At 35.8% G+C, this 72,089-nt stretch overlaps 2 protein-coding genes and 1 long non-coding RNA gene across 5 annotated transcripts; 1 reads left to right on the forward strand and 2 right to left on the reverse strand.

Annotated features, from left to right (window-relative positions):
• Nucleotides 1–29,137: 29,137 nt before the first annotated feature.
• LOC122198244 (uncharacterized) lies at nt 29,138–30,543 on the reverse strand. The gene is made up of 2 exons (XR_006192362.2): nt 29,800–30,543; nt 29,138–29,344 (listed from the first exon to the last, which is right to left on the reverse strand). It is a non-coding gene; the product is annotated as an uncharacterized LOC122198244 (long non-coding RNA).
• Nucleotides 30,544–31,586: 1,043 nt separating this feature from the next.
• LOC111878806 (uncharacterized) lies at nt 31,587–32,213 on the reverse strand. Its single transcript, XM_023875296.1, has one exon. The coding sequence runs from the start codon at nt 32,211–32,213 to the stop codon at nt 31,587–31,589; it is 627 nt and encodes a 208-aa protein (XP_023731064.1).
• A 563-nt stretch (nt 32,214–32,776) lies between these two features.
• Nucleotides 32,777–40,484, forward strand: LOC111878804 (uncharacterized). 3 transcript variants are annotated; one of them, XM_052764278.1, is made up of 8 exons: nt 32,777–32,932; nt 33,287–33,413; nt 33,500–33,646; nt 33,744–33,817; nt 34,368–34,743; nt 37,928–38,306; nt 38,792–38,869; nt 40,272–40,484. In XM_052764278.1, exons 5-8 carry the CDS (start codon nt 34,397–34,399, stop codon nt 40,326–40,328), a joined length of 861 nt encoding a protein of 286 aa, XP_052620238.1. In that variant the 5' UTR covers nt 32,777–32,932; nt 33,287–33,413; nt 33,500–33,646; nt 33,744–33,817; nt 34,368–34,396; the 3' UTR covers nt 40,329–40,484. The 3 variants fall into 3 exon arrangements, with proteins under 3 accessions (XP_052620238.1, XP_052620240.1, XP_052620239.1); XM_052764280.1 differs by having other exon boundaries at nt 34,391–34,743; XM_052764279.1 differs by having other exon boundaries at nt 32,807–32,932; nt 33,170–33,413.
• The last annotated feature ends 31,605 nt before the right edge of the window (nt 40,485–72,089 follow it).

Below are 72,089 nucleotides of genomic sequence, written 5' to 3' on the forward strand. Positions count from 1 at the left end.
TTTCTAATCCATTTCTAAGCACTAGAAGGAGTTTAGAGGGGTCTTGGGGCTTCAAAACCCTCTCAAGGGGAGTTCATGTCACACCCCGAAAACCAAAGGCGGAAACATTTCCGGGGCGGACTCCACGTTGAGTATCAAATCCAATGCACATAGTAAGCAACGTAGACAACCATTACATTACATATATAAAAGTTTACATTTGTTTTAAAAGTAAATTGTACAAGTGTGATACATAGTATATATGAACAAAATGAGATGAGTCTTCTACGCACTCCGTCTTCGCCAAAAGAGATCGTCGGGTACCTGTCTAATGCGGACCGGAGAATACAAGCGGTTTGAAAATCAGCATAAAGCTGGTGAGTTCATAAGCGGTTAGTTTTCTGAAAATGTACGAGTTCCTTTAGTTTCCTGAAAAAGTGGTTATCCAAGAAAATCCCATATTTTCTTAAAAGTTGGTTACCAAATCCAAAATGTAATGTAAAAGATGTACACTGAAAACATGATTGTTCTTGTGAATTGTAAAGTTTGGTTACCTAACTTGTTACACTTTTCTGGTTACGTACTACTATTACTCAGGAAAATCATATATTTTCCTACATGTGTGTGTGGTGAACAGTCACCAATTCTGATTATGTTCAATGTTATCCCTAGGAAAATCCCATATTTTCCTGAATGTGTGTGTGTGTGTGCGAATTCTCCTGAATGTCTGATTATCCTTAAATGTACATTGGTTTTATTATGTACATAAAACTAATAATTAAGTGTGAAGTGTTCATAATCTTGATTGTGAGTTCCATAACCATACTTCAGACCAGATATGACTCGGGTCGGGGCCAGTATCCTTTTTATGACTTTCGTCACCCTTGAACCTTTCGGTTCGGCTGTAGCTAGCAGCCAGGTGCAGGATTGTCAGTCTCGTATAGATCTATACACTCAAGTCACGCTCCCTATCTAAGAGATTCTGGTTACAGGTGCGGTCCTCCACTCGCGTATCTCTGTGGAGTGCTCACCGAGGACGTGTCTCCAATCTTTAAGATTACTCTTTAATCTCGTGCCGTGGGGGAGTAGTATCTATGGCTGACTAAGTTCTAATGGTGCATGTCCTTTACACTCGAGCCTAGGTATTTTGCTAAGGACATTACAAATGTTTTATGATCTCTATTAATATAAGTGTGAACAATCAATTGTGCAACATAACAGTATATAATAACAATTGAAATCGTTTAAACAAACAACTCTGCAAGTTAAAACAGTTTGTTAGTAGGTTCTCAATTCTTAAAAGTGTGCGAAATATGAAACCATTTAAATGAAATAATGAATTTAAGTACAAGGTATTCTTGTACTTTTGCTTGTATTCCCCCCCCCCCCCCCCCCCCCCGCCCTCTGAAAACATTGAAAAACCATTGAAAAAGGGTAGGGGTATGAACTCACCAGACGAGAAAACGTGTTGGTTCGGATGCTAAGTGTCGGTTCGGGGCTTGATAACATGCAAGGTTCCTATGTAATTTGAAATGATATACAAATATATCTAATTAGACTTTGAACCACTAATTAGACATCAATATGCACTCAAAGACGCGAAAACACTTCAATTTAAGTGTTAGGAGTGATTCGGATAGCATCTAAAGGTGTGTAGGGTCTAAATATGGAGTTTACTCTTCAAGAGTAATCTCCTTGAGGAGTTTATGGCCCATTGACCATATCCCCATGAGTTTACGGCTGTAAACTCATGGGTGGTGGGTTCTTGGATGCCAAATGGAAAGGTCATGCACACGGGAAGGTTCTAGGATCGATTCCACGGCTTAGGAAGTGATCGTGAGTTAAAATGGCCTGGGGAATGGAGTTTACGGTCTATGAAGGTGTTCTTGGGGAGTTTACTACCTTAAAAACATGAGTTTACAACCTTAAACTCATGTTTGTCCAAGATCCATGGGTGTTGGTGTTTGTAGGTTAATCACATGTAATTCTAGTCCAACTTACAAGTTATTCAAGGTGATAAGGACACTTAAACACCCATTTGAAGAGTTTATGCTCTAAGCAGATGAGTTTACAGTCTAAGAATGTTTTTGGACCGTAAACTTTAGTTTGTCTCATTTATGGATGTTTTGGTGCATTTCTTGAAGGGTTATAAGGTTATATGCACTCATGGAAGTTCATTGAAGGTGTTTAGGGGCAAACTAACACCCAAAATGGTGTTTAAGGTTTAAGATTGAGGGTTTATGGTCCAAGCATGTTCTTGGACCGTAAACTCATGTTTGGTCCCTTCTTGTATGATTTGGTGCTTCAAATGATGAAGTAGAAGGTCCTAGACACGTTTGGAAGCTTGTGGTGGTGTTTAAGGGCATTTTTAACACCTTAAGAGGTGTTTATGGTTCATGCATGGGGGTTTACAGTCCAAGAAGGTTCTTGGGCCGTAAAATCATGTTCATACATCAAATGTCATGATTTTTGGGTCCTTATTCCATGCATGCAAGTTTCTAGGTCGAATCTAGGCCCTAGAAGTGTTTTGGAGGGGTTTTGAGGCTTCAAAACCATCATATGAGGTGTTCACGGCCTAAGGAGGGTTCTTAGACCATAAACACATGTTCATATGTGTTTTGGGTGATTCCAACATGAATTTGCAAACCAATTAAGTTAGATAACAAGTTTAGGATGGATTTCTTACCAAATGATGCTTGAAATGGGGTTTTTGAGCCAATTCGAGTTCTAGAGAGAGAGAGTAGTGAGAGAAAGTTTTTAGAGAGATGGAAAAAGCCTCAAAATGATGTCGCTCAATCCCTTATATAGGGGTTGAGTTTGTGGCCCAGTGGAATTCTACCCGATACTGCCGATAGACGGTGCTTTTGGTCGCACCCGGTAAAGTTGCCGTAATTAAGACTTGGTCGGAATTAAAATTTTTAAAATGAATATTTTAACATTTTTCTAATGTTTTCCAACACTAGAAGTCAAAATAAAATTAAATTGATCAAAAGATAACGGAAAGATTTTTAAATAATAAATAAAAATAATCCTTATTAACGGAAACGGTTACGGAAACGGGTTAAACTTCGGGTTGTCACATTATCCCCCCGTTAGAGAGAATTTCGTCCCGAAATTCAGAATTAAGAAACAAATCATGGATCTGGAAAGAGATGCGGATACTTTTGTTTCATCGAGTCTTCACGCCCCCAAGTGAATTCCGGTCCCCGCTTGGCATTCCAGCGAACCTTCACTATCAGGATGCGGCTTTGCTTTCTACGATCAACCTCTCAATCCATGATATCAATTGATTCTTCCATGGAGGTTCGGAATTCTGTTGATTTTGATCTCATCAAAGGGATTAATAGGGTTTCGTCGGGTCGGCACTCCTTATGAACAAAGATGTGGAATACCAGATGGTTGCTGCTGAGTTCTGAAGATAGCTCGGAGAGGGCTACGGAATCGATTCCTAACGAGGATCTCGAAGGGTCTAATGTACCACGAGTTTAGTTTTCCGCACTTACCAAGGCTTACTATGTCTTTCCAGAGTAAGACTTCCAACAAGAGAGTACATCTTCATGTGGCAAAGTAGCTAAGGGTCTGATGGTTCTAAAGGAAATTTCTAGGTGGGTCTGCGATAATAGCCGGTGGGACCCAAGAATTGACGGGTTTCTATGGGTATCCCTGATGCCGACTAATTCTTTATTGCCTTAGTTTTTGGAAAGTTCTACAAGTATGACTGCCTTGCTTAACTACACGACCAGGAAAATGGTTTGACGGAAGGGCACCACTACTATCTCGTAGAGATCATATCAAGCCCTAGCTGTTGTCTTGGATACATCATCCTCACTGACGTTTTGACTACGAGGTAATTCCAGGGATTAGGTCGATGCGAGACTTGACTACACGTTCGGAAAGAATTCTAAGGAAATCTTCGGAAAAGGCATCGGGGAAAGAGTTGCAGACTTCTCATTTTCCGATGATCACACGGACGAGGAGTACATGGGAAAACTTTTTAAGCTTTGATGCATCAAGATCATGAGAGTCGGGTCAGAGGAAGGTTAAGATGGACGGCTTTCTCGAAACCAAGAATAACAGCATGAATGAGGCTCGGTCATTACATGCCAAAGATGGCATCAAAGCATTTCATGAAAAGTTTGCCATTAGATCGAATGGAAAAAAAAAAGAATAATTGTTCGGATTGAGGATACAATCTACGGATATGACGTTAGCGTTCTCATTCTCACTTGATAACCATCTCGACGGTATATGTTTTCGATTACTCACGAACGACAGGGTTTAAAAGATGTTCAAATGGATGGTTAGCGAATTTCTTTCGGCAATAAAATCGAAAAGAATCACAGGCATAAGATTCAATGAGGGGAATTACACCTATGGAAACGGTGGGATCGGTGGTTGTCTCCACTTGTCCTATCACTAGAACTCTTCCGGTGTTGCCAGATGTTACTGCCTTGGGGCAGTTTCGCTTGTAATGTCCAACTTCTCCACAACCATAGCAGGCCCGACCAATGCCCGCTCCAGAAGCTTGACTCGTTGGTTGAGTTGGTGTCTTACAGTTTTTCGCCATGTGACCTTTTATACCACAACTGTTGCAAATCACCTCTATACATGGACTGGAAGGAAGGTCATGGTAGTTGCACTTGTCACAACTAGGAAGGGTTCCAGCATACCTATTGGCTGGTTTTCGAGTTGATGATCCAACAACAGAAACAGTTGCAGGGGAAGTGGCAGCGTGCACTGCCACTGTTTGCTGCCACTTCGAAGACTCTTGCGATGTCTGACTTTTCTCCTCCTTCCCAATCTTTCTTTTCTCACCACTCCTCTCTGTCGGCTCAGGAATGGTAGCTGTCTCCTCAGGGTCATCACTATGATCTATTAAGATTTGTGCTAAGCGTTTGGCTCTGTCGTATGTATCCGGCCTTGCAGCTATGACGTTTCCTTCCGTTGGCTGGGTCAGCCCCCCAGATGAACCTCTCTATCTTCTTACTCTCTGGGTAACCATCCCCGGGCAGAGTAATGCTAAGTCATCAAACCTGGAAGTGTAAGCGATGATATCGGAACCCTTCATCTTCAGTTTCCAGAGTTCGTGTTCTAACTTCTGCATTTCGCCCCGAGGGCAGTACTCAGCCAGCAGAAGTTCCTTCATGGCTTCCCATCCCATGTCGTTGGCTAAAGGTAAGGTTAGGGATTTCACTCAGCTGTCCACCAAGTCAGGGCTTTGTCGATAAAGGTACAGGCCGCAAACTTCACCTTATCAGATTCTGAGCAGGCGCAAATTTCAAAGATGGATTCGATCTTCTCGAACCAGCGGGTGAGGGAAATGACACATCCAGTGCCATCAAAGGACATGGGTTTTGCGTTCATGAAATCTTTATAGGAACCCTCTTTTCGGTGTCCCTGATTGCTTTCTTGGTTTTGGGTTTGCGTACCACCTCTCGAATCACCGGAACCGCCAGAGTTCCGTTGAGACATGGCAGCTGCCACTGCGGCTGTAACAGCTGCCTGGAATACTACAAGATCAATTTGGGGAGGCGGTGGTGGCGGAGGGTTGTTGGTCTTGGAGCTGGGTGTCTTTCTTGGAGGCATCATGATCTAATAAGATCAAGAATGAGAGGATGATAAGTCCTCTGAACTGAATCAAGAGATATGACAAATATATTCTGAATAAGCGATAAAGCAGGAAAGAGTTATCTAAGCAGGAAAATTATCGCTAAGAGAATGATCAAAGAACAATGCATGAACGAGGATTTCTACCAAGGATTAGCTCGAGAAATACTCCCATAGTATTTCATGATTCGCTACGACACTAGCTTGATGTTTGTGGTATTAGGGTAAGTTTTAGGCATGTCGCAGACCACAGTCACTCCCAAGCACATGTTGGTCGTGTCTCGAATGAATATAGTTGGCCAGGCTATATTGATCCTAGACACGACTACATAACTGCCTAGGTTTAACTGCAGTACACAACACCCATTTACTTATGTTTTTTTCTACTTGTAGTTACGGATCTCGACGGTTCGGTATACTTGTATATTTTTGAAAATACTTATATTTTGAAGGATACTTTTAGTTCAGAGAACTTACGCCCTTTAGTGTTTATAGTTTTATACCATGTAAGGTTTGGTATACTTTATTCACTATAAACAAGGGCTTTGATACCAATCTGTCACACCCCAAAAACCAAAGGCGGAAACATTTCCGGGGCGGACTCCACGTTGAGTATCAAATCCAATGCACATAGTAAGCAAAGTAGACAACCATTACATTACATATATAAAAGTTTACATTTGGTTTAAAAGTAAATTGTACAAGTGTGATACATAGTATATATGAACAAAATGAGACGAGTCTTCTACGCACTCTGTCTTCGCCAAAAGAGATCGTCGGGTACCTGTCTAATGCGGACCTGAGAATACAAGCGGTTTGAAAATCAGCATAAAGCTGGTGAGTTCATAAGCGGTTAGTTTTCTGAAAATGTACAAGTTCCTTTAGTTTCCTGAAAAAGTGGTTATCCAAGAAAATCCCATATTTTCTTAAAAGTTGGTTACCAAATCCAAAATGTAATGTAAAAGATGTACACTGAAAACATGATTGTTCTTGTGAATTGTAATGTTTGGTTACCTAACTTGTTATACTTTTCTGGTTACGTACTACTGTTACTCAGGAAAATCCTATATTTTCCTACATGTGTGTGTGTGGTGAACTGTTACCAATTCTGATTATGTTCAATGTTATCCCCAGGAAAATCTCATATTTTCCTGAATGTGTGTGTGTGCGAATTCTCCTGAAAGTCTGATTATCCTTAAATGTACATTAGTTTTATTACGTACATAAAACTAATAATTAAGTGTGAAGTGTTCATAATCTTGATTGCGAGTTCTATAACCATACTTCAGACCAGATATGACTCGGGTCGGGGCCAGTATCCTTTTTATAACTTTCGTCACCCTTGAACCTTTCGGTTCGGCTGTAGCTAGCAGCCAGGTCCAGGATTGTCAGTCCCGTATAGATCTATACACTCAAGTCACGCTCCCTATCTAAGAGATTCTAGTTACGGGTGCGGTCCTCCACTCGCGTATCTCTGTGGAGTGTTCACCGAGGACGTGTCTCCAATCTTTAAGATTACTCTTTACTCTCGTGCCCTGGGGGAGTAGTATCTATCGCTGACTAAGTTCTAATGGTGCATGTCCTTTACACTCGAGCCTAGGTGTTTTGCTAAGGACATTACAAATTTTTTATGATCTCTATTAATATATGTGTGAACAGTCAATTGTGCAACATAACAGTATATAATAACAATTGAAATCGTTTAAACAAACAACTCTGCAAGTTAAAACAGTTTGTTAGTAGGTTCTCAATTCATAAAAGTGAGCGAAATATGAAACCATTTAAATGAAATAATGAATTTAAGTACAAGGTATTCTTTTACTTTTGCTTGTATTCCCCCCCCCCCCTCTGAAAACATTGAAAAACCATTGAAAAAGGGTAGGGGTATGAACTCACTAGACGAGAAAACGTGTTGGTTCGGATGCTAAGTGTCGGTTCGGGGCTTGATAACGCGCAAGGTTCCTATGTAATTTGAAATGATATACATATATATCTAATTAGACTTTGAACCACTAATTAGACATGAATATGCACTCCAAGACGTGAAAACACTTCAATTCAAGTGTTAGGAGTGATCCGGATAGCATCTAAAGGTGTGTAGGGTCTAAATATGGAGTTTACTCTTCAAGAGTAATCTCCTTGAGGAGTTTACGGCCCATTGACCATATCCCCATGAGTTTACGGTTGTAAACTCATGGGTGGTGGGTTCTTGGATGCCAAATGGAAAGGTCATGCACACGGGAAGGTTCTAGGGTCGATTCCATGGCTTAGGAAGTGATCGGGACTTGAAATGGCCTTGGGAATGGAGTTTACGGTCTATGAAGGTGTTCTTGGGGAGTTTACTACCTTAAACACATGAGTTTATGTAACATCTCGGAGTATCAAGAGTAAAGTTGAAGGGCTAAAAGAGTAAATTGGGAAGGGGAACTCGGCGAGTCCATGGGGGGGACTCGGCGAGTAGGCTCGCGACTTTGGTCGCGTGTTAAGTGGCCGACTCGGCGAGCCAGCGGATGGACTCGGCGAGTAGGCGTTGAGTGGAGAAAACCCTAAACCTGGAGGATGAGCCCTATTTAAAGGACATTATACCCTCTCCCCAGCCTCTTTACCCCCTGTAGAAGTCCAGAAAGCCCTGAGACGCGATTTTGAGGGATTAGAGTGCATTTGGAGCTTGGAGAAGTGATTGTGGAAGAAATCTTGAAGGAGAAGAGACTTGGGTCAAAGGGATTTGTAAGGATTCGGATTAATCTTCTCTTGGAGCTTCCTTTTGAGGTATTATTTCATTGTTTGAGCTGCTATTATCTAGATTCATCATTTTGGAGGTGTTAGAGATCATATATTTTGATGTATTGGAGTTTAGAGGTTAGATCTGAGGTTGCTACCTCAGATCTGGAATGGAGAAGGGTTAGAATGCATAAAAGTCCTTGTTTTTGAGTGATTGAAGGAGCTATCTTGTCCCAAACCCAAACCCTAGAGTTGAAATGCCTAGATCTCCTTGGATTCACGTAAAGTTTGCCACTTTACGTGATGGATGGCCTTAGGAAGGGTAGATCTATGGTTTGGATCATCTACATGGCTTGGAAAGCCTCGGTATGGATTCAGACCCGGTGGTACTCGGCGAGTCACATGGGTAGACTCGGCGAGTTGTTTGAAGATAAGCTGGAACTCGGCGAGTTGGAAAAACAACTCGGCGAGTTGGATGAAGATGGCCTGGAACTCGGCGAGTTGGAAGAACAACTCAGCAAGTAAGTTGAAGATAGCCTTAGACTCGACGAGTCTGTTCTTGGACTCGGCGAGTCTTGTCGAAGAGTCCCAATCTTTTCTGGTTGAGCCGTGAATCGGTGAGTCAAGGGGTGACTTGGTGAGTTGTGTGCGAGTGGACTCAGAGTTGTTGAACTCGGCGAGTCTCGGGGTGACTCCGCGAGTTGGGTTGCGGATCAAAGGAAATGTTGAGCATAGGGACCCGGCGAGTAATCTGGTTGACTCGGCGAGTAGAGTCAGTCAAGGGTTGACCTTGACTTTGACCAAAGGTAGACCAGTTGTCTTCCAGGGGTATTTTGGTAATTATTGAGTTCAGTGCTTTGGTGTTGTTCAGTGGAGGAGTTCGTGTCGGAGTTTGGAGCAGTGGGATCTTATCTTTTCAGCCGGCAGTTTCAAGGTGAGTTATCCTCACTATATCGACAGGATCTAAGGCACCAAGGCCGGCCCTTTATCGGATTGAGATCCGGGTATTTGTTGTTATGTTATTGTTTTGATATGTTTGCATCCTGGTATCTAGGATGGTATATGTTAGAGACCTGGTTAAGGTCGGTTCCCTGATATGTAGGGTGATGCTATGCTAGTGACCGGTTAGGTCGGTATCCTGGTTAGGATGATGGTGTATTATGTGATCTGTTTGATCGGCTTGTTGTCTGTGAATTGTTATATGATTGTATGTTTATGTGCACATGGTTGTTTGGATTGGAGTTGGGTTGAGGCAGGTCCTGCTTTGTGCTGTAGGCCAAGATACCCAGGGCGGACCAGTAGTCTCGAAGGCCCAGCGAGCGGTCCGGATAGGCTGTAGGGACCAAGAGGGCGGACCAGACGTGTCGAGGCTCGAAGAGTGGACTAGGTGGACTGAAGGCCCGGTGCGGGTGGACCAGTCATACTGTAGACTCAGAGAGTGGACCAGGCCGACTGAAGGCCCGGTGCGGGCGGACCAGTCATACTATAGACTCAGAGAGTAGACCAGGTGGATTGAAGGCCCGGTGCGGGCGGGCCAATCACACTATAGACTCGATGTATGTGGTTAGACTCGGAGGGTGGACCAGGTGGACTGAAGGCCGGTGCGGCGGACCAATCACACAGTAGACCCGAAGTGCATGGTTGTTCTGTGTTCTGTTATGATGTGGCATGTTATGCGTGTATGGTATATGTGGTTGGTATTTTGGGGATATCTCACTAAGCTTTCGGGCTTACAGTTGTGGTTTAATGTTTTTCAGGTTCTTCAGGAGACCGTGGCAAGGCAAAGGCGTGATCGTACCCCTCCTCATGATTATGTTTTGTGATGTGATTCTTGGAATACTCTAAAATAATTGTATTGAAAACCTTTTTGTAATAATTTTATGAAATCGGGCTGTTTTTGAAAAGTTTAAATTGGTTGGAATTTAATGGTCGTTACAGTTTACAACCTTAAACTCATGTTTGTCCAAGATCCATGGGTGTTGGTGTTTGTAGGTTAATCACATGTGATTCTAGTCCAACTTACAAGTTATTCAAGGTGATAAGGACACTTAAACACCCATTTGAAGACTTTATGGTCTAAGTAGATGAGTTTACGGTCTAAGAATGTTCTTGGACCGTAAACTCTAGTTTGTCTCATTTATGGATGTTTTGGTGCATTTCTTGAAGGGTTATAAGGTTATATGCACTCATGGAAGTTCATTGAAGGTGTTTAGGGGCAAACTAACACCCAAAATGGTGTTTAAGGTTTAAGATTGAGGGTTTACAGTCCAAGCATGTTCTTGCACCGTAAACTAATGTTTGGTCCCTTATTGTATGATTTGGTACTTCAAATGATGAAGTAGAAGGTCCTAGACACGTTTGGAAGCTTGTGGTGGTGTTTAAGGGCATTTTTAACACCTTAAGAGGTGTTTATGGTTCATGCATGGTGGTTTACAGTCCAAGAAGGTTCTTGGGCTGTAAACTCATGTTCATACATCAAATGTCATGATTTTTGGGTCCTTATTCCATGCATGCAAGTTTCTAGGTCGAATCTAGGCCCTAGAAGTGTTTTGGAGGGGTTTTGAGGCTTCAAAACCCTCATATGAGGTGTTCACGGCCTAAGGAGGGTTCTTAGACCATAAACACATGTTCATATGTGTTTTGGGTGATTCCAACATGAATTTGCAAACCAATTAAGTTAGATAACAAGTTTAGGATGGATTTCTTACCAAATGATGCTTGAAATGGGGTTTTTGAGCCAATTCGAGTTCTATAGAGAGCGAGTAGTGAGAGAAAGTTTTTAGAGAGAGGGAAAAATCCTCAAAATGATGTCACTCAATCCCTTATATAGGGGTTGAGTTTGTGGCCCGGTGGAATTCTACCCGATACTGCCGATAGACGGTGCTTTTGGTCGCACCCGGTAAAGTTGTCATAATTAAGACTTGGTCAGAATTAAAATTTTTAAAATGAATATTTTAACATTTTTCTAATGTTTTCCAACACTAGAAGTCAAAATAAAATTAAATTGATCAAAAGATAACGGAAAGATTTTTAAATAATAAATAAAAATAATCCTTATTAACGGAAACGGTTACGGCAACGGGTTAAACTTCGGGTTGTTACAGTTCACGGTTTTGGGAGGGTCCCTAGACCGTAAAAAATTGTTCTTGGGTGTTTTTAGGAGTTTCAAACATGAATTTGCATGCCAATCAAGTTAACGGGAATGGTTTATAGTGACGGAATAATTTACGGGTTGTCACATATATTAAGGACTTAAATTAGATTTACTTGAATTTCTCCCATTGTAGATTTCTAGTTCAGACATCTATGATCTTCCCAAATCTCTTAGAACTTCACTTCCTCCACCTCCTCCAATTATTCTCCCTAACCCACAAGTTCAAGGTCACTCAAGCCCTATTGGCAAGGCAAGGTCTAGGTGTGATCACATCTTGGAGATGAAGTCACATACTGACAAGCCGGAAGAGTTGGGTGTCAAAGTCTTGAGAAAGTTGGTGGTTCAATCACTTTCTAAGTTACATAGTGAGTTCCTTTGGGACTCCTATGAAACAGACTATGACAAGACCCTTAATGATCTTATCTATTTGCTTGGTGCTGCTGAATCAGCAATGATTTGGAAGGCTAGTAAAGCAAATTTTATTAGAAGATCGACTTCCCAAAACTTTATGGACATTGAAAATGGTGACACTGGAAATCCAGAAAAAGCATTCTCTTCCCAATGGAAAGGGATCGGCCATAGTCAACTCGGTTGACCAAATGGTAAAGAGAAAGGCTAATTTTGAGATTATCCCATGTACCATTCCCAAAGGATCCATATGGGTCTATTTCCAAAAAGGAAAGGGCATTGGTTGCGAAGCTGCCAAATTTACCTGAAAGATCATAAGGCTGGTAAAGTCAATAAGTTTGACTCTACTTCAGGTAAAGTCCACTATCAAACTCTATTAAGTTTCTATTCTGAGATTATTATTACATGATGTGACTGGGTCACATGTTGATGTTTTAAGAATCAAAGGAAAAATGAAGGAAACTTAAAGAAAGAGTATGTTGAATCTGATCGCGTAGATGGATTTCTATCGCATAGTTTGAAGATCAGATTCTTGAGCTACTTCTTTGGAGTTATGATATATTGCTTAAGAATAGATAACAACAAAGTTTTCATGTGCTTTTACACTGTAAGGATAGTTTTTCCACAAAGTTTTTGAAATAAAAGGAAAAATTTAGATTTCATTTATTTTAGAATATCCTTACAATAGCATTTGTGAAAAACTTTTGTTGCTTATAAGATTCCATTAATAGCAAGAGTGGAAATATGAATTTGATTCTTTCATTTGTGGTAGTGTCTAAATTTATCAAACAAGGAAAGATTTTCATCACCCAAGTTTCAGTTGGATAGAAACTTGGAATCATGCAAGTTGTATGATGAATGAGAACTTTCATCTTTGAAAAATTAAGACTAGTTCCTTGTTCACATTTATATGTGAGTCAAGTGAAGGACCTAGGGATCGAGTACACATTCTTATGCACTGATCAAGTCCACCATAAAAGATCGATAAGAGTATTCTTCATGATTTACTAAGGTTTAGTAAATATGATTATACTTACAAGCTTAAGTATAATTCTAAGACATTGGAAAAGTTTCAATGTATGATAGAGCGAATAAGAATAATCAAATTAGGCAGAAGGATAAAAGTTTCTCAAGTCTGAAAAGATGGGAGAGTACTTTAGTATCATGTTTTAAGATCATCTTAATGATTTTGACACCTTATCACCATTCATCCTCTAAGTGCATTATGATAGTTAAGAAGAGGAGTTATGAATTGTTGAAGTGGTTAAATCAAGAAGATGATTCATACTTCGTTCCAAAAACAATTCATAGAGTTATACTCTAAGATTGTAACTTGAGTGACATGTCTTAAAGAAGGTTTAAAACACTTGTCAAATGTAAGAGTAAAAGTTTTCTACTCTTGTACATTTGAAATTGGTAAGTTGTGATGTTTTGGATAAAACAAAGACCAACTAAGGCTAATTGTGTTAAGTGTCTGTCTTGATTAGAATCCACACTATCTCTTGAATATTTGGAAAGAAAGTTTTATAGGTCAAGGAGACAGTGGGAGTCTAAAAAATCCTGAAAGGGTTTCAAGATGTAATCAAGAATAAAACCTGTATTTCATCACTACCACACAACTAGAGGTTTATAACCTATCGTGTTGACATTTCTGTGTCCATTATAGTTAAGTTGTCTATACATTTGAGTTCTACATGTTCTCATTTGTTTGCATAGCTACTTGGAAGCAATGGCAGGCCCTTGAGCTACCAGGTGGCAAGAAGTTAAGATTGCACAAGTTCAATCCATATGAGTTAGGATTTGTCACTAACCTAGTCTTGTGATTATGGTTTTGACAAATTCACATGGATAGGAACACTTACACCATAAAATCTAAGTGTCATAAGGTTTTTCTTCGATTCATGAAAATGATGGTAAGGAAAATCTTTCACTAAGTAGATTTTAAGTAGATAGCAATTGTGATATTTGCAGTTCTCAAAGTCGTTAGTGGAGCGTGCGTGGTTAGCCGACACACTAACATTGACTTATGAGAAATGGCAAAAGGTCTAAACAATTGAGACTATGATTACGGCATCCCTTTTCATAGTTCTGAAATTGTTTAGACACACCTGTGATCTATCTAAGATAAGGTGTATGATTTTGATAAAGTCTTATCAAAGCAATCTAGTATCAGAAATCTGAACTTTGGTAAGAATGTCAATAAAGTATTGACTTCTAGAGGTCCAACTGTTTTCTGGATACATGTCAAAGCTAGTGGGAGCATAAGTGTTATGCTAATAATGATCATGTTAGTGGGAGCATGATAATTATGATAAGAATTGCAAGTTAGTAATGTTAATTATAGAAAACAAAAGTTTCAATTCGTGAGGTTGCAGGGGTTGAAAAAGTTGTTTTACTATAATTAAGGGAGAGGAAATTATACTTCATTTCAATTCTAAAAAGCTTAGATTGAGTTTATAATCATTCTAAAGAGCTTATATTGAGGTTTTAATCACCTTTAGTCAAATATATATATATATATATATATATATATATATATATATATATATATATATATATATAAATTTCATGTTGGATTGGTTCAACTTAAGAAAAATTCTATACATTGCGTTCTCAAAATTCGATTATGATTACAACATCCCTTTTCAGTCAAATTTTGAGAATATGGAAAACAAAATTATTATGGCAAAAGACTGGTCTAGAACCATGTCTTTATGTTAAACATCATGAATCGTGTCCCATTTACTTTGGGTACAAGATCGATTACATGTGCTATAATATTTATCCTTTCTGAATTTTTCCAAATGCCTTGGGGAATTAAGGGGAAAATGTCTAGAATTGGATATGACTAAAGTTATTAAGCAATTTTCGAGGACAATCTAAGGTTTACCAAAGATTGGTTGCTCAAGGACAGTTGGAAGTATACTGTTAATATTAGAAGGACCATATTGACATAGTTTTAAAAAGAGGCAACTCTTGTTCAGAAGTGGTAGTCAAAATGGGAATATAGAGTTGTCTTCGTAGGTGGAAGCAATCTGTGTAAGGTTAAAGAAACTTAATGCAAGAAGCATGTTCGAAGAAATGCGCTTTGAATCTGAGACATCGTTTCCATGGAATTGCTCTTCATTGGGATACTCTGTAATGATTGTTGCCAAGCCTTTGTGGCTTTGTGCATAATCATTACAAGAGGAACAGTGCATATAAGTTTAAAATCTAAACAAATTTCGATAAATGTTAGGAACTCTTACATTTACGACAAGGATTTGGAAGTGTGAAAAGAGGATCATTGAAATTATGTTCAATTGATCTAGTTCACAAAGAAAAGGATCATAGACAAACATATAGTTCATACTTGGTGTATGGCAAAGCTATTGTTTAGAAAACATAGTATACATGCTTGGAGCATGGGACATCTAGTGTTTTAATTCAAGTATAAAGTTGATAAAACTGAAACAATGAATAATGAGTAATCAGTATGTGATAAATAGAAAGTGTTTTATTTATATTCATAGGTTTTGATACCATATTAGATTCATTTATTCTTGTGTTTCAATTTGCATGTTTTGACTTCCATAATAACTAGGTTATTCTTCCGGAATGACTAAGTTATTCAAACCATCCACAGTCGGTCATATGTTGGAAGTAGATATGAATCAAGACTGTCATTGGTTGACTTGTAGAGGTCCAAGGAGGTGGACAAAGTTGTGCTACAACACTCATGAGTGCTCATAAGTTTTGAGTATTGGATCCAACCCGCGCTCATTTGAATCACTTCATGGATTTTATCACGAGTGATCATGAGACGATAATATATTATATTCTTCAAACCTAGAGATATGAGTTGTTACTATGAGTTGATAGTACAATGATTGCACGAAAACGCATTGGTAACTCGATGTTATAAAACGTTCCTTTGTGTATGATTCAACAAGTAGTAGAACAATCCATATGAGTCGAAGTTTATCCATTCCTTTTACCTTCGGGATAAAAGCGATATATGTGGGCTCCTCGATGATTTAGTGATGACACATGTGAGTGCTTGGCCAAGCCAGGATTGATTTGATTTGTTCAATCAGTCAGTCGTCATAAATCGGAAATTGGGAAACAACAAATGGACAGAGAGAATGATTATAATCCATGTCTCAGTCCATATGATATCTAGAATGGAGGAATATATGATCCCTTATCTAATGGACAAGTCATTTACAAGGTCAGTGTTCGACAGCGGCTTTAAGAGCTACGATTGCCAGTTAGGTTTTGAAGTTATACTCAACAATAGTTTTAGACTTATCCAAGTGGGAGACTATTGGATTAATGTCTAAGTCCATAACTATATTTGGTATGTACTTGACCCGACCTGGCATGGTCCATTTGGGTTGCACTTCACCGGCACAATTTATATGGATAGTCTTTTGAGAATAGTATATTTATGATTTATATTAATATATTATAAGTTCTAATATATTACTATATAATCATATTATTTTAATTAGTATTGATCAATAATTGATTTAGAATTAATTAAGTGTTCAAAATGAACTAATTAAATATGGACTCTTAGATATATGTGTGTGATGGGCCAAGTTCATTTAGGGTGGGCTAAGCTTTCATGGATAGTCCATGGAGTGTTTAACCCATGGATCATATGAAATGAAGGTTCATGGGTTTAACCCTAGTCTCCACACTATATAAAGATGTCCTTGGTTGGTGAAATTGGCACTAGTGTGGGTACACTAAGAGGGCTAGCCGATTTCACAAGAGAGAACCAAAGTATTCTTATTCTCAAAGTCTTCCAAGGTGTTTTGGTGATTTGTGATTCCACTTGAGGCTTCCACACTATTGGGGCTAAGCTCTTAAAGCTTGAAGACATCAAGCTACATCAAAAGGTATGTCATCTAACTAGTACTTTGTAGTATAAGAGCTTCATAATATGCTAGTTAGGATTAAAGCCTTGGAAAGTTCTTATTTGCATGTATAATAGAGAAAACATAGATCCAAGGTATTTAGGGTTGCATGTACACTTAGGAGTGTTAGAATGCTCAAAACTCAACAGTAGACAGGTACCAATGCCAGCTTTTGAGAAGATGGAGCGCATACAAGACTCATCTTATATTTTGATTCATATTTTGGTGTCTTATATACTACAGAACACACTTGTATTAAAATTATATATTTAATGCAATTGATGATGTTGTTTACTTGTTTACTATTATACTGTGTTGTGATACTGTACATGACGTCCTCCGCCCCAGAACATTTCCGCCATTCTTGGTTTTGGGGTGTGACAAAAGTAACCCCTACAAAAATCAAAATATGATTGGATCAGACAACGATGAAGGTGAGTTAGTACGTGTCTCCAATTACTTCCGTTTACATCCTCTTGCTGAAGATGAGTACTTATCTTGAGTGACGCAGCTTTACCCCTGAAGACGGTAGATATGAAAAGTGAGAAAGTCATGAGCAATCGATTCTAAGGTCTAAACCGCAAACAGAAAGTGGTGGTGGAGCGGTCTGTGGTGGTGGGTGGTGTCGCCGGAGATGGATGTGGTTGAAATCGAGAAAGAAGGGCTATCAGAAAACATGAACACAAAGGAGGAAGGCAAAAGGTGGAGCTCCCTAATAAGGATGACAATCGAAAGAGAGAGAGAAGAAGCGATGGTACAAACAGAAATACAAAAAGAAAATCGGTGACAATGAAAAAGAAGTACACAAATCCGAATCTGACTGGCTGAGAAAGCGGTGAAGCAAAAGCACAAACAACACGTGTCCATCAAGAATATAGACAATTACACAAAACCACCTAAGCAGAAAATGGACATTTTTGAACATATACACATAACGGGGGACCCATTTTGCCAAAAGCTTAGGAACTTTATTGTTCCTAAGCATTGTCCTTCTTTAATATATATATATATATATATATATATATATATATATATATATATATATATATTAATTTAAAATTAAACCATATGATTTAATAATTATTTATTAATTAAACATTTAATTAATTTATTAAATCAATTTTTGGATTATCCATTTAACTTAATCAAAGATAATTTAATCCTAATCCTCTCCCCTAATTTTTGAAAATCATGAGAGGGATACACCAAATCATACAATTATCCAATTAATCAAATAAGGAAATAATTACCAAAAATAAGAAATCCCTACCAAAAAACCCTAATTTTTGAAAAAAGAAAATATTGGGGAGGAAGGCAACAATATTAATCATTTCCATTTTCAAAATTTTGGAGGGTTAAGAGAACCCTAAATTTTGACACTTGAAGGGCAAGGGAAAGGGTTACAACCCTTTCCTGAAATTCAAAACTTAGGGCCTAAGCAACCCTAATTTCGAAAACCCTAGTCCATTACGGTTTAATTGCCATAAACCATAATCGATCAAATTCAAACAATTGCATCAAAATCAACAGAAAACAAGCCAAGACTTTGATACCACTTATGGGTTTCGAGCATAACAAACAAAAACCTATGTGTGCATGCAACCCTAATTTTCCCGATCTATGTTTCCTCTAATTGAACAAACAACATTTGAACATCAATTGGAAACTTTAGGAGATCTATGTTATTTTCAAAATTTAGATCTCAGGTTAGAAAAATATGAATTTGATTGTTATATAGAAATAACAATAAAATCCTTGTGTTACTAAAGCATAGCAAGCACTACAAATGTTTTGCCTCTAATGGTTCACACTAGCAAGAGGAAAACTATGGAGAGAGAGAGGGCAGACCAAGATTTCATCTAACGCTCTTAGATGGAAGGAATGGACGAAATTATGTGCTAGGGAGGCCTTTATATAGCTGATGTAGCTTGGTGCCAAAGCTAAGGTTTAAGGAGGAAACCCTAATCCCTTTGCTTGGTGACCAAGCAGCCCATTCCCTTCCTTATGAAAGGGATTTGACTAAATTCCTTGGGCTTTACCATGTAACGACCATTAAATTCCAACAAATTTAAACTTTTCAAAAACAACCCGATTTCATAAAATTATTACAAAAAGGTTTTCAATACAATTATTTCAGAGTATTCCAAGAATCACATCACAAAACATAATCATGAGGAGCGGTACGATCACGCTTTTGCCTTGCCACGGTCTCCTGAAGAACCTGAAAAACATTAAACCACAACTGTAAGCCCGAAAGCTTAGTGAGATATCCCCAAAATACCAGCCACATATACCATACACGCATAACATGCCATATCATAACAAAACACAGAACAGCCATGCACTTCGGGTCTACTATGTGACTGGTCCGCCGCACCGGCCTTCAGTCCACGAGGTCCACCCTCCAAGTCTAACCACATACATCGAGTCTACAGTGTGATTGGTCCACCCGCACCGGGCCTTCAATCCACGTGCTCCACTCTCTGAGTCTATAGTATGACTGGTCCGCCCGCACTGGGCCTTCAGTCGGCCTGGTCCACACTCCGAGCCTCGGCACGTCTGGTCCGCCCTCTTGGGACCTACAGCTTATCCGGACCGCTCGTTGGGCCTTCGGGATAACCGGTCCGCCCTGGGTATGTTGGCCTACAGCACAAAGCAGGTCCTGCCTTAACCCAACTCCATTCCAACAACCATGTGCACATAAACATTCAATCATATAACATATCACATCCAATCAAACCGATCTAACAGATCACATAGCATAACATCATCCTAACCAGGATACCGACCTAACTGGTCACTAGCATAGCATCATGCTATATACCAGGATACCGACCTTAACCAGGTCTCTAACATATACCATCCTAACTACCAGGATGCAACACAACAAACAAAACATAACAACGATACCCGGATCACAATCCGATAAAAGGGCCGGCCTTGGTTCCGTAGACCCTGTCGATATAGTGAGGATAACTCACCTCGCAACTGCCGACTGAACAGATAAACCCAAGCTGCTCCGACCACTGATACGATCTCCAACACTGGCTAACACCAAAACTCTAAACTCAAAACAAAAGCCAACAATTACCAAAATGCCCCTGGAAATCAAGTGGTCAACCCTTGGTCAAAGTCAAAGTCAAAGTCAACCCCTGACTGACTCTACTCGCTGAGTCAACCCGATGACTCGCCGAGTCCCCATGCACAGAACTTCCCTAGTCCGCGACTAAACTCGCCGAGTCACCCCGAGACTCTCCGAGTCCAACAACTCTGAGTCCTTTCACACTCGACTCACCGAGTCATCCCTTGACTCACCAATTCACAGCTCAACCAGAAGAAAGGTTAGGACCTCACGACCAGACTCGCCGAGTCCAAGAACAGACTCGCCGAGTCCAAGGCTATCTGCAACCAACTCGCCGAGTTGTTCTTCCAACTCGCCGAGTTCCTGCCCATATTCAACCAACTCGCCGAGTTGTTCTTCCAACTCGTCGAGTTCCAGCTTATCTTCAAGCAACTCGCTGAGTACACCCTTGTGACTCGCCGAGTACCCCTAGATCTGAAACCATACATAGGCTTTCCAAGCCATGCAGAAGCTCTAAACCATAGATCTACTCTTTTACAAGCCATCCATCACGTAAACTGGCAAACTTTACGTGGATCCAAAGAGATCTAGGCATTTTACACTCTAGGGCTAGGGTTTGGGACAAAAGAGCTTCACCAAACACTCAAGAATCGGGACTTTATGACATATAGGACCATCACAAGCTTAGATCTGAAGTAGCATCCTCAGATCCAAACTTCTATCTCAATTTAGATGTCATATCAACCACCACACATGAACCCATGAAGAAATTAGCTTAAGGAAATGGTTCCTTACCCCTGGAATGAGCCCAACCAACTATAGATTCCTGATCTCCCCAAGCTTCCTGATACAAGCCTCCAATCTTCAAGCTTAAAGCACCAAAGATCCTTCTCCAAGCTCTAATTCACTCAACAATGGGATCTCCTCACGAATTTAGGGCTTCAGGAACTCAAGGAAATGGTAAAGAGGCTGGGGAGAAGATATGATGTTCTTTATATAAGGCTCAACCCTCAACATTAGGGTTTTCTTCACTCAGCACCAACTCGCCGAGTCCATCCATGCTACTCGCCGAGTTGGTCACTTAACACGCGACTACAGTCGCGACCCTACTCGCCGAGTCCACTCGTGAACTCGCCGAGTTGTCCTTTCCCATTTACACTTTTAGCCCTTCAACTCTACTCTTGATATTCTGGGATGTTACAATTCTCCCCCACTTAAATTAGGCTTCGTCCTCGAAGCCTGCGGCAACACAACTCCAGAACTACTCTCGCAATGCACCACCTGACATTAACCAGACTAGGTTCCTCAAAGCACAACCACTGAAACCCAAACCCAATTTTCCTTCCCGCGGTGTTCTGACCACTGCTTCAAGCCAGCCATTGGCCTCGCCCTCTGACAACCACACTTACCAACTTATCAATTAAGTATCATTCCATGATACTTCACCCGCTCCAAATCACAACAATCACTCTACTCAACGAGCAAGAAATAACCATGAACCACCAGAATTCCCGGTCTAAGCCCAACTTTATCCACTCCATGCTAATAGGATGACACATCCTTCAGCCTCAGAGCAACTCCCATGAGTTTCTCTACCGCAATCTCATACCCATGCTGAACTGGCTCTAGCATCTTCGGGTTGGGAAAACCCGATACACTGACAACACCTCCAAACATCCCCCAGGATGAATTTCCACCATATACATAAATCCTTGATCGAAATCAAACTGGAAATCCAAGATACCATTCCTGCATTCCTTCCGAGCCTCAGCAAACATTCAACCTGGATGTGATTCCATACCACAGCCGCAGACACACTACTCATCAACCATGATTGGAACACTCCAATCATAACTCTGCACTATTGCTTTCCCTTCCGTGAACTTACACTCACTCTCAGTTCTACAATCCTTTCCCTTTCCTTACCAAGGAAATCCACTTGGCCGCCTTGTCACTATGACAAGTGCCACGGTGTTCACCCAATACTACACCATTCTCTTATAGCATAAACTCTATCCCATGCACCACACATGCTCTGGATCCACTCGCAAGGACTCTCAAGTCCATGTTCTACCTTCCACTCACCACGATCAATACCCGGGGCCAGACCTTCTGACGCTAACACGTCGCGACATACTCAATCCATTTCCTCTTACCGATCTCTCAACACAAGCAGAGTCTCTAGCATGACTGGACCGCCTTTCGAGGCCTTCAGCCCATCTGGACCACTCTCGGAACCTTTAGCAGGTCTGGACCGCCCTCTAGGGCCTTCAGCCTGTCTGGACCGTTCTCCGAGCCTTCGGCCTGACTGGTACGCCCACCGGCCTTCAGTCTATCCGGACCGCTCAACCAGCATCCAACATCCCGAATTATCCCTCCAGGAAAACTCTCTCATGCATATTGTTCTAGCCCTCTAGGGGTTCCAAACTCTATCTCCACCCTACATACTCAATCCCGGCCCGATCCCAAGCCTTCCATAATCAATCACCCTTGGTCTGTATCCTGCCCCGCATACCTGTCACTTACTCATACCAGCCTATACTCTTGGCTGATAGAACCACTGTTGAATCCCAAGCAGCTAAGCAACCTCTCATGCTCATCGACCTTCCGGAGAATTTTCCAATTCTCCCCCACTTAGAGCACTGACTATTAACCACCGGTTGCCATCACCGACCTCCCTCAACAACCCTACACAACACAAACAATTACACGCAAACTGATTCCCACTAGAACGAGCAACCTTCACAAAATCACATATCAACACAAATCATATCGGCTCGAAAGAAACCCGACCTTCAGCAACCACTCCTCAGGCTGCAGATGATACCCGACATTTGGACTAAAATCCAAATTCCCACTAATAACCCTCATGAACGATAACCAATGAAATTCCCAACACCAAACCCTTAACCATACCATAACCCTCAAGGAACAACGAATACAATACCAGAAACCACACAACGAGACTAGCAGATATACAATACTCCACAATAATCATAAGATAACAAGACATCAAGAAAGAAACATACCTGCAGCTGCATCCGGTACTGCCCTAACCTCCTCTACTGTGAGCTGAAATGCACGACCCTGAGCCCTTGGGGGCTCTGCTCCACCCTGACCTTCGCCCGTGATCCTCAATGTGGCCGGTGCTGGAGCCTGCACCGGTCCTGCAGCAAGATGTGGACAGTTGACCCTCAAGTGTCCAACCTGATGACAATGATAACAAATCCTCAAATCCCGACCCGGGGCTGCCTGCCGCCAATCCCTCGCATAGTGCCCCTCCTTTCCGCACTTGCGGCATGCACCATCGGACCTACAAACCCCAGTGTGACCCTTCCCACACTTTCCACAACTGTGGCTGCTCTGATCTCCCAATCTAGAATCAACGGTCTTTGACCATTTCGGCGCCGGCTGCGACTGCACCGGAGCCTGCCTCTGCTCTCACAACTGTAACTCAATCTCCAACTCACGCCGCCTGGCGGCCTCCTGCAACTCTAACAAGGTCTCGCACCTCTGCGTAGACACAAACTGCCTGATATCCCTCTTGAGCATACTCAGATATCAGGTCATCTGAGCCTGCTCCGAAGCAAACTCAGGGCAAAACATCGCCCTCTTAGTGAACATCCTGGTGATCTCCATCACCGACTCCGAATCCTGCTTCAGCTGCAACAACTCCTGAGCCAACCTCTCTCTCTCTCTCTCAACCCGAGGCACATAACGAGTGCTGAATATCTCCTGAAACTGATCCCATGAAACCGTAGCTCTCTGCGCATCCGAATACGACCCTGTGGTCAATCTCCACCAATCCTTCACACCGAGCCTTAACAGGTTCAGAGCACACCTCACCATCTAGTCAGCAGGGCACGAACACGTGAAGAAACACCCCTCCACGTCCGACAACCATCTCATAGAAACAATCGGGTCCTGAACCTCGTCGAAGGTAGGAGGCTTCGTATTATTGAAGTCCCGATACTGAAAACCCCGACCAGCTCCTCCCCCTGTCGCTGCTACAGCCGCTGTAGCCGCCGCGGCAGCCGTCTCTGTGAAGGCCGCATAGCGCTCATCAAAATACTCAACCATGGCGGTCTTGATCAACCCAAACAGTTCCGGCAACTCAGCCCGGAACAACGCAGCAACCTCATCATGCAGGATCTCACGAATCCTCGCATCCAACTCGCACGTGCTCATCTGACCAATAACCTCAGGCGGTACTGACCCGCCCTAAACTCTCTCTCCGGCTCCCGATCCTGACCCGGATCCACTCCCAGCATGCCTCGGAACCTCCATACTGAAAAACACCACAAGATCTCAGATACTTCCCACAAACCCGGGAACCAACTCCCAGCCCAACCCTAGAGGTCATGGTTTCTTTGATAAGCATATGGGTCCTATGCTTTCAGTAGTTCGGGCCCATACTACCGTCCACACCTACCCATGTTTGTATCAATTATACCATAACACCCTAGTGAAGAACATACATAACAAGCACTCAACCCTCACTCCTAGAGGAACATTGGAAATCTCCCACAAAGGAAACTGTAGGCTAACAGGCATCATAAATCAGGCAAAATTATCACGAAATCCTAAAGATCCCTAGCCTAGACTAGCATGCAGTTCTATCAAAGCTCAAAACAAATATCATGTATGGTATTTTGGGGTTACTTACTGGCTCCGGCTGATCGTACCTCCACGTCCTCCTTTACTCATTTTTAAAACCATTTTAAATTCTCTTTTGAAAACCCTCCTCGATTTGAGACTGGATTCAAACGAATGTTCCTCCAATTCACTCAAACCAAGGCTCTGATACCAAATTGTAATGACCATAAAATTCTAACCAATTTAAACTTTTTAAAAACAACCCGATTTCATAAAATTATTACAAAAAGGTTTTTAATACAATTATTTCAGAGTATTCCCAGAATCACATCACAAAACATAATCATGAGGAGCGGTACGATCACGCCTTTGCCTTGCCACGGTCTCCTGAAGAACCTGAAAAACATTAAACCACAACTGTAAGACCGAAAGCTTAGTGAGATATCCCCAAAATACCAGCCACATATACCATACACGCATAACATGCCATATCATAACAAAACACAAAACAGCCATGCACTTCGGGTCTACTATGTGACTGGTCCGCCGCACCGGCCTTCAGTCCACCAGGTCCACCCTCCAAGTCTAACCACATACATCAAGTCTACAGTGTGATTGGTCCGCCCGCACCGGGCCTTCAATCCACGTGCTCCACTCTTTGAGTCTATAGTATGACTGGTCCGCCCGCACTGGGCCTTCAGTCGGTCTGGTCCACTCTCCGAGCCTCGGCACGTCTGGTCCGCCCTCTTGGGACCTACAGCCTATCCGGACCGCTCGGTGGGCCTTCAGGATAACCGATCCGCCCTGGGTATGTTGGCCTACAGCACAAATCAGGTCCCGCCTCAACCCAACCCCAGTCCGAAAACCATGTGCACATAAACATTCAATCATATAACATATCACATCCAATCAAACCGATCTAACAGATCACATAGCATAACATCATCCTAACCAGGATACCGACCTAACTGGTCACTAGCATAGCATCATGCTATATACCAGGATACCGACCTTAACCAGGTCTCTAACATATACCATCCTAACTACCAGGATGCAACACAACAAACAAAACATAACAACGATACCCGGATCACAATCCGATAAAAGGGCCGGCCTTGGTGCCGTAGACCCTGTCGATATAGTGAGGATAACTCACCTCGCAACTGCTGACTGAACAGATAAACCCAAGCTGCTCCGACCACTGATATGATCTCCAACACTGGCCAACACCAAAACTCTGAACTCAAAACAAAAGCCAACAATTACCAAAATGCCCCTAGAAATCAACTGGTCAACCCTTGGTCAAAGTCAAAGTCAAAGTCAACCCCTGACTGACTCTACTCGCCGAGTCAACCCGATGACTCGCCGAGTCCCCATGCACAGAACTTCCCCAGTCCGCGACTCAACTCGCCGAGTCACCCCGAGACTCGCCGAGTCACCCCGAGACTCGCCGAGTCCAACAACTCTGAGTCCTTTCACACTCAACTCACCAAGTCATCCCTTGACTCACCGATTCACAACTCAACCAGAAGAAAGGTTAGGACCTCACGACCAGACTCGTCGAGTCCAAGAACAGACTCGCCGAGTCCAAGGCTATCTGCAACCAACTCGCCGAGTTGTTCTTCCAACTCGCCGAGTTCCTGTCCATATTCAACCAACTCGTCGAGTTGTTCTTCCAACTCGTCGAGTTCCAGCCTATCTTCAAGCAACTCGCCGAGTACCCCTAGATCTGAAACCATACAGAGGCTTTCCAAGCCATGTAGAAGCTCTAAACCATAGATCTACTCTTTTACAAGCCATCCATCACGTAAAGTGGCAAACTTTACGTGGATCCAAAGAGATCTAGGCATTTTACACTCTAGGGCTAGGGTTTGGGACAAAAGAGCTTCACCAAACACTCAAGAATCGGGACTTTATGACATATAGGACCATCACAAGCTTAGATCTGAAGTAGCATCCTCAGATCCAAACTTCTATCTCAATTTAGATGTCATATCAACCACCACACATGAACCCATGAAGAAATTAGCTTAAGGAAATGGTTCCTTACCCCTGGAATGAGCCCAACCAACTATAGATTCCTGATCTCCCCAAGCTTCCTGATACAAGCCTCCAATCTTCAAGCTTAAAGCACCAAAGATCCTTCTCCAAGCTCTACTTCACTCAACAATGGGGTCTCCTCACGAATTTAGGGCTTCTGGAACTCAAGGAAATGGTAAAGATGCTGGGGAGAAGATATGATGTTTTTTATGTAGGGATCAACCCTCGAAATTAGGGTTTTCTCCACTTAGCACCAACTCGCCGAGTCCATCCATGCTACTCGCCGAGTTGGTCACTTAACATGCGACTAGAGTCGCGACCCTACTCGCCGAGTTGCCCTTTCCCATTTACACTTTTAGCCCTTCAACTCTACTCTTGATATTCCGGGATGCTACATACCAAGTGATTTTCGTCTACCTCATCCAACGAGGTTCATGGGCTCCTATTCTTAACTTTCAATAAATTACCAAACAGCCCCTACACTTTTAATTAATTCAATTAATCTCAAAATTAATTCCAATTAAATACTGATTAATTATTAATTAAATAATATGATTTCTAATTAATATATTATTTTCATAATACATTAATAAATCAATTATGTCAATTTATTAATTAAATAATAAATTCAACCTCTCTCTCCAAAAGTCATCATGTCGAGTTACTAGTTTTGAGGGCAACCCAAAAGGACTGTGCTAATATCAATTTAAGTATATACCAATTATAGTTATGGGCCTACACACCAAATCCAACACAAGGGTATAATCGTACGTTGTTAGTCTAGGCCTTCATGAGTTTTGGGTTCTTGTTCGGGAAGTTTTAGAGCGAGGGTGAGTTGATAGAAGCATATGGCTTCTCGTCACCTTTTCGTTGATATAGAGTTTTTTGGAAACGGACTTGATATGAAAGAGTTAAGGCCAAATGAAGATTTAGAGTTTTGGAGGGTCATCTTGTATGCGGGGCATATTAGATGTATACGCGGGGCATATTAGATGTATACGCGGGGCGTATCGAGAAGATTGGTCGCGGGTGGTCGATGAGTACGCCGAGCATACTAAGGGATACTTGGAGCTTACTCCCTTTAGCCATGAAACCCTAATTTTGGTCTTGACCCTATACAAACCTCATTTCCTTCATGGGACTTGTCTTTTATTAGCCTCTAAGCCTCCTAAACCCTAATAGCCAACCCTTAGCCTTTGTCTTCGAGCTTTTAAGCCATTGTGAAGAACCTTGGAGTTTTCTTGTGCACTTTGAAGAGTTTGGAGCTTATGGAAGAATCATCACATGGAAGGGAGCTTGTAGATCAAGAAGTTTCTCATCTTTTGCAATCTATTGATGTGACATCCAAGAATTTAGGTCAAAGTCTCTAAACGGTCAAGTTCACAATAAGTCTCTTGGTAAATTGACTCATTGATTTTTAGTGCATCTAATGTAATATAAATGAGTTATTTCAACTATTATAAGATACTAGACAGTATCTTACTACCAATTGTGTAAATTGATAAACCAATCAAATAGCTCAAACTGCAACCATAAGAATACGTCTGAAAAACTGAAATTTTATATTAAGCAATTTTGAACAATGCAAACACTCTAGTATCATAGTACACATTTCCCTGATTACGAAAATATAAAGAACGTCCAACACAAAGTTCATATGCAAAAGATACGACCGTTTTAAGAGTCTAAAACCAGTATAATACTGATTTTTTTAAATCGCTAAAACCGTTTCTATCTATTAAGGGGTCTGCACAAATCAAATGGAAATTCCAAAAGCATTTTTGGACTCAGGCTATAGCCTAATATTTAATTTCATCTTTGAAATATTTTTAGTAAAAATATTTATAAAAGTTGAGAAATCAAACGTTTTTTGATATATTAATTGTGAAACATTAAACTATTGATTTCGACATGATTTCTATGATTGGTTATGTGTTTCGGAAAAATATAAGAATCCAAGTCGGTTAAAGTGAATTTTAACAATCGAAATAATCTTATAATTTTTAAATTCATGTGTATATATCATAATTTATAATTAATTACAAGTGTTGTCACTATAACTTTTATAAAATATATATATAACCTATAAAATAAGTAAATATACATTATATGTATATGAAATTGTTGCCAAAAGACCCAAACGTATACACACGGATATATAACAATCATGTATAACGTTTAAGGATCGAGACTTGGCATGTTTAGGGTCTTGGCACCTCCATTATATATATAAATGTCAATTTGTACTCCATAGGTATATATCAAAGTAATAAAAGGTATACTTTTCTTCCTACATATCCTCCTATCCATTTGAAATGATGACAAGTGTATTAAATTAATAATAATCTTATCCAAATATGACACGTGTCACCATTTTATTGAAGACAATATAGAAGGATATTTAATATATATATATATATATATATATATATATATATATATATATATATATATATATATATATATATATATATACACGTATGTATGTATTTGTTCTATGAGATAAATAAATATATACATGTATATAACATATATATATATATATATATATATATATATATATATATATATATATATATATATATATATATATATATGCCCAATTTCAACCAAACACATACCCATTGAATCAACTGTACCAACAAATACATTATGTAAATTCATACACAAATACATATTTATTTAAATCAAATACACACACATTAAATACATTATATAATATATTAAAAATAAAACTTATACCCTTTACACTTAAAATGAAAGCACAGTTTACTTCTAAATTATATTTTGTACAAATGAACAGGAAATACATCCTTGCATTTCACTATTCTTTTTCCCCACGCTTTTTTTCATCTGCATACACAGTTCATACACAACTATGAGGAAAACACTGTCTGTTATTACTTCTACTCATCAACTACCGATTCACAAACAATCAAACAGCCATTATACTTTTGAACATAAAAATTGATCAGATTCAAAGAAAATTTAAGAAACTCTTCCTATTTCCTTTCTTTTTTAATCCCCGTTTTCACCTCCTGTTGAACATCAAACCCAAAACACAACAAAAAACCATCTATACCTATTGATTAAACATTTACAGTCAAAAGAAGGGAAAGAAAAAGAGTAAGGGAGGTTGCCAGAGTGGACCCCCCATCCAATTACCTTCAACCACGGAAACCCCCATTTGATTTTTTTTTATACCCTGTCAAACGACCCAACCCAAACACCCCAATGATTTCTATCAAACAATAAAAAAAAGAGGAAAAGAAAGAACCCAGGACTGCTGAAGCAGACCCGTCCGTTACCTACAGTCGCCTGAGGGAGGAAGTCCGTCCCCATCTTGCTCATCGAGCACCACACCCGAACCCTATCTGCTTCCATTTTCCTTTTCTTTTCTCGACAAATCTGCGAGCTCCTGTATCGATTTTCTACTTCCTTGTGTTCCTTCCCTCTTAGCCTGACCAAATGAAGACAAAGAATCTTTCCCAACGATTGCGGCTTGCCTAGTCAGCCATTGTCGAACCCCTCACCCCTTCTCGCGATTTTCCAGCCACCACTGACCCATCTACTTACGATGTCACCAATCGATCCTCCTTCTTCGCACCTAGAAGCTGGAAGGTCTTATCTCCGTTGCTTCAACCACCTTCCCATCTGGCCTCATTGAACCCCCAGAGACCATATCGGCTTGCAAGCCAATAGACGAACTTTAGTGCCTTCCTTCGTCATCTACTTCCGTTCGTCTTCGTCCTTTCGATCAGACAAGAAACTGAAGACCAAAGCTTCGCTGCCTCCCCTGTTCGGCCTCGTCAAACGCCGGAGACTCCTTCCTCTTCGGCATCAACGACCACCAATGATGCTCCCTTTTCCTGAAACTGATCATCAATTGTCGGACTGATGCTACTGCCTTCATGTTTCCTTTTGGCGCATTCGCTCATCCCTCTGATATCACCCGATCAAAACAAGAAACGGGGTAAAAGCCCTAAGACCGGAGGGTGTGTTGGAAACTTTCCTCACAAAAAACTTTTTGGGCCACAACACCCTTTCCTTCATTTCCCTTTCCTCACTATTTTGCTTTTGTTTTTTTTTAAGTAAAATTAATTATTTTTTATGATTTATAACTTTTAAATTAATAATAAACATAAAATTTGTTAAAAAATAAAAAGAGTTTCATTAATTAAAATAAGAATTACATTAAACCTAATATTTAAATAAGTAGAAAATTAAAAAAAACACACAAACAAAAAATCAAACAAACCACAACATAGAAAACATAATTAATAATCCAATTTAAAAAAAAAAAACAAAATACATCATTCGGAATCATCGTCCTCGTCATCGACCGCGTCGTCTTCATCATTCTCCTTAACGTCACTCTCGTCATCGGAATCTTCGCTCTCGACGAACATATCAGAATCCTCGTCTGATTCGTCAAACAAATCACCATGACAATACTCTATTGGCGACTGAATATGAGCCCTATAAATATGTTCCACCAAATCAGCACGAAAGACGTGATGAATGTCGCGACTGTGTACTTCTCTTCTATTTGCCATATACTCTTGTGTACCAACGGCTACTCCTTCAACATTTGGCAAAACTTCATTTTCGTTGTACCGTCATATCGCTCTTCCTTCGTCTTTAAGAATCATATTATGCAATATGATACATGCATACATTACGTGTTGCAGCCTTTTCACTTCATATGACCTTGCCCCGACTGCTAGTACTTGCCAACGTCTCTTAAGAACACCAAATGTTCGCTCCACATCCTTCCTAGCTGACTCTTGCGCCTTTTTAAACTTTTTTCTTTTCGGGTCGTTAGGACATGTAAACGATTTCACAAAAACAGACAATGGAGGATATATATACCATCAGAAAGATAGTATCCATGCTTATATGCTACCCCATTTGCTTGAAAAGGTACATCGTGTGACTTTCCAAGGTAGATATCGTTGAATACCGGCGACTGGTCTAGCACATTGTTATCATTGTTTGCACCAGCTAGACTAAAGAATGCATGCCATATCCAAAGATCATGTGATGTGATAGCCTCTAGAACGATCGTCGGATCTTTGTGGCCGCCTCTCATGTACTAACCACACCATGCATTGGGGCATAATGACCAGCTCCAATGCATGTAATTGATACTACAAAGCATTCTAGGGAATCCATGTTTGCCTTCATGCACCGTGTACAATTGGTGAATATCATTCATAGTTGGTTTGCGCAAATATCGTTGTCCATAAACCAAATAGATTGCTTTGCAAAACTTGTACACATACTCCCGCACGATACGCTCTGACATCCTAAAATACTCATTCCATCTGTCTGCGCTCATGTCGTATGCTAACTGACGAATTGCAGCCGTGCGTTTTTGAATTGGAGAGAAAGCTTTTAAATGTCTCGCATCCATTTTCCATTGGAAATATGGAAAGTGGTCTTCCAAATCGCCATCAATACGTAAGAATAGTTCCTTCCTCATCCGGAACCGACATCGAAACTTTACAACATAAATGACGTCATCTGCAAAGTAATCTTCTATAAGACGATCGTGTTCGGCTTTGCGATTTCTACGCAACCGCGACTTTCTTGGTTTAGATCGTGCACGTGATGTTTCACCTAGTCGATTTTGAAAGTATGCAACCGTTTTCGCCATGACGGAACCGATAAATTTAGTATCTTGTAGAGCCGTCGAATCGGATGATGAAGATGATGACATTTTGATTAATATTTTTTGGTGAGAGTAAGAAGGTATGGGTTAAAAAATGGTTGGATGTTGTGGTATTTATAGTGTGATAATAGAGAAAAAAGGGTAGGGTAGGTAAGATAAAGTGAGGGGGTTGGGTTGAGGGTATATTTATTTAAATAAATTAAAAAATAAAGGAAAATAGACTTTTTATGTAAGACAAGGACCAAACGTGTAACAAAAACAAACAGTAGGGACCTTCCGAGTTAGAAACATATGTTAGGGACCAAACGCATAAATTATCCTAAACCATAGGGACCATTCGTGTAATTTACCCTTATTTATATGAAATGTTGCAATTATTTGCGAAACGACAACCAAAGATTCCGTCAAGTTTATTAACGGCGTAATAGCGGAACAAATTAACCATGTGTGTGTGGTTAGGCAGGGGCAAAGCAAGGTAAACTTTTACACCGTACGTAACTGCTGAATGCGTATGCGATGCCATCCGGACCGTTGGATGCTAAATCAACGGCCCTAGATGGCTTCCCTCCTCTGTTCCGAGTGCGATCGATAAACCTGAACATGGAGACTGCTATAAAAAAGGGTTCCAAATGAGAGAGAAAAAACATGTCGTATTCATAACAACACCCTCTTCCTCTTCCTCTTCTTCTTCTTCTCTCTGGGGAGTTTTTCCTTCACTATTTGTTTCGTAAATCGGAAATTGTACACAAATTTCCATTGGGATTTCGGTGAGTGAAATGTTGAAGTTGTTGCATTTCTTTTCTTTTTTGTTTAATTCGAAAGATCCGCAGCTCAACTAGATTGTATAATTTCAGATTGGAGATTGGTTTGGTGTGTTTTAGTTAATAACAAAGCTCATTTCATGAATTTTCGTAGATGCAATTGATCCTGTTAATGAATTTTATTTTATTTTCGTATGATTTTGTTTTGAATTCTCACAAGATTATGGATGGTTGAAATTTCAGAAGGATTCGAATTAAGACTTTAGAGATCAACAAACTTGACATCGATTCTATAATTCGATATTTCTAGGTATTAATCGGAAGATTTATCTGATTTTTCCTTGATTTTTTGATTTGCAGATAGATTATATGAGCAAAGGATTTTTTAAAGTGGATGCAGCTTTGAGCTGCGTGTTTATTTTCTTGAGCTTTTTACTCTTCTGGATTTGAAATCGAGAGGAGAATCGGAGATATTGCAAGTCTGGAGGTTTGTGTTACAGAAATTTCACATTGTTTTCTGTCGATGATTCTCTTGTTCGATGAATCAATGGTGATGTTTCTTGAAATTGATAGGTTGATTCGAGAAAAATCTGATCTCAAGATCGAATTTGAAGATGTTCTTAGCTGTGAAATGCTCATCATAGCCTTAAATCTCTGAGAATTGCTTGCGGTGTCTAAAACCGTTAAATCCAATCCAAGTCTCTGAAGATGGAGAACAAAGTAAATATCAAGTTAATCGTTCTGATTTTTTTGCTATTCTCTCCGATCACAATTTCTGCTGACGAATCCTTTATTGCTGTGCACTTCTTTTTTGCAGTTTCTGGGTTCTACTTTTTGTTGATTTCTAATTTTTGAGATACAAGAGAGGCACCGCAAATTAAAGCTTTAAAGGTAATTCTAATCAACACCAACATAAAGCCTTTCATCGTCGAATTTCCTTCAGGGATCTCATTTTTTGTCACAATTCAGAATTTAATGTCCTAATCCTTCAACTCTTTATTGGGATTTGATTCATCCATTTCCCAAGTATTTACGTTTCAAACCAAAGGAACTGAATTCAGAGGGTATCATTCTTTGATCTCATCGACTCTTTCTTCTTGTTCTTCCGAAATTAAAAGGAATTCGGAGATTTTGACACTTCAAATCCCCAATGATTTGTTGAATCAAAAAAAGTTTTCCATTGTGAAATTCAATTTAGCAGAAACCTAGATCTTCATACAGACACCCCGTTTTAAGAACACAAAAATACTTTTATCTATCAATTGTGAATTGCGATCGACTGTTGGATCAAAATTTGGTAAATTTCTTCATCCAAATTTGAAAACTCAGTCTCATCATTTTCCTTTCGATTGTCTAACTTTGTCTAACTATGGTTACGGGAAAAAGTGTGGAAGTGGTTAAAAGTAAGCTAACCATGGTTAGTTAATTGGTAACGTAACAGGTGTGTATTATTTATTAATAAAGGGAAAAATGGAGAAGAATAACTCAAATAGCAGAGACAGATCTCAGGCTTCTACTAATAACAACACCACAACGACGTCGTCCTCGGCTTCAGACTTCGTATTGCAGTGGGGGAATCGGAAACGATTGCGTTGTATGAAGGTTCAACAGCAACAACAAACAAAGGACAAAGAATCGGCGGCTTCCGGTACACCGCCGGTGGGTCAACGATCCATCACAGCCCGAGTTGATCGGCGTGTTGTTAGGTCACCAAATCATCAAAACAAGGAAACCGTTACTGCTAACGCCGTTAGTAACGGGAACGGTTACATTAATCTCCGGCAACGATCCTCTTCACCGGCGCATCGGGTTCTCAGGTAATTTTTACATTTGTATTGTGCACGCATCTAATTCAATAATCTGCATAATTCAAGGGAAGGCATGTTATTTATTTTATATTTATATGAAATTTAATTCTTGATGAATGTATGATAAAACAAAATTGAATCTAACCCTTTAACGTTGAGGGTCAAAATTCTTTTTTTCTTTCCTGATAAAATATTTCACAATGTTTTCATTAATTTCAAATATCTTTTCCTCTTGGTTTATCAAAAAAAATTCCCAATCAATTTTTTTTTTAATATTTTGCGTATTGTAAGTAATTGATGGCCGAACAATATTTGATAATTGAAAATATTGAATTTCATAATATATTTATATTTATATAAAAGTAGCACCCACCTTAATAACTAATATCAAATAATTTTGTTTGCACTGGTAGTGAAGTTAGATTAGGTGTACATGCTGTAACCATTAAATTAGCTTACCAGAATATATTTCAATTTATAGAATATTCAATTAAGTAAACAATAAAATATTTACTTTATGTTTTTGGGGAAAAAGAGATCTAAAAAAAATCATGGGATTTGCTTTTTACGTGTCAATTTAGACGTTACTTCACCTCGATAGCGATGCCGGTTTTTAAAATATGTATCGTAAATTTAGCAGTAATGCCGGTAGTGTCTTTTCTTTTGGTTAAAGCTGAAAAATAGAGAAAGTTTTACAAATATTTATAGTTTTATCGAATAAAATAAGATTAATAGATTTATTGATCAAATGAATCTTTATACATCAATACTGTTTGCAAACAAACAAACATATATATATATATATATATATATATATATATATATATATATATATATATATATATATATATATAGAGAGAGAGAGAGAGAGAGAGAGAGGTTCAAATGTTTTCACTATCTATTGTGTGCATGTATGATTGATTCTGGACCAATCATTTTAGTTATTTTAAAAAAGTAATTAATACCTATTATATCTTCAACATGTAATATGCATTAATTATTTTCTTAAAATAACTAAAATGATTGGTCCAGAATCAGTCATACATACACACAATAGATAGTGAAAACAAAATAACCTAACCCTATATATATATATATATATATATATATATATATATATATATATATATATATATATATATATATATATATATATATATATATATATATTTGAAAGACCTACGATTTTTAAACAAAGAAAAGTTTTTATCAAAAGAAACCACGGTTGTTTAGAACAAAAACTATATCTTAATTATTTATTTAATGAAAAAATTAATTCTTTCAATAGTTTTTTTTCCTGGATTTGGTATAAAGGATACTTTTTTTATATATTCTTTTTAATTCTTGTTATATGAGTCTTCTAATTTTTTAGGTCCATAAATTTAAAACTCCGGCTGTGAAATATATGAAAAAAAAAAATGGTATTTTGTTTGTCAATTGTGAAAGTGGATGGGGATCTGTGTGGGAGCATGACGGAAGTAAGAGGGCACAATGTGAATGGGTCGCCAAACTATTTCTTTCTTTTCCTTTAATATATATATATATATATAACTTTATTATTATTATTATTATTATTATTATTATTTATCCTTTATCGGCAAGTTTAATTTTGACCTAAAAGTTTTAAGTTTGTTATAAAAATAGTTTTTTTGTTTGTAAAGGTTGAATGCCTAACGCATGCACACCGATAAGTTTGTTTTGTTTGTATAAAGCTTCTATTTAATTGTTCTCAAAGATATTTTAATTTATTCTATAACATATAATATCATTCTTACAGTTGATTATATTTTATTTGAAAATTCAGACATGTTCTTTCCATTCAAAAGGAATAAACTTTTTCTTACTAGTCATATTATTTTATCCACTAGAGTAGTTCAATTCATACAAATTTATTTATTTTTCCCAAAAGTCATTACATAAATTAAATGATATTGATTTATATATACTTTTTTCAGATTATATGTATTGTTGGTTTATTTTGGATATTTAACCAATAATTATCTTTTAATTATCAAATTGATTGTGGCATGTTCTTTTATCCCGGATCTTGACCCGTCTTCCGGCATCCTTCCTTTTTACATTTATAGATTGTAGTACAATAATTCTTTTTTACTTTCCTTGCGGTTTTGGCATAATATTTTAAGAAATTTGTCTATACTTTCATCAACTGTATTTTACAACTTTGATTCATACATATTTTAAAATATATTTTCTGAAATTAATACACAACGTTTCTTTTTTCAATTAAGGTTTAATTGTTCTTCTATATTTTTTCTACAATTTTCTATACATTGTTTTAGGACTTTGTTTTTTCTAATTAATTTTTATAAAAAAAAATAGTTTTTTATATAATTAATATGTGTATAACAGTTTTATACTTTTGTTTGGCTTTTTTATATTATGTTTTTAAAAAAAAATTGTTTTAGCAGAAAGGAGTGATTATTATAGGGTGTGATTTTACATTAAATTGGCTTGGCTTTACCGCTTTACACATGGACGATGGTCCCTTTTTGCAAATATGACTGTGTGAGGGAGGAGAAAACAGCAATCAGGAGAAGTTATCCATCCAACCACGTGTGTCGCAACCCATCTCCACTCTCCCAATCATCACCTAATTTTCCACCCTCCGATCCCACTCATCAACGGCTCCCCACTCATTCTACTGACAACACCTTTAAGATTCTAACACGTGTCCTTTTAGAAAACAAGACAACCCATATGATCCTACGGCTTCAACTTGCCAAAAAAACAACGCCACCTTTTTCTTTCTTCTTTTTCAATACTATATTATTATTATTATTATTATTTGTATCCATTATTCTTTCTTCCCTGCGCCGCAGCGCATGTTATCAAAGATCTCTCTCTCCAACCATGACAGAAAAAAAAAACAGAAAAGAATAAATATAATATCAAAATTAAAAAAAAACAACCCCCTCTTTTTAAGGCCTGACCCATAAATCAAACATTCAAACACCTCCACTCATCTTTTTCCCATAACAACCCTCCGATTTCCTCGATTTTCTTCGCTGATCCACGACATCTACAGGGTATTCTTGTAATTTACACCTTTTCTTGTCTTTGTGTTGTTGTTTTTTTTTTTTTTTTAAATTAATATAATAATATTACTTTTTGAAATGTATAATTTATAAAAGTTGTGAATAAACGTGATTTGTTTTTTAAAAACAAATTGTAGGAATTCTGAGAGTTCAATTGGTATGAAGGGACAGGGCAACGGCGGTAGGGGGGTTTGTTCACCGGATAGAGGAGGGGGTGTGCAGGATAAGAGAAGTACACATAACACAAACGCCAACGCCAACCACCACCATAATGGGAAGAACAATAATAACGGCGGTGGTAGTGGTGGTGGTGGATCGGGGTCGTCGGAGACGGCGCTTGATATGAAGAAAGGAGGGACATCGCCAGGGAGTGAGGCGGTTCCGATTGTCTGGCCCCCAAAATTTGTGATCGGATTGACGAATAAGGAGAAAGAAGAAGATTTCTTGGCGATTAAAGGCTCTAAACTTCCTCAGAGACCCAAGAAACGGGCCAAGTTCATCCAACGCACCATCAACGTATGCCTCTCTCTCTCTCTAAACTCCCTTTCTCTTTTTTTCATTTCTTTAAATCTTTTAATAATAATTAAAAAAAATACTAGTATGATAATTATTACTTTTGACAAGGATTTGCATATAAAAATCATAAATTGTTGACCAACTTCATTGTTTGTGATCACAATTTGTGTCATTGCATTTACACAATTCTTTTATATATATATATATATATATATATATATATATATATATATATATATATATATATATATATATATATATATATATATATATAAAAGAATTGTGTAAATTTAAGGGAATCGAACTATATTTATATATTAAAAGTTAATTATTATCACGTAAGAAAAGTAATAAATGAAAAAAAATAAAAAAGGTTAATGTGTAAAAAGTAAGATGATGATGACATTGGACCAATCCAAAGTCCACACAATTACAAGACGATGACCGTTTTTTTTTTCTTCTTTTTTTTTTTGGTGCTTGAATAGTTGGTAAGTCCCGGTGGATGGCTGTGCGATCTCACCCTGGAACGTTACGAAGTGAGAGAGAAAAAGATTACAAAGAAGGTATATAGCATTTACTGCGTTCATGTCAAACCATTCGACATTATTATTTAAAAGGAACGATAAACCATATATATATATATATATATATATATATATATATATATATATATATATATATATATATATATATATATAAACCCTTAAAAAAACCCTAAAAATCATAAAAATACATAAAAAAAAATAGTTAAGAGATCACAAATCTTTTTTTTGACTTTATATTCTTAAAAATCGTAACTTTTTATATAATTTTGCTGAATTTTTTTTTGAAAAAGAAAACCAAAAATTAAATAAAATTAAAATTAAAAAAAAATGATTTTTTATTTTTTCTTCAGCGAATTTATAAAAAAAGATGCGGTTTTTAAGAATATAAAGTCAAAAGAAAAAAAGATTTGTGATCTCTAAGTATTTTTTTTATGTATTTTTATGATTTTTAGAGTTTATATATATATATATATATATATATATATATATATATATATATATATATATATATACACTCTAATAAATGAAAATGACTTTGCCACATGTCATTCTCTCATAAGATTAGCCACATGTCATTTTGTCATAATTTGAAATATATTTATTTTCCACTTGTCATTACTTTAATTTTCATTTTCAATATATCATTAATTTACTTTCCTTAAATTAAACCTACCATAATGACTATTAATTTTTAAAATTTAAATTTTAAATTTAATTCCAAATAAATTTACAGTTTAAACCTTTATGTTTAATATTTTGTTATAATTAACCCGTTTAATACACACCAAACTCATAATTTTAATTAATTTATTCTTTGCATGTTTTTTTCTCATAATTTTCACTTATTTCAAATTCAAATTCAAATAAAATTTTTATTTAATCAATCGTACTTAACATTTTGTTTTAATCAACCCGTATATTATACGGGTCTTACAACTAGTAACCTAATAAATGAAAATCAATTTTGCCAAATGTCATGTTCTCATTGAATTTGACACATGTCATTTTCTAAGAGTTTTTGAATTATTTCATTTCCACTTGTCATTTTCTTAAAATTTTCATTTTTCTTAAATTTAAAATCCACATTTTAATGTGATTTATATATGTAAAGTAGATCATTCTATAAAATTTCATAATAAATACTCTACAACCTTTATTACTTACTTAATTTATTATATTCTTTGTATTTATGTAAAATTATTACTTCAAAAAATATGTAATACTTATAATTTTATATTAAAGATTTTTTATGAACCCGTGTAATACACGGGTCTCACACCTAGTATATATATATATATATATATATATATATATATATATATATATATATATATATATATATATATATATATATATATATATTGTGAAAAGAACAAGGAAAAAAAGTGTTTGATGGTTTATATTGGATTTGGAGGAACAGAGACCGAGAGGACTAAAGGCGATGGGGAGTATGACTATGGAGTCGGAGTCTGAATAAAGAAGCGGTGAAATGGTGTATTTACAAGTGGTTTGATTAAGTAAAATATTCCACATCCATTTGTTTGTTTTAGCCAGGGCAGGTGAGACTGAGAGAACAGGAGGAGAAACATTGAGCTTGTATTTAGTATTTTCATCAATTTTCTCCTTGAGGTAATCCTTTATTTTGTTATCCCCAAAGGAAACAAATGTGTTAATCGATCCCATCTTATATTAAAAAAAACAAACAAACAAATCATACCAAACGTATTTATGCTCGCAAACTCATTACGTAATAATATCAATTTTTTGATTAGTTTACGTTTTAATCTCAAATTAAATTTTACTTACAAAAAATGACAGATTACAGGCTAAAACTTCAGAATAACCCTTCGTGACTAGTTTTACGGATTTAGCTAATATCTCGTCATTTTTCATTAATATATCAAAATTTGGTACTGTGATTTTTACTCAAGTTGACCATACTTCATCTAAAGAAACGAGGAATGGTATAAACGCCAACATATTTCCTTAGTTGTTCTTTTATATCAATATCCAACAGAATACCAACGACAATTTTGATATTTCTTATGGTTTGAGATTTGAAATTGCATCTTTTGCTTCCTAAGTTTTGATATTTCATTCTTTGTAAGAATCTCCATGGGTAAGGCAAAATATTCGACCAACATCGGTAGGTTTGATATTTATTATGGTTTGAAATTTGAAATTGCGTCTTTTGCTTCCTAAGTTTTGATATTTTGTTCTTTGTAAGAATTTCCATGGGTAATGCAAAATATATGACCAACATCGGTGGGTTTGATATTTCTTATGGTTTGAAATTTGAAATTGTATCTTTTACTTCCTAAGTTTTGATATTTCGTTCTATGTAAGAATCTCCATGCGTCAGGAAAAATATATGACCAACATCGGTGGGTTTGAAAGAGCCTTGGTTATTTTTCATTGGTGCTCTCACTATACACTTGAAAAAGAAGCCAAGTCAAAACTTCGACACGAGTAGGGTTCATGATGGGTTTTCCATATTTTGCGGTCATTGCTTTGACTTTCAGTTTGAGGTCGTTTATCTTTGAGTTGGGGGGAACATGAAACTTCTTGTGACACAATCATCCGATCTCTCAAGGTTTAATCTCATAGAATTTACGTTCATGTGTTGAAAATGAATAAACTCGGGGTTTATGGAGAACTCATGCTTCTCCACTCTTGAGCAAAATTGTGTTATTTTATCCAAAAGTGTGTATCACGAATATATGAAAAGCAATATACATAAAAAAAGTCTTTCCTTCTTTTGAGGTCCTCAATCGTTGCAAAATATGATAATTATTATTAAAGAACCAATTAATAATCATCATTAAAAATACTTTGGCCTTGTTATGTTTGATGTTGTTCATCTTATTTTTACATTAAAGAATCAATTAATAATCATTATTAAAAAGTCCTTTGAATGATATTAATTAAATTAGGGAGTTTCAAAGGCATAATAATCAAGGAAAATGTTTCATATATACTAGGTGAATTTATGCGTGTTACGCAGAAACACCTATATAGTTGAAATCTTTACAAATATGTGTTTTTTGAAATATAACAATAATGTTGTTTTTAAACTTGATATATACATCTATTATAACTGCATAATCTTAATCGTATGAATGACCATTACCTGCGTGTTACTCATTAAAAAAAAATTAAATATAATATATGGTTTAATGTTAGTTATAGATGTTAATCTTAATGAATTTTTAAAATTTTTTTTTTTTTTACATTTTAATTTATATCATTGAAATTATTTGAAAATCAAACATTGTTTTTCATATTTAAAGGTAACAATATAATCATTTATATGCAGTTATTTTTAACTATTGTTATTGTAAGTTATTTTAAGTTACTTATTTGAAAACTTTTAATGATTATAAAAATATATTTAGGAAATATTTTAGTAAAAAATTGAGATTACGATTTAGTTTTTTCATTTAGCATTATAATTTATCACTTTTAATTATTCACAAAATATTCTTTGGGTTTTCTAAGTGACACTAAAATTTATATTTAAGTTGATCATGTAATGTTTTAAATTAACAATTTAAGTATTTTATCCAAACTGTTCAAAAGTTGTAGCTTTTAAAGAAAAAATGTATGAGAGTTTTATCCAATATGGTTATATATGTTTTTTTTAATATAACAATAACGTTGTTCTTAAATTTAATATAATAATTCGTATACTATATTGATTATTTTTAATTATATTGATATATACTAGTTTATAACCTGTGAGAACCACGATTATAAAATTAATTAAACTTTCATATTGAAAAATCAAAATTATTAATTAATTATTTTAAATAAATTATTACTTAAGACAAAAAAATTTAGTTATATAAAATTATAATCGTTGATTTAAATAAATATATTAAGTTATATCATCTTATAATTTGTATTAATTTTATTTTATTTTTTAATCTAATGTTATTAATTTAGTATAATTATAGTGAAAAAATTTAAAAATTGAAATTTAAAATGGAAAATCAATTATTAATTTAATGTAATTATAGTGAGAAATTTAAAATTTGAAATTTGAAATTGATAATTAATAAGTTGACAAGTGGCATTAAAGGTGACATATAATATTAATGAGGAGTTTTAATAGTATGACACTTGTCAATAGAAAAATAAACCTATTCATTTATTATAATAGGGATATATATATATATATATATATATATATATATATATATATATATATATTATAACTGAATAATTTCAATCGTTTATGTGACTTCTATCCGCAAGTTAGATATTAATAAAATTAAATATAATATATGGTTTAATTTTATTTATAGTTGTTGTTATTGTTAATTAATTTTTTTTTTAATTTATAATGTTTTAATTTCTATCATTATAATTATTTAAAATATCAAACATTATTTTTTGATTTTAAAGGTCACAATATAACCATTTATACAAAGTTATTTTTAATTATTGTTATTAGAAGTTATTTTAAGCTACTTATTTGAAAACTTTTAACGATTATAAAAATATCTTTAGGAAATGGTTTACATGCAATAACATTGTAAATCTAATAAATTAAGTATAATATATTAAAAGTTAAAGACATAACTTTATAAGCAGAAGTAAAGATATTATTTTAAAATTGAAATATAGTTTATTTATGATTACAGTTTAGGTTTAATATTTATTTAATCTTATTAACCAACTTATAATCATTATTAGAAAGACTCTACAATTGATCATTTTAACTATTTACAAAATATTTTTTGGGATGTTTAATTTAAACTAAAATTTATATTTAAGTTGACCCTGTAATGTTATATTTAAATTAATAATTTAAGTATTTTATACAAATTGTTCAAAAGTTGTATTTTTAAAATGATAATGGTTTGCATTCAAAAATATATTAAAACTAATAAATTAAGTATAACATGTTAAAAGTTAAAAAACATAACTTAATAAGTAGAAGTAAAGATATTATTTTAATATTGAAATTTAGTTTATATATGATTACACTTTAGGTTTGATATTTATTTAACCTTATTAACTAACTTCTAATTATTATTAGAAAGAAATTGAAAAGCCATTCGAGTTTCAAATGAATGTGGTGAAAGGAAAAATGCATGAGAGTTTCAAATGAATGTGCATTTTATTAAATATAACAATAACGCTGTTATTAAATATGATATAATAATTCGTATACTAAATTGATATAATTTATTGATTATTTTGAATCCTATGATAATATATACATCTATTATAAGTGCATAATCTCAACCGTTTGAATGACTTCTACCCGTGATGTAACAGCCCGGAATTTCAGGTATTCTTATATTTATGGTTTTGGGTGTTTTAAGAGGGGACTCGGCGAGTTGGAGCCTAGACTCGCCGAGTAGGATCGCGGATCTGGCCGCGGGTTCGCGACTGGACTCGACGAGTCCGGATATGGACTCGGCGAGTCTGCGCTGTTTAGCGAAAACCCTAACCGTTCAGGTTTGGGACGTATATGAGGGACTTTATGGCCGTCATTGTTCACCCTAGTCCTCTGAGAGAAACCCTAATTCGATTGTGAGCATCTGGAGCAAGGTAGAAGACCATTGTTGATTTTGGAAGTGTTGTTTTGCAAGGAAGAGGAGGCTTGGTTAAGGGAACAACAAGGGAAGCCACGTTCTGAGAATTGGGGACACAAAGAGCACGTTATTCAGGTAATATTTCGAATTGCATCCTTCTATGATTGATGTGTATATGGATTTAGGGTTTATTGAACCCTTTTGTGGCTAGATTGAGTGTTACCTTAGTCCCCCAAACGATTGGAACCCTGTATTGGGATCTTTGGAAGTCCAGAATGTCCCATGCCTGAACATTTCGTGAATCAATGGAGGTTTTGGATTGGAATCCTTATGCCTTAGGTCAAAATGTAAATTATGAGTCTTGGGGTGTATTATGAGCACCGAAATGAGGACCTTACGTGATGAATCAGTCTAGGAAGGCCAGACCTATGAATGGTCGGAGCAGTTCTGACCTTAGAAGCAGTTTGAGCGGTTGCATGGCATGGACTCGCCGAGTCCGATGAACAGACTCGGCGAGTAGCTTGAAGATTAACTGGGACTCGTCGAGTTGTTCTTCAGACTCGGCGAGTTGAGTCGGGGTGGCCCCGCGATTCTTCTAGGAGGAACTCGTCGAGTCAGGGGAGATACTCGACGAGTAGAAAGGGAATCTTAGAGAATTGGTGAGGACGTCTAGACTCGCCGAGTCGCCCTAGCACTCGCCGAGTCCGGTCAAAGTTGACCGTTGACCGTTGACCAGAGTGGACCTGTGTTGAATTCTTAGGGATAGTCAACATTAGAGATATAAAGTGTTAAATAGGGACATTATGATGTTATAGGAGGATTAGAGCTCGGAGAATCGGGCACGAGGGATTCCCAGGTTGTGAGATATCGAGACACGCGAGGTGAGTCTTCTCATTATACTTTACCTTGAGTAGGTAACCAGAGTTATATGATAGAGTGTTTGTATGCTATGTATGTTATGTGTTGCACTGCATTCTTCTATGTGATATATGCTATGCTTGTGTACAGAGTTAGAACCTGAGGGTTCACAGAGTATGGGTGCACGGACCCACAGAGTTATAGCCTCGAGTGGCTAATATGTGTTACATAGTATTTTGGGGAACTCACTAAGCTTTATGCTTACAGTGTTGGTGTTAATTATTTCAGGTACTAGTGAGGATCGCGGCAAGGCGTCGGCCTGATCAGTGCACACACGCGGGACTTTTATATTATGTGATCTTGGGGATTTTATATATGTTATGAAATGAATTACAAACAATGATGTTTTTATGAATATTAAATGAAGTTATCTTTATTAAATGTGAAAAATTATTTTTTAAATATTTGGTGTTACAATTTGGTATCAGAGCCTTGGTTTGAGGGATTCGAGTACACCTTCGGGCGTATTTGGACTCAAACTGAGGATTGAGATGTAATTTTCAAAAGGTTAAAAGATTTTTAAAAGACGCAGAGCAAGAGATGTGTGTACTATCAGCCTGCGCCCGAACGGTGATTTCCCAAAATACCCTTACATTATGTGATGTTAATATTGATATGATGTATCTGCATGCTAGAGTAGGCTAGGCATTGCTATTAGAACTAGATTGGACTGATTGTGTTGCCTTAGCCTAGGGAGAGGTGAGCTGCTATGAGATACTTGAGAGTGAGTAGGTAGCAGCGAGGAACTTATGAGAGATCTATTAGAGAGTAATTTACGCATGATAGAGTACTTGAGACCTGGAATCCGAAGAGGAGGACTTGGAGTGTATTCTGGTGCGGTGTGGACAGTAGTATTGGGCCCGTACTACTGGAAGCACCGGAGCGGGGTATAGCTCAAGTAAGAATCTTTGGAATGCCAAGAATCAAGGAGGAAAGAGTTGACGAGTGTGAGGGTGTTCATGGGGATTCTAAATTTATTGTATGTCGTATTTCAGCGGTAGATCATGGTGAGGACACGTTTCACGTCCGAGAGCAGTGGTACCAGTGAGGAGGATATCCGCCGGATCATCCAGGAGGAGGTAGCTGCAGCCATCAGGGCAGAGATTCCGGAAATGTTTGGGTCCATAAAGACCACACTGATCGAGACGTTCAACGAGCGTTATGCCGCTCTCACTGAGGCTGCTGCTGCAGCGGCTACCGCAGCGGTGACTGCTGCAAGGCCGCAGGGTGGGGACGCGTTACTATTCCGGGAATTCAGCAACACAAAACCACCAGAGTTCGATGGGACCCCGGGTCCGGTGGCAGCGATGAGGTGGATATCTGATATTGAGGGGTGCTTCTTCACTTGCTCGTCTCCTGAGCATTTGAAGGTTCGATTTGCGCTGAACCAGCTTCGCTTGGGAGCGAAGGACTGGTGGAAGTTTGCAACGACGCATTATACGCCGGCCGAGCTTGCTGCGGTGACCTGGGAGAGGTTCACCACCATGTTTCGAGATGAGTACGTTCCCCAGGTGGAGAGGGAGCGTTTAGCACAGGAGTTTCTGACCCTCAAGCAGGGTACTGAGTCTGTTACAGCAATCACGAGGATGTTCCATGAGAGGGCGATGTTTTGCCCTGAGCACGTGCCCACTGAGCAGGCACGTATGAGCCGCTACTTGAGTGTCTTGAGGCGGGATATTCGGGAGTTTGCTGCAAACTCCTCGTATCGGACATTTGCCGAACTTCAGGCAAATGCCCGGAAGAGGGAAATCGAGCTTGAGACTCAGGCCAGGGAGGAGGCGGAGTCTCAGGGGAGGGATCGACGACCGGCACAGTCGCAGCCGGCCGCCAAGCGGGCCAAGCCTGCTGATCCCAGACCAGGGAGCCAGAAGGGCCGCACTTGCGGAAAGTGCGGCAAGGGGCATGACGGAGTTTGCCGAGCAGGGTCTTGCTACAAATGTGGCAAGGAGGGGCACATGGCCAAGGACTGCCCAAGGGATTTGCAGTGTGCTTTCACTGCAACCAGACTGGACACCAGAAGGCTGAGTGTCCGCAGCTGCGCGGAGCACCTCAGGGATCTGCTCCTGCCGCCATCAGAACTACAGAGAGTCGGCCTATGAAGATCGAGGCACCGAGAGCTCGAGGGAGAGCCTTCCAGCTGACTGCGGAGGAAGTCCGCGCTGCGCCCGATATGGTGGCTGGTACGTTTCCTTTCATATATTTATATTGATGTTGAAATATTATGCTTATATTAGGTTATGCGTAGGTACCTTCCTTGTGAATTATGTGCTTGCTTTAGTGTTATTTGACTCGGGTGCGAGTCGGTCTTTTGTATCTCTGGCCTTTAGTCAGCATATCAGTGCTAGTCGTGAGGCATTGAGTCGGCCTCTGAGAGTCTCCATAGCTGATGATAGAGTGATTTGTGCCACGGGGGTTTTCCGGGGATGTGTGTTAGAGATTTTTGGGGTTGAGTTTCCGATTGACCTAATTCCTATCGCGATGGGTGATGTCTGTGTCATTGTGGGCATGGACTGGTTGAGCCGATTCAGCGCAGTCATCGACTGCGAGCGTCAGCTGGTGACTATACGAAACCCTAGTGGGGGAGTTCTTTCGGTGTACGGCGAGGGTACGCGTTCGGGATCAGCCTTTTGTTCGGCCGCCAGAGCAAGGCAGTGTCTATAGTAGGGCTGTAAGGGTTTTGTGGCGTATGTGATGGATACGCGAGCGACTTCCGAGAGACCGAGTTCAGTTGAGGAGGTACCAGTGGTGCGTGAGTTTCCAGATGTCTTTCCCGAGGAGCTGCCGGGAGTACCTCCTATGAGGCAAGTGGAGTTTGGTATTGATTTGATTCCGGGAGTCGCGCCTGTCGCTAAGGTGCCTTATCGTCTTGCACCTCCAGAGATGCAAGAGTTATCCTCGCAGCTTCAGGAGTTGCTGGGAAAGGGATTCATTCGGCCGAGCAGCTCGCCGTGGGGAGCACCTATTCTGTTCGTCAAGAAGAAAGATGGTTCACACCGGATTTGCATTGATTACCGGGATTTGAACAAGTTAACGGTCAAGAACCGTTACCCATTACTGAGGATCGACGATTTATTTGATCAGTTGCAGGGAGCATCTTGGTTTTCCAAGATCGACTTGAGGTCGGGATATCATCAAGTGAAAGTGCGGGATGAGGACGTTCAGAAGACAGCATTCAGGACGCGATATGGGCATTATGAGTTTGTGGTGATGCCTTTTGGGCTCACCAACGCTCCGGCGGTATTCATGGATCTCATGAACAGGGTATGTAGGCCGATGTTGGATCGGTCAGTGATTGTATTTATCGATGATATTTTGGTGTATTCGAGATCTAGAGAGCAACATGAGGAACATTTGAGGGAGGTCCTTGGGGTGTTGAGATCGGAGAAGCTTTATGCAAAGTTCTCCAAGTGTGACTTTTGGTTGCAGGAGGTCCAATTCCTAGGACATGTTGTTAATCAGGAAGGGATATTGGTCGATCCGGCCAAGGTTGAGGCGGTGATGAGTTGGGAGGTGCCGAAGTCACCCTCTGAGATCAGGAGTTTCCTTGGATTGGCAGGGTACTATCGGAGATTTATTAAGGACTTCTCCAGAATTGCAGTGCCACTTACTAGATTGACCCGTAAGGGAGTTGCATTCTCATGAGGATCCGAGCAGCAGACCACTTTTGAGACACTTCGCTAGAGATTGTGCGAAGCCCCGGTGTTAGCTCTCCCAGAAGGGATGGAGGATTTTGTAGTTTATTGTGATGCATCTATTTCGGGGTTGGGTGCAGTACTGATGCAAAGAGGACATGTAATAGCATATGCATCGAGGCAGCTGAAGCCTCACGAGACGAGATATCCCACGCATGATCTAGAGCTGGGGGCGGTAGTGTTCGCCCTCAAGATTTGGCGTCATTACTTGTATGGAGTTCGTTGCACGATATACACTGACCATAAGAGTTTGAAGTACTTGATGGACCAGCCCAACCTAAACATGCGTCAGAGGAGGTGGTTGGATGTGGTCAAGGATTATGATTGCGAGATCCTGTACCACCCGGGCAAAGCTAATGTGGTAGCAGATTCGTTGAGCCGTAAGGGGGAGAGCACTCCACTACGAAATGTATGTTTGAGGTTGACTGTGATAGCTCCAGTACTGGATGCCATTCGTGGGGCACAGTCTGAGGCTATGCAACCGGAGATGCAGAAGAGGGAACGGGTCGTTGGTTTGGTCTCAGGGTTCGTTACTGATGATCGAGGGTTGATGACCTTTCAGGGTCGGATTTGGGTACCGTTTGTGGGCGGTACGCGTACTACTTTGATGGAGGAGGCACATTGATCGAAATTCTCGATCCATCCCGGGACTACAAAGATGTATTTGGATTTGAGGAGAGAATATTGGTGGCCCTGCATGAAGAGGGATGTCGTGTGGTTTGTAGAGAGGTGCTTAACCTGCCGTAGGGTTAAGGCCGAGCACCAGAGACCACATGGCAAGTTGCAGCCATTGGAGGTTCCCGAGTGGAAATGGGAACAGATCACTATGGACTTCATCACTAAATTGCCGAGGACTGCCAGAGGAGTTGATGCAATTTGGGTGATTGTAGACAGATTGACGAAGAGCGCTCGCTTCCTTGCCATTAGTGAGAGTTCTTCAGCAGAGAAATTGGCGGAGGTGTATGTGAGAGAAGTAGTATCTCGGCATGGGGTGCCGATCTCGATTGTTTCAGATCGTGATGTGCGTTTCACTTCTAGGTTCTGGAAGAAATTTCATGAGGAGTTGGGTACTAGATTGCATTTTAGTACCGCATATCATCCTCAGACAGACGGTCAGAGTGAGCGGACGATTCAGACGCTCGAGGACATGCTTCGGGCGTGTGTATTGGATTTTGGGGGTAGCTGGGATGCGTATTTACCCTTGACAGAGTTTTCCTACAACAACAGCCATCATTCGAGCATTGGTATGCCACCCTTTGAGCTGTTGTATGGTAGGAGGTGTCGGACTCCCATTTGCTGGGGAGAGGTGGGGCAGAGAGTGATGGGAAGTACAGAGATCGTGCTTCAGACGACAGAGCAGATTCAGCAGGTTAGACAGAGGTTATTGACCGCCCAGAGCCGACAGAAGAGTTATGCAGACAGACACCGATCCGAGCTTGAGTTTCAAGTCGGTGACTTCGTTCTCCTGAAGGTCTCTCCTTGGAAAGGAGTGATTCGATTCAGGAAGAGGGGCAAGTTGGGACCCCGGTACATTGGGCCATTTCGTGTGATTGCGAGGATAGGCCGGGTAGCCTATCGTTTGGAGTTGCCAGCAGAGTTGGGGCAGATCCATGATACTTTTCATGTGTCGCAATTGAGGAAGTGTATAGCCGACGAGTCGGCAGTGGTTCCATTAGAGGATATTCAGGTGGATGCGAGCCTGAATTATGCCGAGAGACCAATGGCCATCAGGGATCGGAAGATCAAGGTTCTGAGGAACAAGGAGGTACCTCTGGTGTTGGTTCAGTGGCAACACCGGAAGGGATCGGAAATGACTTGGGAGCCGGAGCGTGAGATGCGGGAGCAGCATCCGGAGCTATTTTCAGAGTGAGACTTCGAGGGCAAAGTCTAGTCCTAGTGGGGGAGAGTTGTAACAGCCCGGAATTTCAGGTATTCTTATATTTATGGTTTTGGGTGTTTTAAGAGGGGACTCGGCGAGTTGGAGCCTAGACTCGCCGAGTAGGATCGCGGATCTGGCCGCGGGTTCGCGACTGGACTCGACGAGTCCGGATATGGACTCGGCGAGTCTGCGCTGTTTAGCGAAAACCCTAACCGTTCAGGTTTGGGACGTATATGAGGGACTTTATGGCCGTCATTGTTCACCCTAGTCCTCTGAGAGAAACCCTAATTCGATTGTGAGCATCTGGAGCAAGGTAGAAGACCATTGTTGATTTTGGAAGTGTTGTTTTGCAAGGAAGAGGAGGCTTGGTTAAGGGAACAATAAGGGAAGCCACGTTCTGAGAATTAGGGACACAGAGAGCACGTTATTCAAGTAATATTTCGAATTGCATCCTTCTATGATTGATGTGTATATGGATTTAGGGTTTATTGAACCCTTTTGTGGCTAGATTGAGTGTTACCTTAGTCCCCCAAACGATTGGAACCCTGTATTGGGATCTTTGGAAGTCCAGAATGTCCCATACCTGAACATTTCGTGAATCAATGGAGGTTTTGGATTGGAATCCTTATGCCTTAGGTCAAAATGTAAATTATGAGTCTTGAGGTGTATTATAAGCACCAAAATGAGGACCTTACGTGATGAATCAGTCTAGGAAGGCCAGACCTATGAATGGTCGGAGCAGTTCTGACCTTAGAAGCAGTTTGAGCGGTTGCATGGCATGGACTCGCCGAGTCCGATGAACAGACTCGGCGAGTAGCTTGAAGATTAACTGGGACTCGTCGAGTTGTTCTTCAGACTCGGCGAGTTGAGTCGGGGTGGCCCCGCGATTCTTCCAGGAGGAACTCGTCGAGTCAGGGGAGATACTCGACGAGTAGAAATGGAATCTTAGAGAATTGGTGAGGACGTCTAGACTCGCCGAGTCGCCCTAGCACTCGCCGAGTCCGGTCAAAGTTGACCGTTGACCGTTGACCAGAGTGGACCTGTGTTGACTTCTTAGGGATAGTCAACATTAGAGATATAAAGTGTTAACTAGGGACATTATGATGTTATAGGAGGATTAGAGCTCGGAGAATCGGGCACGAGGGATTCCCAGGTTGTGAGATATCGAGACACGCGAGGTGAGTCTTCTCACTATACTTTACCTTGAGTAGGTAACCAGAGTTATATGATAGAGTGTTTGTATGCTATGTATGTTATGTGTTGCACTGCATTCTTCTATGTGATTTATGCTATGCTTGTGTACAGAGTTAGAACCTGAGGGTTCACCGAGTATGGGTGCACGGACCCACAGAGTTATAGCCTCGAGTGGCTAATATGTGTTACATAGTATTTTGGGGAACTCACTAAGCTTTATGCTTACAGTGTTGGTGTTAATTATTTCAGGTACTAGTGAGGATCGCGGGAAGGCGCCGGCCTGATCAGTGCACACACGCGAGACTTTTATATTATGTGATCTTGGGGATTTTATATATGTTATGAAATGAATTACAAACAATGATGTTTTTATGAATATTAAATGAAGTTATCTTTATTAAATGCGAAAAATTATTTTTTAAAATTTTGGTGTTACACGTGAGTTACTCATGAATAAAAATAAATATAATATATGGTTTGATGTTATTTATAGTTGTGGTTATTGTTAACTAATTTTTAAACTTTATTTGCTTAACGTTTTAATTTCTATCATTATAACTATTTAAAACATTAAACATTGTTTTTTGATTTTCAAAGTAACAATATAATCATTTATATAGAGTTATTTTTAACTATTTTTATTATAAGTTATTTTAAGCTACTTATTTGAAAACTTTTAACGATTATAAAAATATATCTTTAGGAAATATTATAGTTAAATTGAGATTATAATTTAGTTTTTGCATTTAGCACTATAATTTATCACTTTTAACTATTCACAAAATATTCATTAAGTTTTTTAAGTGGAACTGAAATTTATATTTAAGTTGACAATATTCATTGAGTTATATTTAAATTAATAATTTTAAGTATTTTGTCTAAATTGTTCAAAAGTTGTAGCTTTAAACTGATAATAGATTACATACAAGTTATTAAATCTAATAAATTAAGTATAATATATTAAAAGTTAAAGATATAACTTTATAAGTATAAGTAAAGATATTATTTTAATATTGAAATTTAGTTTATTTATGATTACACTTTAAGTTTGATATATTCATTTAACCTTATTAACCAACATTTAATCATTATTAGAAAGACACTACAATTTATCACTTTTATCTATTTTCAAAATATTATTTGGGTTGTTTAAATTAAACTAAAATTTATATTTAAGTTGATCGTGAAATGAAATATTTAAATTTATAATTTAAGTATTTTATACAAATTGTTCAAAAGTTGTAGCTTTGAAATGATAATGGTTTACATCCAACAATATATTAAAACTAATAAATTAAGTATAATATGTTAAAAATTAAATAACATAACTTTATAAGTAGAAGTAAATATATTTCTTTTAATATTGAAATTTAGTTTATATATGATTACACTTTACGTTTGATATTTATTTAATCTTATTAACCAACTTATAATCATTATTAGAAAGAAACTGAAATATCGTGGGAGTTTCAAATGAATGTGGTGAAAGGAAAAATGTATGGGAGTTTTAAATGAATGTGGTGAAAGGAAAAATGTTTCATTTATAAGTATATAGATAGTATAGTTGAAATATTTACAAATATATGTTTTTTTTTTAAATATAACAATAACGTTGTTGTTAAATTTGATATAATAATTCGTATACTAAATTTATATAACATATTGATTATTTTGAATTATATAATTATATATATCTATTATAACTGTATAATGTCAACCGTTTGAATGACTTCTATCCACGAGTTACTTATGAATAAAGTTAAATATAATATATGCTTAATGTTATTTATAGTTTTTGTTATTGTTAAATAATTTTTTAAAATTTATTTTCTTAACGTTTTAATTTCTATCATTAGTATTATTTAAAACATCATATATTGTTTTTTGATTTTAAAGGTAACAATATAATCATTTATATAGAGTTATTTATAATTATTGTTATTGTAAGTTATTTTAAGCTACTTATTTGAAAACTTTTAACGATTATACATATATCTTTTGAAAATATTCTAGTTAAATTGTTATTATAATTTAGTTTTTGCATTTAGCTTTAAATTGATAACGGTTTACATACAACATATTAAATCTAATAAATTAAGTATAAAATGTTAAAAGTTAAAGACATAACTTTATAAGTAAAAGTAAATATATTATTTTTATATTAAAACTTAGTTTATTTATGATTAGACTTTAGGTTTGATATTTATTTAACCTTATTAACTAAATTATAATCATTGTTAAAAAGATACTACAATTTATCACTTTTAGCTACTTTCAAAATATTATTTGGGTTGTTTAAGTTAAACGAAAATTTATATTTAAGTTGGTCCTGTAATGTTATATTTAAGTTTATAATGTAAATAGTGTATACAAATTGTTCAAAAGTTGTAGCTTTAAAATGATAATGGTTTACATCCAACAATATATTAAAACTAATAAATTGAGTATAATATGTAAAAAGTTAAAAAAAAAAAACATAAATTTATAAATAGAAGTAAATATATATTCTTTTAATATTGAAATTTATTTTATATATGATTACACTTTAGGTTTGATATTTATTTAATCTTATTAACCAACTTATAATCATTGTTAGAAAGAAATTGAAAAGTCCTGGGAGTTTCAAATAATTGTGGTGAAAGAAAAAAATGTTTCCTTTATAATATAGTATGATATGATATGATATGATATGATATCACTAGGCGATTATCCGCGCGTTGCGTGGAATAAAAATTATATAATTAAAAGTTGACAAATACATGTTTGAATTAATCATGTTATTAATACTAACTAGGAAATAATAGCTTATTATATTAATTTGTTATGTAAAATTGTAATGATTCTATACCATGTTATAATATCTACTAAAATCATATCATTTAATGGTTGTTATTCGGAACTGAAATATGAATAAAAATAAATATAATTCTCGATTTAGTGTTACTTTTAACATTACGAATAAGTAATTTAGAAATTACTTATTTGATATTTTCTTAAGGTAACATAATATTATTTATAAGGTTATGTTATTTTTACCTATTAGTATTATTAATGGTTATGATTTAAAAACCATTTATTTGGAGAATTTTCACTTATTAAAAACAATTAGTTTTGGAAAACATAAGGAATCCATCTTAAGCTCTTTAGAAAATAGAAGAAAATATTCTCCACTTGTGGTGCTCGAATTTGTTCAACCTCGGTTAGTTGTCGTACCATGAAGAAAACCATCTCGTGTTTACTTTTTTCATTCATAAGACAATATTACCATCTCGTCAAATAAAACTAATCAACTACACTTGTTTTACCTCGGTTAGTTGTCGTACCTCAGTTAGTTGTCGTACCATGAAGAAAACCATCTCGTCAAATAAAAAATTAATCAACGACAATATGTTTGTTCGAAAAAACGAACATGCATTATAAAAATTGATACTGAAATACACTTGTTTTCTTCACAAATGACCTTGAAAATACTTTTTTTATCTTTGCATCAATCATTTTTTAAAGTTTCCAATCTGACATACATCCATCTCAAATCCTTCCAAAATATTCTACCAACTTGAACTATATATATATATATATATATATATATATATATATATATATATATATATATATATATATATATATATATATATATATATATATATATATTAATCAATTGGAGTCATAACTATCATTAGATATAATGAGTTAAAAACTCTTGAACTGTATTTCAAAATAATTATTACAAAGAAATATGAAAAAAATATAAGTTTCAAATGAATGTGATGCTTGGAAAAATGCTTCATTTATAAGTATACTAGGCGAATGCCCGCACGTTGCGCAGAAACGCCTATATAGTTGAAGTGTTTACAAATATATGTTTTTTTTTAAATGTAGCAATAACGTTGTTGTTAAATTTGATATAATAATTTGTATACTAAATTTATATAATATATTTATTATTTTGAATTATATGATAATATATATACATATATTATAACTGCATAATCTCAATCGTTTGAATGACTTCTATCCGCGAGTTACACATGAATAAAATTAAATATAACATACGTTTTAATGTTATTTATAGTTGTTGTTCTTGTTAATTAATTTTTTTAAATTTATTCGCTTAATCTTTTAATTTCTATCATTATAATTATTTAAAACATTGAACATTGTTTATTGATTTTAAAGGTAACAATATAATCATTTATATAGAGTTATTTTCAACTATTATTATTGTAAGCTACTTATTTGAAAACTTTTTACAATTATAAAAATATGTTTAGGAAATAGTTTAGTTAAATTGAGATTACAATTTACTTTTTGCAGTTATCACTATTATTTATCACTTTTAACTATTTACAAAATATTCTTTGGTTTTTCTAAGTGGAACTAAAATGTATATTTAAGTTGACATTGTAATATTATATTTAAATTAACAATTTAAGTAATTTGTTCAAACTGTTCAAAAGTTGTAGTTTTAAACTGATAATGGTTTACATTCAACAACATATTAAACCTAATAAATTAAGTATAATTTGTTAAAATTTAAAGACATAACTTTATAAGTAGAAGTAAAGATATTATTGTAAAACTAAAATTTAGTATATTTATGATTACACTTTAGGTTTGATATTTATTTAACTTTACTAACCAATTTATAACCATTATTAGAAATACATTACAATTAATTACTTTTAACTATTTACAAAATATTATCTGGGTTGTTTAAGTTCAACTAAAATTTATATTTAAGTTGACCATGTAATGTTATATTCAAATTAATAATTTAAATATTTTATACAAATTGTTCCAAAATTGTATCTTTAAAATGATAAGTAGAAGTAGAGATATTATTTTAATATTGAAATTTAATTTATATATGATTACACTTAGGTTTGATAATGCATGAGAGTTTCAAATGAATATGGTGAAAGAAAAAAATGCTTCATTTATAATATAGTATGAAACTCATAATTATTATTATAAAGAAATTGAAAAGTCATGGAAGTTTTAAATGAATGTGGTGAATGAAAAAATGCATGAGAGTTTCAAATGAATGTGGTGAAAGGAAAAATGCTTCCTTTACAATATAGTTTGAGATATGAGATGATATAAATAGATAGATATAGATACTAGGCGAATACCAACACGTTGCGCAAAATACAAAAATATATTTGAAATCTTTACAAATATATATATATATATATATATATATATATATATATATATATATATATATCAATGACATTGTTAGCTCTTATATAATATATCTTTTAATAAGTCGGTATAAATACTGTTTGTTTTGAGTTATATGATAATATAGACATATTTTAAATTCTATAATCCTAATTGTCTCAATGGCCTCTACTTGCGGGTTATTCATGAATAAAATTAAATATAATATATGGTTTAATAATATTTATAGTTGTTATGATTAATTAATATTAAAAGTTTTATTTGCTCAAGATTTTAATTTCTATCATTGTAATTATTTAAAAAATCAAACATTGTTTTTATTTTTAAAGGTAAAAATATAATTTTTTTTATATATGCTTACTTTTAACTATTGTTGTTGTAAGTTATTTAAAATAATACATTTCTAAACTTTTAATTAATTTAATTTGGTTTCAGAAATTTACCCTTTTTAAAATTTATTTGATGGATATTATTAATTTCTTTGATTGTAATTATTTAAAACAACAAACATTGTTTTTGTTTTTAAAGATAATATTATAATTTTGTATATAATATTCGTTTTAACTATTTTTATTGTAAATTATTTTTAAGCTGCTTATTTGAAAATTCTTAATGATTATAAAAAATAGTTTCATGGTTTTTTTTGTTAATTTAGGAATACAAATTAGATTTAACACTATAATTTATAACTTTTAACTATTTATAAAATAGTCTCTTGATTTTTTTTAAGTTTAATTGATATTTTGATATAAGTTAACCATTTAACATTATATTGAAATTAATAATTTAACTATTTTGCATAAAATCATAAATTATACACAAGTTGTGACTTTAAAATAACAATTGCCCAGATACGACAACATATTTAAACTAATAAGATAACTATAATATATTAAAAAGTTAAGTCATAATTTTATAAATAAAAGTAAAATATGATATTTTAATATTATTTTTTTAGTTAATTTATGGTTAAAATTTGGTTTTTACATTAATTTAACATTAGCAACCAACTTATAATAACTATTAGAAAGAAATGAAGAGTCATGGATGTTTCAAATACATATGGTGTAAGTAAAAATGCATCTTTTATAAGTATAGTAGATGAATACCCGTGCGTTGCGTGAAATATAATAATATATGTGAAATTTTTACAAATATATGTTTTCTATATATAGCAATGATGTTATTGTTAGCTCTTATATAATAAATCTTATAAGAATTTGGGATAAACATTATTTGTATTGAAATATATCGTGTAGACATTTTTAAAATTTTATAATCTCAATGGTCTCTACCTGCGTGCTACTAATGAATAAAACAATGTTTGATATTTTAAAAATTTTATTTTCTTAAGATTAAAATTTCTATCTTTGTAATTATTTAAAACATCAAACATTGTTTTTTAAAGGTAACAATATAATTTTTGTATGCAATGTTATTTTTCAGTATTGTTGTTGTAAGTTATTTAAAATAACATATTTGGAAAATCATAATTATTTTAATTTGGTTTAAAAAATGCAACTTTTTAAATTTTTTTTGATGAATATTATTAGTTTTTTTATTGTAATTATTTAAAATAGTCTCACGATTTTTTTCAAGTTTACTTGAAATTTTTATTTAAGTTAAGAATTTAACATTATATGAAAATTAATTATTTAACTATTTTATATAAAATCATAAACTATATAAAAGTTGTGACTTTAAAATGACAATTTCCCAAATACGATAATATATCTAAACTAATAACTTAACTATAATATGTTAAAAATTTAAAACCATAATTTTATAAATATAAGTAAAATATGATATTTTAATATAGTAGTTTAGGTAAATTATGATTAAAATTTAGTTTTTGCATTAATTTAACAATATTAACCAATTTATATTAATTATTAAAAAGAAATTGAAAACTCATAAATGTTTCAAATGCACGTGGTTGCGGGATTGGTGAAGGTGCAGTGGCAGCACTGAAAGGGTTCTGAGTGGTCATGGGAGCCTGAGGAATAGATGAGGGAGCATGACCTAGGGTTATTTGTGACAGCGGACTTCGAGGACAAAGTCTGATTCAAGTACGGGAGAATTGAACGCCTAATTTGTCAATAAAACTCTTAGCAAATTATTTCCTTTCGTTTGGACTTTTGGTTCAAGTATGCTGGGCGTACATATGGTTCGCCGGACATACTCTAATGGTTGTGTGAGGTGGGGTGTCCCCTACATATGTAGGGCATACCCATGCGTACGTAGCGCGTATGTGAGTCAAGGGAAAACCCTAATTTTTCGGGTTTACACCCTATTTAAACACATTAAGTCCTTCAAACCCCTCACCTTATCAGCCTCCATTGTCTCTTGAGCCATATCTCAAAACCCTAGCCATCTTGAGAGTTTTCTTGAGCTTATTAAGAGTTTTTGGGTGTTCTTTTGTGATTTTCAAGAAGAAGGAACTTGGTGGTGTTGCATTGTTGAAGTTGGATCTTCAAGATCTAGAACTATCTTCTTCAATACAAGCTTTTGGAGGTAAAAAGTTATTACCTTGATGGTTCCTTTCTTATATCTCTTTTCGTGGGTAGATTTAGGAGTTTTGGTCCCACAACTTTGGTCTTATGGAGTATGGGACTACTCCAGACCATTTAAGTTGTCCTTTTGAACACTTAGGAGTGCATGGAGTCATAAAAATCGGATCTTGAATGTTAAAGATAAACCATGCATGAGTTGGAGACCACTTGTGACAACCGTTAAAATTCGAGTCGGTTCTAGATTTGACTAAACTTAGTTGCACGTATAGGCACGACACATACTAGACTTAATAACTAGAAGTTAAGTTATAACCTACTGGAAACTTGGAAACAAGTAGAATCGAAGGATATTGTGCTTAGATTTCACATGGTTATGTGAATTCTACAACTACTTAACTGTAGAGACTATCCATATTTGGATCACTCTTTGACTTGAACACCTTTTCATGAATCATAAACACACACCATGCATTTGACCTAGTAGTAGAAATTAGGTCAAAGCCTCATAGAAACTTAAGTCAAGGTTGAAGACTAGGACTAATATACTTGATTCCTCAATTTCGCTTGAATCTCGAAATCCCTACATAGAACGCTAATAAACCAGTAAAAATAAATTATAAGCATTATTTCTAAATTGAATAAGAGTTAGGAAACACAAAAATAATTTGAAGTATCAAAGATTTAATTTATTTCGATATTCAAAGTTTATTAAACTCCAAAACCCTAAAAACCCTAAATACCCAATCTTATAAACTTTCACCTTAAAAATTCTATAAAAATAATTATGAACCTTATAATATTATATTATAATAATTAAAACTATGAAAATACATTCAAGGAAAATAAAAATTTAAGTCATTAACATTTACCCTTAAATTAAAAATAAAAAAAATAAAGGTTTTATGAATAAAAACTTAATTTTAGTGTATATTTTATAAAAAAAATTGATATTTATATAAAAATTGAGCGATTTTATAAAATAAATTGAATTGATAAAACTTGAAGAGGGTGGGAGTCTCTCTCCTCCTCAAAATCGTCCCCCCTCCAAGAAAGCACTTCATCATTTGTTCTTTCCCACACTCTTCTCTCATTTCTCTCTCTCACACACATACCATCAAATTTTCTCTCTCCCTCACCCTAACCCACGAATTTTGGCAGCAAAGTTCATTCATTTCTACTAAAAACAACAACGTTTGAAGTTGTTCTTGAGGTAAAAACGAAAATCCTTCATTCCCCCTTCAATATTCCTACAAAATCTCAAGTTTTCTTACATATCTTCTTCTTCTACAACATTCTTTGGATGGATTATGAACCATATGTTCATAACCAGGATTATTATGATGTTGGAGGTAGTATTTCACGCAAAAACCAACATACATGTGATGATCTTCAAGCTTAGAGACTTGATCATCAAAGTTTGTTGTTAAAAAGCATTTAAATAGGTTCATAAATGATTTATTCCCAAATAAATATCTAAAACTAATTTTCTGATCAAATTCGATTTTTCTCAGAATTTCATCAACAAAATGAGATGTTCTACAAATTTTCTGAAAATAATTCATTTTTCTCGAATTATTATAATTATTGCAAGAAAATAGGGCAATAATTCGTATAAAATACTTTCTGAGGTCTATATATCCTAGGTAAATTCTTGTATGACCTGTAAAGTGAATGATGACATCTCAGCGGGTTTCATTGATATTTGTTACTTTTTGCTATGGTTTTGAATTTTCTTTTTGTTCAATTCAAATAAATGATAAAAACACTTTAAGAAATGTGAAAAGGCTATATATGATTTTTTGCAGATCCTTCCTAATGTGGAGTACTCAGAAACCTATTTTCAGAATTTTTCATAATGCATTCCTATTTTTCCCCGATTTTTGTATTTATAATGGACTAATAATGGGAAAAATATTTGTACTTAGCCAAAATTCATGAAAGTTTGCTAGAAGACCTTATAATATATTAGAACTCTAAATAAGTTTTTGGATGATTTTTCTATTCAGTATGCTATTTTTCTTCTATTTTCTAAGATTAAATACACTTAAATCCACAAAATCAGATTCCAGTAGATCAAAACCACCATTGGTATTTGTTCCATATTATTTACATTGTAAATGAAGATTACAAAAAATTTGGTAATTTACTTTAACTGTTTAATAATTATTCTCTAATTAATGATTATTTAAGAGGATAAAACAAAGAAAAATAGAAAGACTAATTGAAAAATATATTTTATATTTTTCACAATTTCTACATGTATAATAACAGTGTTACAAAAAGTTTGGGCAATTTAGAAACTGTTTTCTATTTATTTCAAATTTTATTAGAATAAATGCACAAAAATCATAAATTTTGGTTAAACAATTTTTAAATCCATTTTAATATTTTCCCAGCTTAATAATGTTTAAAAACTGTAATACAAAATTTTGGGCAATTTTGGAAACTGTTTTATATCTATTTCTGTTTTTATTAGAATAAATGCACAAAAATCATAAAACTCGGTTAGACAATTTAAAAATCCATTTTAATATTTTTCCCAACTTAATAATGTTTAATAACAGTAATAAAAAACATTTGGGCAATTTTGGAAACTTTTTTGCTATTTATTTCAATTTTTATTATAATAAATGCACAAAAATCATAAAATTGGGTTAAATAGTTTAGAAATACATTTTTATATTTTTCCCAACTTAAGTATGTCCAATTACAATATTATAAAAATTTTGTGAATTTTTATCATCTGGATTCTATTTTTCATGAATTTATATTGTTATGAAGGCATAAAAATTTGGAAAAATAGTTAGTTACATCAAAAATTCAATGGAAAATTTATGGATGACCTCTACTATGTTTAGAATCAAAATGCAAAGTTTGAGAATTTTTGGAAACTGTATGATAATATTTTGGATTTTTAGGAGCTTAAAACACCTTTAAATGTGTTTGAAATACCCTCAATTAATATTACTAGAATCTGGAAATTAATATCCAAAATTGTCTTAATCACATGAGTTATAAAATTTCACCATTTCAAAAAAATGTTTGTAACTTATAAATATTAAATTTTGACACAATATTGGCATAATTTTATAGTAGTAGTAAGTATACTAGTGTTAGATTTCGATCAGAGACTCACTAGCGAATACCATTATTGTAGGAATCGATAGTGGTATGAGTGGAGCGTAGTTTAGGCACCATTTGCATAATCTCAATGCATTGTGAGTATTCACGCATTCTCCTATTTTCGGTTTTTATGTTTTGGGGTGGAAAAGCATGTCCGAAAAACTATCATTTGTTCGTTGTGTTTAAATTGATTTGTATCAAACTTGATTGCTATATTTTTCTATACTTCTCTATGTATGTCTATGCAACACGAAATATGAGACCTTATCGTCTTAAGTCCCTTCTCTTATACTTTAATCCAACCATTAACTCTTTGAGCCAATGGTCATTATGGATAGCGCTATTAAGAATTGACAACTCCTCACTCGCCCGATTGCTGGAGTGCATGATACCATATAATCTATGGAACGATAAGCCTAGATCTTGATAGAGCAACAATTATAGGCTTGGTTGGGAACTCATTGTTTTCTCATACACATACAAACTCATTACTTATTATAACAATAAACTTTGTATCTCATTATAACAACGAAGTTTTGTTACTAAATACTTATTTACTTGTTTTAGCAATGAACTTGGTTGCTCCTTATAGTAACAAACTTGTTTGCTCCTTGTAGCAACAAACTTGATTGCTCATCATAGCAATGAAACTTATTTACTCATTTTAGTAACAAACTTTATTTCCCATGAGATTATGAACGTTGCATCTTATTTGGGCAAAATACTTTATCTCTCATGATGACAACGAACTTTGTTTATACAAACTTATTTACTCATTTCAACAATATACTTTTATTTATGGAAACTTTTATCAAAACTTTGATTTCGATTCATGAAACCAATATTATTATTTTTTTTTATCTGTGAGTACTTACCAACTATTTTTATAATTGATGCTCATTTTACATGCTTTTTCAGGAATCATCGAGTAAGTGGCACTTAGGGACACATCACTGTTAGGAGCATTCACATATGTTGTATTTCAATTTACATTGTAATTTTTTTTAAAATTTGTTCAAACCCATTGTAAATTTGTAATGATTTTTAATACTATGGTTGGTGTTGTCTTTTAACTTTTGCTATGAAACCCTTTATGCTGCCACACCTCATGTTTCCGCTTTAGCAGGGTGTGACACCACTTAAGGGAGATAGAAGGCTAAACCCATGTTTTGAGTCCCATTAAGACATGCAAAAGTATACAGTTTGCAACTTTATGGCTTAGTGCGCTTTAATGAGCTTAGATATGAAGTTGGACGTTAGGTCTTAACGAATTAAGACCTCAAAAGTAAACTATGGCCAACTGGGGCGTACACCGAGCGTACATAGGTGTATGTTGTGTGTACGCACCTGAAGTCATGATTATGTAGAGCACCCGAGTACGTTGGGCATACTGATGGTACGCTTAGTGTACTCACCAGAGAGGCTTTTTGGGATTTTAATTCGGGCCACCTTGGGCTTATGATTTTGGGCTCTTGTTGGGCCGCAAGCTTTTCTGTGATGGGCCTTTTTGGACTTGGGGCCCATTTTGGGCATGGAATATCTTTTGGGCAAGAGTCAAGCAGCCTTTTACCCTTGAATTTGGGATTGAGGGTTTGGTCTCTCGGGTTGGGTTATTGACATAATTTCTAATTAGGATTTTATTATTTGTGATTTAGTGAGAGGATTCCATGTTTTAGCAGCTCGAGTGTGATTTGATATCGTCAGTTTGAGGTGAGTTTCCTTTGCTTTACTCGTGGGTCGAAGGCCCCAATGGCGGCCCACTATACTATGTTAGTAGGATGACGATTATCTTCGTGACAATTTCCTATATTGCATGTATATGCTTATTGTGTCTGTGATTATTACTGTTATGATTATGTGATAGTTTTAGGGGTGAAGTAGAGCCGATACCCATTGAAAGAGACCGAAGGGATTAAAATATACCCAATACCGGTTGAAAGAGACCGAAGAGCTTGAAATATACCCAGTTTCAGTTTAAAGAGACAGAAGGGGTTGAAACATACCCAATACCAGTTGAAAGAGACCAAAGGGGTTGAAATAGACCAAATTATGCTTTGAATATTATGTATGTATGGTATGGGATATTTTGGGGGAATTCACTAAGCTTTGTGCTTATGGTTTTCAATTTATGTTTTAGGTACCTCCAGCTCGAAAGGGAAGGGCCCGACTTGATCGCATCGCATCTCCACATGTTTTTTCGCATTACTTGATTTTGGGTTTTGTACTCTGATGTTACTTTCATTATGATACTCGTTCAGTTCTTTTTTCATAACTATTGGATGTTTGAAATGAAAATTTTTATCTAGAAATTTTGGGGTGTCACATTGTACACGACTTATTAAATTATACCATACAATATAATAACTAGTTATACTTTCTTTAATTATTATTTTCACAAAACAAAAATTATTCCCTAAATGAATACAAGAATTGATATTATTTATTAATAATAATATTAATAATAAATATACAAAATGTGTCAACTTGATAAAGGTGTAACCCTATAGGATCATATGTTATTAGCAATCTCACTCAATAATGATTTCTAGGCATATGATTTTTGGACAGACTGACATAGATAGTAGTTGGTGTCTAGCAATCGGCTACTGCCCTTAATAACATATAAAGGGTTCCATCTTATCAACAACCAATTCCAGGATCTCTATGCTAAAACTGTTACTAAAGGTGTGGTATCAGTTATTCCTTTATCGCAGACATCATGTTGAACAAGAGATATGGATCGCCATCAATCTCATTTAGTATTCAACTTTTAGTAAGGCCTTAGATGTCTAACGCTCAATGAATAAGAGGAACAAATCCCATCTTGACTACATAAGCCTATCATTGTAGTTTATGTCATATCCAAAGATGGCCCTTATAACTACCTTTTATGGAACAACGTTAAACCATGCCAAAGCACAACAATTACTACACTTCCAGTCCCTAATATGTATCTCAGGTCTAAGAATACACAAATACAACCCTGATCAAAACATCAATCATGACTACGATCTATAAAGTGATTTTTTAATGTGGACCAGGTCTAGTACTTATTCTTCTAATCTAGTACCTACGAAGTTGGTAGCAACTCTTGCTATACTCCATGAAAATAAACCAAACCACTCATATTATTCTTACCCCATAGATGTTCCCGTAACTATGAACGACTATAGACACATATAATAACCTAGTTATTCAAGGATTTAAACATGCTAATATAGAACACAATATTTATTTAACGAAAGACTCATATATAATATATCAACTCATTAAAATATATGTTGTTTATATAGTTCCAACATCCAAATACAAAATTTCAATAAAATACATCCACTTGGAACAACAAGGTCCTATAGCACCATCATGACTTTCATGTTGTAGCTAATGAGGGAACTTAGTTAAGTAGATTCCACAAAATTGATTTGTATAAACTTTGCGAATACAAACATTTTCAATTTTATCTATATAACTCATATATAGAGAAAAATATTGAGAATGTATTATGTGCTTAAATATGACTTAGATACCAATACTTGTGTAATGGGATTACTCATAGTCATAATGAACTATAGATTAAGCATCTTTGTATGTGGTCCCCAGAACAACAATTTACTCTAACTTTGATGGGTAATTGTAATTAAAAATCTACATGGAACCACATTCCATGTAACTTTCTCTTCATTCATAATGAGGGCACGCCCGATTGTGATTGAGAGTCATCTCAATCTATTTGGAAGTTCAATATATGTGTAACAAATTAAACATATCTTTCTTTGAAATACTCCGCAAATTATGAATACTTCTTTAGTTCTTGTAAGTAATTGCGAATGTTCGATAAGTCACACGATGACTTATTCTCAGAGTATATTGGTATCTTTCGACATGCTCCAAGCATACAACTTATTTAGCCTTCATGTATATGTTGGATTAATGTCTAAGTCCATAACTATATTTGGTATGTACTTGACCCGACCCGACATGGTCCATTTGGGTTGCACTTCACCGACACAATTTATATGGATAGTCTTTTGAGAATAGTATATTTATGATTTATATTAATATATTATAAGTTCTAATATATTAATATGGAATCATATTATTTAATTAGTATTGATCAAGAATTAATTTAGAATTAATTAAGTATGAACTAATTAAATATGGACTCTTATATATATGGAATGGGCCAAGTTCATTTAGGTTGGGCTAAGCTTTCATGGATACTCCATGGAGTGTTTAACCCATGGATCATATGAAATGAAAGTTCATGGGTTTAACCCTAGTCTCCATAATATATAAAGATGTCCTTGGTTGGTCAAATTAGCACTAGTGTGGGTACACTAAGAGGGCTAGCCGATTTCACTAGAGAGAACCAAAGTATTCTTATTCTCAAAGTCTTCCAAGGTGTTTTGATGATTTGTGATTCCACTTGAGGCTTCCACACTATTAGGGCTAAGCTCTTAAAGCATGAAGACATCGAGCTATACTAAAAGGTATGTCATCTAACTAGTATTTGTAGTATAGTTGCCTCATAGTATGCTAGTTAGGATTAAAACCTTGGAAAGTTCTTATTTACATGTATAATAGAGAAAACATAGATCCAAGGTTTATAGGGTTGCATGTACACCATAGGAGTGTTAGAATGCTCAAAACGCAACAATATAATCATGACATTTATGCTTAATTCAATTGCATCAGCATATGTAATACAATCATATTAGCTAGTTCAAAGCATTGTACTAGGATTTGGAAGAATGTTCAAAATCATGTCATGTGGTATTTTTACAAGATAATTCTCTCGGAGGTCTTTATCTCAAGCTCTTTAAGATCCTTGACAAATAATGCAATTTTATTTAATCCTTTAAGTTGCTATGATCTATCTACATAGATCTTTATTCCAATAATTAGTATGTCAGTTACATATAAGACTAGGAATGTTACTGTGCTCCTATTAGATTTATAGAAATCACAAGAGTCATCTTGATTTATAATTAAGTCACACTATGTAATTATCTTATAAGCAAGAAGATTCTTACTTTGAGATTTTAGCTTAAATCATGGAAAGATTTTCATTCATGTATGTTTTCTTCTTTAAAATCTCACCCACTCTTTATATTCATAGTATACCGAGGAAGATTAATCAAGCTTATACTTGATAATAATACATGAATGCATCTTTATGTGTTTTGTTAGTTTCTGATCAACTATTGAGTAGATTCAGCATCAATTGAAAAACTTTGTAGTTCCAAACAATGATGCATTTTGTTCATGGTTATTTATTTCTTATAGTTACATATTGCTCCCACTTAGAAAAATAATTTTCTAAGTACTTATCTTCTGGAATGACAATTAGTGGGATTAGTAGAAACTTCATCCTAAACAATCATTTAGGATAATCCACATAAATGCAATTAGTAGATGCTAGAGTGGTTAAGTTTATTGTCTAACATGAGCTCCATAACTCCATACCTTCTAAATAAGGATAAACCATTACATCCTTAGTCTAATGAAAGTTTTTAATCTACTTGTTTGGTTGGATATATATATATATATATATATATATATATATATATATATATATATATATATATATATATATATTATTCGAAGGATACCTCAAACATCAAAAGACGTATCCAATTGACCAGGTGATCCTGTGCCACAAGAACCATACTAATGACGAGTGGGTGTTTATAACGGAATGAGTTGTGAATCGATCCACAACCCTTTAAGATGTTCCAAGAAGACTTGGCTTAAAAAATCATTTGCTTTATCACAACGAAAGGTTAATGATTGTCTCATTAAGTTGTAATTCAATCTTCACTATGAAACAATTTGAGCAAATCAAAATTTTCAACCATAACGAATAAAGTCTTCAATGACATTGACTAAACATCTATCGCCAAATCTATTCATGGATTGAAAAGATTACATACATCACTTATGTATAATTCATTGTCAAGCCTTTTTTTCTTTAAGTACTAATAGATAAAGATAAATGCGAATCATCTTCCCATCTAAATAGGATTCACATATATCAAATGAATCAAGCTCATTTGTCTTAAACAATTCCATCCTTTTGAAGTTGGTATATATGTTTCATATTTATATAGCTAAGATTATGACATAGATAAGTTTAAATCATATATCATTTGATTATTTAGGTGTTATGATCAGTACTCTCAATTTTAAAGAAAGCTTACAGATTTACTTCATAAATAACATTGTGAGAAAATATTCTTAACACAGAATACATCGTTTCAGAACATGAGTGTGAACATTCATTAGACAATAAGTAAATACAAATTTATTCATAAATTTCAACTATTACATGTTCGTATAAGGAAAGGTACAAAACATCTATTGTTCAAATACAGACTATAACAACACTTGTTATATCTTTAACCAAAAATACCATTCATCTGTAATCAGTTGTTTATTTATTCAAAAACATCAAAACAAAATATCAATTATCAGTGTCACATGTAGTATAACATACTCAAGCGAATGATGGAAACAATAAATAGTTCTATCACATAGATATTTGAAGTCTTGTCCAATTCAGGCTTCCTCAGCTTGATGAGAATTAAAGAAACGGTTCCTCTTACAGTGTCTAGTTTCTTCCACAAAAGAAACACTAATCATTTGGGTCCTTTCTTGATATTTAGATGTATGTTGTATTTCCCTTAACTAAACTAAAAGTCTATTTGAGTACACAATCTATTAGACTTCCTTTTATTCAATGTTTTCACAGATTTAAAGCTTTCTTTACTGTTCATAATGAATATCTGCTTCACTTGATGAGACATCTGATATGTTCCATAATTATCCAAGACTTTCTGCAAGTTATGGTTAATTACTCCAGTATGATGTGAAACACATCAATTTATCAGAATAATACTTCCATGAAAGCATCATGATCAGACTGACTAGTTTGCAGAGGTTGTTCAGGTATTGGATCTTTCAGTATATATAATTTTTATTTATCCTTAAGAAAGAACCTGAAGGTAATATACCAGTTATAGATATTATAACTATCAAATGTTATTGCTCTTGAAACTTAACAAGAGAGAGATTTTACATAGGCGTAAGAGTATTAACAGTTATACATAGAATTTAACAAAGTTTCATTTGGTATTTTCAATATTAAGTCTTAAATATTAATAAGTTTTATTTTTTGTAAAACATTAATTTACTAAACTCTAGGATCTTGGTAAGGAAAATATAAATGGTTAGGTGACCTTTATCCCACTAACTTAATCAAACTCGGTAGGTAGCGCCGATTGCATAAGATATGTAACTCCTATATAATGGGATCCTAAACAACTATTGCTTATCTTGGCATGATTGATCCCATGTATGCATCAGACCTCTCATGCTTAGGTGGCCTTTATCACACAAGATTTGATCAAGTCTTCCTACTAGAAACAACTTGTAGTATTGCAACTAAATAGTGACAATGTGACCGTTTAGTCATCAAAAACTACAAATGTACCCCGAACATCATGATACAATCCTGTTGGTTAGGTGACCATCACCACTAAGACCATACAAATGATACTGAGTGTTCTTTAAAAGGACGGAAATGACTTCCATTTTTAAGAAATGTTTTTATATATGTTTTACAATTATAGTTATAAAAAACATGGTCTCATGAATATTGCATGCATCCAACAATTCATGTACCGTTTTGTAAAAATCATATCACTTGTTATTGATGGGTTATGAGCATTCTTACACTCCTAAGTGTACATGCAACCCTAAATACCTTGGATCTATGTTTTCTCTATTATACATGCAATTATGAACTTTCCAAGGTATTACCCTATCTAGCATACAATACTTGATACTTGGGTAATCAAATGGATAGAATACATACCGTTGTTTGATGTAGCTTGTCTTCATGAAGCTTGAGTTCCTAGTGCCCCAAGTGTGACACCTCAAATGGTTCACACAACACCATGAACTCTTGGAATAACCTTGATAATAAGGATACTTTGATTCTCTCTAGTGAAATCGGCTAGCCCTCTTAGTGTACCCACACTAGTGCCAATTTCACCAACCACGAACCTCTTTATACAATGTGGAGATTAAGGTTAAACCCTAATACCCATGACCTTTCATTTCTTATGATCCATGGGTTAAACACTCCATGGACTATCCATGAAAGCTTAGCCCAACTTAAATGAACTTGGCCCATTACACATATATATCTAAGAGTCCATATTTAATTAGTTCCTTTTGATCACTTAATTAATTATAAATTAATTCTTGATCAATACAAATTAAATAATATGATTATATATTAATATATTAGAACTTATAATATATTAATATAAAATCACTAGTATCCTTTTTCCTCATCTTGTCTATCCAATTATCCCGATGCCATGCAACCCAAATGGACCATGCCGGGTCGGGTCAAGTCTTACCAATTATAGTTATGGACTTAGACATTAATCCAATAGTCTCCCAGTTGGATAAGTCTAAAACTATTCTTGCGTATGACTTCAAGAACCGACTGGCAATCGTAGCTCTCAAAAGCTTCCGTCGAACTCTGACCTTGCTGATGATCTCTGACCTTAGTCAATGACTTGTCCATTAGATAAGTGATCATATATTCCTCCATTCTAGATATCATATGGACTGAGACATGGATTATAAATCATTCTCTCTGTCCATCTGTTGTTTCCCGATTTCCGATTTATGATGACTGACTGATTGAACAGATCAAATCAGTGTTGGTTTGGCCAAGCACTCACATGTATCATCATTAAATCATCGAGGGGCCCACAAATATCACTTTTATCCCGAAGGTAAAAGGAATGGATAAACTTCGACTCATATGGCTTGTTCTACTACTTGTTGAATCATACACAAAGGCACGTTTTATAATATCGAGTTTCCAATGCGTTTTCATGCAATAAATGTACAACCAACTCATAGTAACAACTCATATCTCTAGGTTTGAAGAATATAAGATATTATCGTCTCATGATCACTCGTGATAAAATCCATGAAGTGATTCAAATGAGCGGGGGTTGAATCCAATACTCAAAACTTATGAGCACTCATGAGTGTTGTAGCCCCTTTGTCCAACATCTTAGACCTCTACAAGCCAACTCATGACAGTCTTGATTCATATATACTTCCAACATATGACCAAATGTGGATGGTTTGAATAACTTAATC

Source organism: Lactuca sativa, chromosome 5 (genome assembly GCF_002870075.4).
Source record: "Lactuca sativa cultivar Salinas chromosome 5, Lsat_Salinas_v11, whole genome shotgun sequence".
In the NCBI taxonomy this organism is placed as follows: Eukaryota; Viridiplantae; Streptophyta; class Magnoliopsida; order Asterales; family Asteraceae; genus Lactuca; species Lactuca sativa.

What these genes read in the sequence shown, in the direction of transcription:
- LOC111878806 (XM_023875296.1), bottom strand. Translation starts at nt 32,213, where the DNA reads ATGTCATCATCTTCATCATCCGATTCGACGGCTCTACAAGATACTAAA.
- LOC111878804 (XM_052764278.1), top strand. Translation starts at nt 34,397, where the DNA reads ATGGAGAAGAATAACTCAAATAGCAGAGACAGATCTCAGGCTTCTACT. An exon ending in CCGGCGCATCGGGTTCTCAG is followed by an intron (nt 34,744 to 37,927) that starts GTAATTTTTACA and finishes AACAAATTGTAG; the next exon opens with GAATTCTGAGAGTTCAATTG. An exon ending in TCATCCAACGCACCATCAAC is followed by an intron (nt 38,307 to 38,791) that starts GTATGCCTCTCT and finishes GTGCTTGAATAG; the next exon opens with TTGGTAAGTCCCGGTGGATG.